The sequence below is a fragment of the Styela clava genome, chromosome 1 (genome assembly GCF_964204865.1).
Source record: "Styela clava chromosome 1, kaStyClav1.hap1.2, whole genome shotgun sequence".
In the NCBI taxonomy this organism is placed as follows: Eukaryota; Metazoa; Chordata; class Ascidiacea; order Stolidobranchia; family Styelidae; genus Styela; species Styela clava.
In genome coordinates this window covers 1-58,651 of record NC_135250.1, presented here as the reverse complement: position 1 = coordinate 58,651, position 58,651 = coordinate 1, and the positions used below count along the sequence as shown (strand labels likewise).

At 36.2% G+C, this 58,651-nt stretch overlaps 2 protein-coding genes and 2 long non-coding RNA genes across 12 annotated transcripts; 2 read left to right on the top strand and 2 right to left on the bottom strand.

Moving 5' to 3' along the window:
• Positions 1 to 313: 313 nt before the first annotated feature.
• On the top strand, positions 314 to 38,483 carry LOC120341739 (MAP kinase-activating death domain protein-like). Of its 8 annotated transcripts, none has more exons than XM_078115739.1 (35): positions 314 to 454; positions 2,231 to 2,320; positions 2,523 to 2,684; positions 6,276 to 6,454; positions 8,790 to 8,889; positions 9,050 to 9,136; positions 9,687 to 9,858; positions 10,438 to 10,569; positions 15,173 to 15,415; positions 15,690 to 15,770; positions 16,005 to 16,162; positions 16,507 to 16,632; positions 16,891 to 17,000; positions 18,162 to 18,332; positions 18,458 to 18,588; positions 21,864 to 21,969; positions 22,332 to 22,523; positions 22,777 to 22,910; positions 24,235 to 24,299; positions 24,606 to 24,699; positions 25,049 to 25,202; positions 25,298 to 25,432; positions 26,270 to 26,290; positions 26,839 to 26,915; positions 27,165 to 27,309; positions 27,649 to 27,714; positions 27,954 to 28,074; positions 28,228 to 28,360; positions 29,739 to 29,930; positions 30,089 to 30,253; positions 31,947 to 32,007; positions 32,266 to 32,372; positions 32,466 to 32,480; positions 32,823 to 32,892; positions 37,999 to 38,483. In XM_078115739.1, the coding sequence occupies exons 1-35, from the start codon at positions 345 to 347 to the stop codon at positions 38,061 to 38,063; spliced, it is 4,170 nt and encodes a 1,389-aa protein (XP_077971865.1). In that variant the 5' UTR covers positions 314 to 344; the 3' UTR covers positions 38,064 to 38,483. The 8 variants fall into 8 exon arrangements, with proteins under 8 accessions (XP_077971865.1, XP_077971862.1, XP_077971867.1 ...); XM_078115736.1 differs by lacking the exon at positions 37,999 to 38,483 and adding an exon at positions 34,630 to 35,746; XM_078115741.1 differs by lacking the exon at positions 32,466 to 32,480.
• LOC144426092 (uncharacterized) lies at positions 32,890 to 34,570 on the top strand. The gene is made up of 2 exons (XR_013477738.1): positions 32,890 to 33,020; positions 33,436 to 34,570. It is a non-coding gene; the product is annotated as an uncharacterized LOC144426092 (long non-coding RNA).
• Positions 38,484 to 38,618: 135 nt separating the features above from the next.
• LOC144426076 (uncharacterized) lies at positions 38,619 to 42,423 on the bottom strand. Its single transcript, XM_078115744.1, has 2 exons — positions 41,324 to 42,423; positions 38,619 to 40,264 (listed from the first exon to the last, which is right to left on the bottom strand). Exon 2 carries the CDS (start codon positions 39,923 to 39,925, stop codon positions 39,188 to 39,190), a length of 738 nt encoding a protein of 245 aa, XP_077971870.1. The 5' UTR covers positions 39,926 to 40,264; positions 41,324 to 42,423; the 3' UTR covers positions 38,619 to 39,187.
• A 12,063-nt stretch (positions 42,424 to 54,486) lies between these two features.
• Positions 54,487 to 56,710, bottom strand: LOC144425787 (uncharacterized). 2 transcript variants are annotated; one of them, XR_013477658.1, is made up of 4 exons: positions 56,574 to 56,710; positions 55,551 to 55,736; positions 55,158 to 55,385; positions 54,487 to 54,692 (listed from the first exon to the last, which is right to left on the bottom strand). It is a non-coding gene; the product is annotated as an uncharacterized LOC144425787 (long non-coding RNA). The 2 variants fall into 2 exon arrangements; XR_013477657.1 differs by lacking the exon at positions 55,551 to 55,736 and having other exon boundaries at positions 56,574 to 56,663.
• Between the last annotated feature and the right edge of the window lie 1,941 nt (positions 56,711 to 58,651).

Below are 58,651 nucleotides of genomic sequence, written 5' to 3'. Positions count from 1 at the left end.
TATGTGTAAAGTTGAACTATAGAATCTGTGATGGTAGGCGGACTTGTTAATTTTTTTGTTCCATATGACATCGAATTGGCCTTACAGTTATTGACTTATTTTTTCCAAAGAAATCCAATGGTGACATTTTTAGATTCCGCTTCATTTTAATTTATTGTGCAGTGATGGTTTGTCATTTCATGCCGATATGGAGGCCCAAAGTGTCTTTTAAAGAAGGGTTTGCGCTCACTGTTACAATTGATAACTTTCAATGTGGAGGCTATTCTCAAAGAACTGAGCCATACTGGTATACAAAATTGTTTTTCACAGATTTTAATAAAACAACTTATTACTCTTGCCTTGCTATGGCCAAAGATGTGAAGCCACAGGACAAACATCTGATTGACTATCTTGTAATTGTTGGAGCAAAGCATCCAAGTGGAACAGCATTGCAATCCCCTACATTGCTGAATAGGTATACTGTATGCACTTTGTTTGTTTTTTATTGAAATGACATTCATTGGTTGATAAGCCCATTCATTTTAAAAAAAATTATTCATCAATTCAAAATGACTCAGCGCAACAAAATCTTCTTTTTTGATAATTCATTGTGACCTTTAGCAGCAGAATGTCATTGCATATACCGTATTTTCCCGAAATTACGCCTATATCGAGAATAGGCCGACTCCCTAAAAACGGCCTTAAACAACGATTTTATAAAAAATCGCACATAAGCCGGTCCTACGAATCGTTACACGCCAGGCGCTTCAAGAAAAACGTAATAGAGAACAAAATTACTGTAACGCAAGCATTTCTCACGTTTATCGTTTCTGGTTCCATTACATTTGAACCAACGTACATTTGAACCCATGACGATTGCAACGGCATACTATTGGACCTATAGAAATTTTTATTGTTTTACGGATATTTGAACCCATACTAACCCTAACCCATGGGTTTTGTACCCGCATATAGATTGAACCCGCGAATATACACATGGGTTCAAATGTACGGTCACCATCGTTTCTGCATGTTAGCGAGGGCCGTAGGTGGATTATTACCCGTAACTCTTACTTGTTAATTTATGTTAATAAAGTCTATATTGCTTTTCAATGTGTCGTGATTGTGTCGGGAGTTTAAAATAGAGTTCCTGAATCAGCATAAAACAATTTCCTTTGATCGCCACAACGACGATTAATTTCGTTCCTTGTCCGTTTTTAAGGAAAGGAATAACGCTGTATTAATACATTCTTATAAATCGCTACGAATCTTAACACGCCAGACGCCTTAAGAAAGGCGCAGAAAGAAAACAAAATCGCTGTAGCACAAATATTTCTAACGTTCATCATTTCTGTTTGTTAGCGACGGCCGTAGATCCTTACTCGCAACTCTTACTTGTAAATTCATGTTAATAAAGTCTATATTGCTTTTCATGCGTCGTGATTTGTATTAATGGAAGGGATTGTTGTCGGGAGTTTAAGAGAGTCCCTGAGTCAGCATAAAACAATTTCCTTTGATCGTCCACAACGCGGTTAATTTCGATAAGAGTCCTTATCACCACCCCTTAATAACAGATAACATATCCATATCGTAAAGGTGATTAAAAGTCGTGCGCCGTTAATTACCTCTACGGCGAAAGTGCACCAAATAATAAAGTTTTCACCACGAAACAACTGGCCGTAAATCGACACTGTTGCTGTTATATAAAAGAAACACAAGCGAAAACAAACAATCACAGCCTGTACAAGCGTCACGTGTTAAACAACCAATCACAGCCTGTACAAGCGTCACGTGTTAAACAACCTATCACAGACTGTACAAGCCATCAGCTGTATGATAAGACAATCCACTTTCACAAGCGAGTGTGTGTGTGCGCGACCCTTTTTATCGTGAGAACTTGGTATGGTTTGAAGCTTTTGGAATTACTGGCAAGTCAGCATAATATCATCTCGTTGCGTGAACAAATTCTGATACGTGAATGAGCCGATTTTTTTGGTGCGATCTGAGTCATGCGCGTATAAGACGGTCCCTTAGTTTGGCAACTTTTTTTTCGAGTTTTAAACTCGGCCTATACGCGATCTTATACTAATGAAAGGTTCATCAACCCTTCTTTTTCAATGTGTCTTAGTAGGCTATACAGTATTTTCAATGCATATTCGCTCTTGTTGTTGTCTGTCAATTTCTCCCTGAATATTCTTTTCTTCTACCTATCAGTGACTAAGCTATTACTGAATCAAGCTTTAATTTTCAGGTTTCCAAAAGAAGACCGACCTTCCTTTGCACTCCCTCCAGATGTCGTCTACTTCTGCCAACCTGAAGGCTGCACAAATGTTTGCAGAAGGTGGGTTTGCTGTTCATAGCGCCATACTAAACACTCGGATCATTTGTGGTCCACATTTAGCGATAGACAAACCCTCTCAAACATTCTTCTTCCTAATTTCTCTCAATACAAAAAGCACACAGTGATTTTAGGAGGTACCAAGCAATATCTCAATTAGAATCCCCAGCCTCTATGAAGAAACCACCATACTCTCATGTTTCAGGTCCAGTCAGAGCCTCCATGAAGACACAACATCATTTGTTTTTACATTGACCGATAAAGACAGTGGATTTATTCGATATGGAGTTTGTGTCAATTTTTATCGCCCATTTGAACGTAAAGATTTGGATAAATTGAGAAAAAAAGGATGGAAGAAAAGACAAAAGTAAGTTTTATTTTTGATGAAAAATATAAATTTCAGCATCATTTGTTTTATTATCCAATGATTTTTATCCTGTATTGGTTTTAATATGACAAACTTTGGCCGTACGGGAGTAGATGGATTTGAGAGGTTTTTGTATTGTTATTTCATAATACTCCAACCAGGGTTTTTGTAAATTGAAATTAATATGACAAATAATCTTCTCATAAAACCAGAGCCACTGTTATGCTACTTGTCTGTTGCTTTGCTAAGAGCACAGCATTAAATCAACTTGTAGGGGAAGGTGGAGTTATTTGAGTAGTTTTTTGACATTTGAAGCGATCTGAAATCGATTTCCCTTGAAATTATGGTTTCATTGTAACATTTTGACTCTGTACTTCATTGCATAACAGTTTGAATCTTATTCAATGTATTCAAGTCACCGTAAAATGCAATTTTTTTTTGGAAGTCAGTATACTCAATTTACCTCATTTTTCGAGGATAATTGAGTTTACTGACATTTACCAGTTAAATCAAATCAATCCAAAAAAGCCTTAGAACCAAACCAAAAACCTTCATGAGAAACTTGGGTACATATAGTTTATTTAATAAAATACTAATTACTAAAACCCTGAAACAAAATTATCTGGCACCACTTTAAACTTGGTAGGATTGATCGCAATTGGGCCAAATGGGCTTTCAGTTAAAATGGGCTTTCAGTTAAAAAAAAGTGTGAGGGCTCAAAATAGTTATACAGAACCTCATAATCCTGTGTTATAGTAGCGGGAGAGGCCATTTATGCTTATTATACTTGATTCCACCCATGGTATATTTCCATAAGACTCGAGTTACCTTTATTATTTCAAACATCAATAATTCAAAAAGCAAATGAGTTACACTTTATTCAATGGGGCAAAAAGAGTCTCTACTAAAGTAGAATTGTTTTGGAAACTTTCATATGACACTTCTCTGTTTGTATATCCTAAACAATTTTTTTCGCAAACAAAAAGCATACAAACACCTGAATTAATTTTATCATTGGTAGGCAACTATTGTTGCTACAAAGTACAAATAATTCACTCAACATACAAAAAAGTTAGCGTGGTTTTTATACATTGTACTCAATATACCCCCTATTAAACATTCGGTACACATTGTGCATGGTTCCCCTTAGTCAAAAATATTTTTGGGAAATTCTACCTTGTATGATGAGCTAATTTGGTGAAATTTCCAAGAATTCACAGAAATCATGTTTCATTAATGATTACGGCGATCAGTTATTTTTGGTTTTGGAATGAAATGTAATAACGGAAGTCGAAACACACACTTAATGATTATCGCTTCCTTTTTCAGTCTGTCATGCTGGCATCTTAATAACAAGGTATTCCATATAAAGGAAAAAATATAAATAAACAAATATACAACAGAATGTTTACTAATGATGATACCCCCTGGCATGATTGGGCAGTCACTGGTGCGTGTCATGATTTTGTAGCAAGATAGGCTTAATTACAATTAATTATCGTAATCATAACAGATCAAAGCAATGTTAATTAACCCCCAGCTCTCGGTATGCTGTATGTTCAGATCTTTGTGCAAATTTATCGGCCAGACACCAAATATTTCGATATTTTGGAAAATTGAATTTAAACTTCAGATATCAATATTCCTATCTTGTTCAGCTCCTACAACAGATGCTCTCAGGATTATGCTCAATATAAGTGTGAAAAGGTCATATATTTCAATATCCAATCTCACTAAGGGCTTATAAGGGCAATTTAACTAATCAGTCTGATGATAATTTAAGTTTTATCCACTGATTATTGATCTTGGTCGATGTGACCTGCATGTCTTTGGCTCTTTGCATTTATTAATTTTGCCATATTGGTGTTGGGAAATGCAGTGCAATGGAAATGCAAATTTGGTATCCACTTATTGGCAAATACAGGAAAAAGTCTAAAAAGTTTCGCCCGATTATAAATTCTTTATAATCAAATGTTTTTTTTTTTTTTTTTTTTTTTTTAAAAAGATTTCTAGTCAACCTGTTTCTAATTGGATGTTATAGATGTTGAATGTTGTAGTCCCCATTTATCACACAACAAAATTCATTCAAATTTGCAATTGGTAATGCTATGAAATCGGGCGGAACTTTTTGGACACCCTGTATAAATGAAACGTCTGTTTTCCGATGGCAAAGGAAAGATTTGAACATAATGATAAGATGTCTTACCAGACATTTTGATTTGTTACATATCGCATGTCTCGACTAATACTGCTGCCACGTGCATCCCACATTTACTGAGAAATTGACTAGTTTGAAGGTACTTATTTTAGTGATGAGTATTCACTTCCAATAAAAAAGCCATGTGGCAACCAGTTGCTAGTTACAACTACCTTTAATCTTCGGATCCCTCATCAGGGACATGTTGCCAGAAGCAATATGATTTATTTAGTCAATATTTATTATACAGTGGAAAAAATATGAAACGATAAATTTGACTCAAGTAATCATTCTGTCCACCTCTATCTTATCAAATAAACAATGCTTGAAACCTGGCTTTGTGATTCATTGTTCCTAGAAACGTCAATAGTATTGATGTGTTCACTGTCTTGTGCAATATATTGAACGTTTCACAGACATTATTGATTGGCAACATGGAGCGCCAGATCGTATGAAACCAAGCGTGATAGTCAAACACTGATAATTTCATAGTTACTATTTGTTCCCTCAAACCTTTTTAATCAGGCGAACCAGAATTCAATGCATTGATTCATTAGTAGCTGCCATACTGAATAGTTCATTATCCCAAAGCTCTAATGATCTGAGGATTGGAATGCAAAACCATGTTATGTTCTTCATTGCTCTGAAACCTCAAAAATGTCAGGCTTCACAGGCCAAATGGAAGTAATTCTCATTTGATCTCTAGAAATCTATATTTTGGAATTTTAGTTTGGTTCAGCAATTCTGAGCCAACGTGCCAATGATGGATTTTCAACCAAATATGCCAGGTTTCCATTTATCCCAATATTTATTCCGAAAAAAAATTATAATTTTTATCAAAAACAGTTTATGTTAGATATTATTGAAATAACACAACTCCTTGTGTCAATGAAACATTGTGAACAGATCACAGGATTATTCATATTTCTTATGATGAGATGGCTGTTGGTAAAAATCAATAAATGATTGTGCAAGCGTGAGGTTTTTAGAATCAATGACAATTGGGAATATTCTGAGTGAAACTATTCCGCAATCAAATTATGATATATTTACTTGATATATTTACTCATTATATTTACCTATATTATACTTCACAGGAATACTATGGTATTGTGCATTTCTCCCTGTTTACTTCCTACTTCGAATCCCGATGTGTCAGTTACCACAAGAATGCTAAAGATAAATAAGAATAGCATAATCTCTTTCCACCAAATATCGAGTAAATATACTTGCTATTTCATGATATACTTTACTTGGGAAATCATGATTTACACCGATATTTTTAAAGTTATCCAGAAACGAACATTGTTTTCATAAAATCAAAGTCAGATACCACTCAGTAGTGTAGTGTCTATCCTGCCAGGTTGCCAACTATAGTCGATGCCTTTTTGCAGGGCAAGAGAGGAGTTTTCATATGACCAAGAGTTTTCAGATGATGATGAATCCAAGTTTGATGGGGGTTTCGATACTCCGACAACCATTGCTGAGGCGGTTGATGGTGCTGATCTCAGTTCTGGTAGGAATCTTTCAGGAAATAATCTCAGCGATGAAAATTCTCCTGCTTCAACGAAAGGTTGGTTGTTATGGTTTGATTTGTTTGAAATTCAAAATGAAGGATATTTACGAAAACTCTAGTGGGTTAGTATTATCAACTAATGTATCATGAGTAGGGGGCTGTTTCAGGTATGGACATGTTGTTATTTTGTTTGAAATCATAAACATCTAAAATATGTGTGAAGGTAAGTGTGACTCACTAGATGTCACACAGCTCACTGAGCTCCTGATATATATATTTCTAGGCCCACATACTTGAGGCCTAAAACTTGATTAAAACTATTTTCGGATTTTCCTTATAACGATTCTTCGCAAAGTTTATTTTGGATTAATATAACTTCCAACAAACACTTAACGAAAATTTCTTTTATTACGGCATCAAACATGCAATATTCATGTTGTCTTTTTTGCGTCACAATATTTCGAGTAAACTTTGATTTTATCGGGGTTCAAAATAAATAAACGGGAGGTTAAATAAACATTCCTTACATATGGAGTGGTTCCAGTGCTTATTGGTAAAAAAATGAGTATGTTTGTATAAGAGGTTTTTTCTGGGAATTTAATTTATTAAATACGTTTGAAATAGTTAAAAATATCTCTTTCAGAAATAGGCTTAGCAATATGTATATTCGATATCTCCGTTTCCTGGATAGCTTTTATTGTGGCGAAGTCATGATTCATGTCACAAAATAAATTGAACTTCAATAAATTCGATTCTACGATTTTTTCATGAATCGGAGAATTCTCATAATTAGATGTGAGCACATTCCAAGTTTATCCATTCTGCAGTAATAATTAGGGGTGGGCAAAATCGAATATTTTTTTCGAATCGAATAATTCGAATATTTTTAACGAATACCGAATAGTCGAATAACGAGTATTTTTTATACACAACAGGAGGTCCAGAACTTCGGTCGATACTCCCTTTAGAAATTATTAAAGACATTGAAAAATCGGCTACAAAGTGTTTTTTTACTGTTTTAATTTCGTCATAATCGCTGATTGTTTTAGTCACCGTGACCGTTTTTGTGGCGATAAATAATCTAGGTATATTACAGCCCTTTCTGTTTTTTGCAAGTATTAATTCTTTCGGGTCTGCGGACATCGAAGTTTATATTTCGGGTTTACTCGTTCGCTCACGTTGGCAACAGCTGTTAAAACCATTAGGGATTGATTTCGAAACCCAAATAAATATTATTCTAATTTTTATCATTTGCGTTGGCTTTTATATTACTTATCAACGTTTGTAAATTTATCGTCACAACATTAAGCGAACGGTAATATTATTATCGATACCAGGATGTAGATATTTATTTCAAGACCGTAGAAAGCGCTTCTTGAATAATAATTTACATATGAGATCTGATGCTGAAAAAAATTGCGCTTTTGTGGCTAATAAATGGCCAGGCGCTACTTATAACTAACTCTTTCAAATTCCGACGTTTTCTTTCAACAAACCCTGCGATCATTATAGCTAATATCGTTACCGAGTAATTCACAATTTTATTTACGGAATTTGCAAATTCACTTTTACTTCTCTTGACGATTTTGATAATGTAACGCCCTATTTATTAGTGCAAAAATGCTCAAAATATAACGAATGTAATCATTACCGATGATACAACAATTTGTAAACGAGACAGTGCGCGTTGTTACATCGAAATTCACGATTGATTTTACGTTATACTCCTGTTCACGATTTCTACACTCCACCCGCCATGCATGCCCGAGTGAAATGTTTACATTTTCGAAATATTTCTTGGTCAAGAATGAAAGGGATCACCAAAGAATTATTTGAAAGTACATTAGAAGAACTATATCCTGTCATTTCTTTTCTGGTGGCTTGTTCGTGTATGGTTTCATGCGAAAATAATTACAACTTTTAATTTTCGTTAAACAAATTTGTGTTTGGTTCATGCATGAAACGGATAATCACGTGCCGCCAATCATACGGAGTTTAAAATCTGGGATATTTATTTTAAATACCTCATCTGATTTGACGTTTCTAAATTTAGGGAACGATGTCGGTACCTTTTTTTGCAAAATAGGGAATTGAAATGACCGACTGAAACGCGAAGAAAACAAATAACACCACAACGCAAGGACGATTATTTCTAATTTGTCGCTTTTGTCTGTTAGCGAGCGTTGTAGGTGAATTCTTGCGCAATTCACGATCGGTTCAGAGACGTTCTGTGTCCAAGTGAAGCTGCGGAGATTTTGTGGTACCCGATATTCGAATAGTAAAATGCCATTCGAATAATTTAATATTCGATTCGCTATTCGTTATTCGAATATTTTACCCAGCCCTAGTAATAATACACATTGTGACACGAATCCTAATCTGACTATTTCAGCACAAAGCCCTCGACGTCGAGGTCAACGAACGATACGGACTCATACTCTCACTTCACTGTGCATAATAAGTCGGCAACCTTTCATATCAGGCTTCAGAAGGTGAGGCTAGCTATGATGTTTGGGAATATGTTTTTTTAGGAATCTGTGAATCAAATTTAGTTAAGTTGAATTAGTGACTTTTAGGTACTGTGTGAATGAGAGATATCGTTTGAAGTCAAATTTCTCCCAAAGGCCGAAACAAAAAATGATTATTTTCCAGATGTTTACTAACATTGAAACGAATAATCGAAGCTTGCTATCATCGCATAAAAAGTAAAAACAGAAGAAAATCAAAGCAATACCACAGGTTTGTTATTATATTCATACCACATAATCCACGTCTGAAGCGCTGCAGCATCCAGTTGACTTTGTAAACTCTTTTCAGCTTGAAGACTTTTTTGGTCAGAGTTTTAGAACGGATGGCTGAAAAGCAGTAAAGCACTATTCTGAATACATTCGACCGTAATAATTTTGAATTCAACATATTGAATATTTTATTATTTTACGACATATTCATACATCGACTGCTCTGAGCAAGGCTCTTTACAAGCAGTCACTGCTAGATCTACCATAGTTTGGAAGGACTGGGATTTTCCCATTTTGGCTTTGTCTTCCCCCAATTTATTAACCCATGGGTGTGAGATGGTGGGATTTGAACCCTGGTCATGTACTGTGGAAATCGATGTATATTGAGTGAGTTTGATCAGTAAATACAAAATTTAATTATTCAATCTGGACATTCTTGATCAACAGACCTTTTAATTCCTAACCCTTGTAGTGGTTCTTAAAATTGAAGCGATAAGATCTAACAGAAATTCTGAATAATTTCTCAACTTTTCGCGCACTTTTTCCCGCAGTATTTGGGCCGTACTCAGTGGTTGCGCTACAATCGCATCAACATCGTTATCAGGCGTCATCTTGAAGGAAGTTCAGGAAATCGAAGAATGGACTCGGAAGTTACTTGATGCACCAGTTCCTGCTCCCGGGAAAACAAAACTCATTTTGGAATTGCTGCCTCCAGATATGCAGGTTTGTCACAATTCATAGCGGCCTGCACTTGCTGGTCTGAATTATTTCATTTGCCTTCTCATAGCATGTGTGACATGTTCCAAGAAATTGTTGCTATCATGCCCATCTCTACTCTGGGGTTATATATATCCAGGGATTCCATCGATCTGGAACCCAAAATAAGGATGACTGGAAAAATTTCTGCATTGTGAGCAGAAATAGCTGGCTTTCCTATGGGCTCCAGGTTGATGTCACAATTACAGACGTCACAGTGTGCTAAGTACTCACCCTTCAAGCATTGTGTTGCTTTTATGATGCCACAAAAAAGCTTTGGCGATAAGACAAACAACACAAAGCTTCCTTTATAAGTCCAAATAAGACAAAATAAGGACACACAAGCCAAAAATAAGGGCGCGAGCTAAAAATAAGTCAATAAGGAAAAACCTTAGAAATGAGGACGGTATGGAATCCCTGTATATATCTGATGATTCATAGTGCCAGTTTCAAGAATGATAAGTCGTTTATCCAATGCTACGTAAGCTTTAAATAGTTCATGTTTGCCTGTCAATTTTTTTTAATGCTACCATGACTTCATTTCAGGTCCCACTGACATTTGCTTTGCCTGATGAATCAAGGTTATCACTGCTGGATTTCCCGTTCCATCTTCCATTAGAATTGCTTGGAATTGATTTGTGCTTGAAAGTTCTCACTGCCATAGTGCTGGAACAAAAGGTATATGGTTGTATTAAATCCTTTATTACGGCCTGCAATGGGTGGCAATCAATACTAAGGAGCTACTGTTATTTTGATATTTTCGGTTTGACCATTTAATTTATATCTGGCGATGCCAACATGGTTAAGCCAAAAACCTGACCTCTATGCCTTAGAGCAGTGCTCTTCAACCAGGTATACGGTAAACTCAAGTGTATACCGGACCATTATTTAGGTATACAACTGATAAATGGTATACGAAGGGTGTACAGCCTAAGTCAGGGATTCTAAATTCTGATATATTAAATTATAAAATATTCAAGCGAAGACAACAGTGCAAACGCGGTGCACATGAAATATAAAATGTCAATTACGCAAAGAACCTACAAGAGCACATTGTTACATCACAAATAATATAGATAATGCGGTCACGTGTCTGGGTTGGTGATTTCGGCTGCCGTGCACTTCGTTTGATTTACGTTGTACATTATTCCCGTTAGCGCTAAGTCAAATTTATAACTTGCAGACACTAGCCTGTTAGATTGCATGATGATGTTGCAGTACAATATGTGCTTGAAATTTAATGTTTATTTGAGCCCTAAATAAACATTGGTATTTGTGAGGTATACAAAGCTCTTGGAAAATTGTAAAAGGTATACCACGATAAAAAAGGTTGAAGAACACTGCCTTAGAGACACAGTCACATTAAAATGCAAGCATATGACATAATTTTTGTTATTTTTGATACTCCTATGTTTGAAATTGTATAGCCATCATGACGACCCTAACACTGGGTTTCTCAGCCTAACTTAATTTCCCCCATCTTATGATTACTTAAACTCTTTCAGTGAAGAGTTTTCCCATTCACAAGAACTCCCAATCTCATTGTTACATCATACATGGATAATGAATTGCCCATGCTTGACCGATACATTGAATTCCATCTGTATTGATAAAAGCAATCAATAATATTGATCAGCAAACACAATATTGGTATTGACCGGTCATATAGCTCCTTGAAATAGATTCCCTTGATTTTTTTGAAAATGTGGAAAATAATGAGGTTTCTGGGTGCTGCGCTCTGAACAAGGCACTGAACGAATAAGTACTGACAAGTAAATTTTTTTTAAATGACTCTCTGACGTTTAAGCCCCGACAATTACAGTGAAATATGGGTGATTTTGATGATCTTTTTTACAGTGTAATTGATATTTGTTCTTGTATGAGATTGTTCAAAATTAATAACTCAGAAAAGGGGCGAGATCTGGGAAGGCTTTGAAAATAAGAATGGGCCATGCATGGTCTCCATTATTATCAAGTGTTAATATTAGTTTTGTAATTGCAAATCAGGCTCGACACATTTTCAAGAGTATTGGGCAAACACTCTTCATAGCGGTTGCATACTAGAGCATTTCAACTTGAAATCTCCACCAAAACACATTAATTATTCAAACTTTCCATGTAAGCTATTTCCTTATAATATGAAAATTACTCATTCCTGGAATCGAAAGACTGTTCTAGGCTGATTAGTCGATGCGATAGACTGATCTTAAATTCCACTGTCTATATGAGGGGTGGCCAAGATCCTCTCGACCGCTCTCGACTATAATATTTAACATAGCTTGCGATCCGCTGATCGGTAATAAGGTCCCACAAAAAATGAATGGGTACTGAATGTGCAGATAACTGCACACTCGCATACAAAAAATTCCACCACTTCCAATAAGAAGGCTATGTGGGCACATTCTTAATAACATCGACACAAAATTTGTATTTTTTATGTTCCATTTAAGTTGTTGATTAGATTATTTAATTGAACCCGGAGTAAATGTTTCATCATTTATTTAAGATTTTTTCAAATCATACAATTCAGATATAAGGAGTGCCTAATTCTTAGTCTTAATAAGTGTTAGGGATGCGACTAATCCAAAAAGTTTGGCTCGTCCGAATCCTGAGTATTTGCGCTGAACTCGTGTCCGAGTCTTGGGTCCAATACTCTTACAGCTTCGAAATAAATACCTAAAGTGATGCTGTTGTTTGAGTATATTGGCGTAAATTAAACATTTTGTAAAAAAAGATAAGACTATGTAATTCAAATCATTTCACATAAGCACTATTGCTTTTGGAGCAATCCCTCGCTGTGCGGCTGGTTTAAATTAGTTTCAAACAGGTCTTCTTATTCCCGTCGAAAGAATACTTTGTTACGTAACAATGCGCTCTGATTGACCGCCTCGTCGACTGCTGCAAGACGCCGCGCTCGTGTCCTATCGCGATATCTTTGATAAATAAGGGTCGCAACTCGTAACCCCCCGTTGGATAAAAAAATTTTTATGCAAAATTTCAACTTTTTACTTATATGTCATCTTTTTATAGCCGGCGCTGATACAGGCGCCCATCTCCGTGCTGACCCTCCCCCATGATGATTGAGATATTAATAGAGAACTGCCGACTGTGGTAGCATCAAATAAATGTATCTCAGAAATATTTCATAACAAATTAGCTATTCTTCGTTTTAAAACCATCAATAGCGATTGTCGAATCCGCGGAAAATGTGTAATTGTTGATTGTAATTCAATAAGAGAGGTGTGAAAAGCCAAATGTGTTATATGCTCATTTAGGGCTTTCTGTTCAAACTCCTTTTCACACAATCATTTTTATTAATACAAATCACGTCTTTTTGAAAAGCAAAATCGAATTTATTAATATTAATTTAGAAGTGAGAGTCCCGAGTAAGAACTCACCTGCGACTCTCGCTAGCAGACAGAAACGATAAATGTGAGGATTATTAGGGTGTTTTTTGTTTTCTTTCTGCGCCTATTATTATGTTTACAATTCCCAATTTTGTATAAACCTTTTTTTCTCATTAGAAACGTCAAACCAGAGTAAGTAAGACATGTAAATATTGTATTCTATGGAAATATTATTTTTACTGCGTGGAGATGCTATTATTGTCAATCTATTTAATAATTGATTCGACTTGAAAGAGCACACAATGGTGAATTTACGGAGTTTTTATTTATCATTTAATACTAAGATAACACGGGCACGATAGGTATTGTTCGCTTAAAATAGGGACCATAATTTACAAACTGTGATATGGATTATCCAAACCGACCAAGAAGATGATTTCAGAATAAAATTAATGTTTATGAATTCACTAATTAATAGCTGTTTTTAATATTTTCGCCGATTTGCACTCACACTTCTACCTGAAATATAAAAACCAAACTTTGATGTCCGCCGTTTCTGTGAGAACTAATTCCAAGGGAAAAAGTTGCTTCAAAATAAAGTTCACCGACAATAATAATAATAATAAGGATGTCGGTCGCCGAAACGATCGCGGTGACAAAAAAAAAGAATTCGTGATTGTGATAAAATTAAGAAGTAGAGACGCCGCGTTGTTATTGAGTCTTCTAGTAGTTTTCTATTATCGGTGCATAAAAAGAAATATTCGATCGGGAAAAATTCGCAAAAAATTCGACACTAATCGCAGTGTATGTAAATACTTGTTGAATAACAATAATAAGTCGGCCCGATTCCGTGCACGAGTCTGAATCTTGTTGCATCCCTAGTAAGTGTTGAAAATTCTTCAAGAAACCTTGCCGAGTATTCCTGTATTATCTAAACAACGAAAAATAAATATTCTCAAACCATGAATGTTACGAGACTGTTCAAACTCCGGCATATAATTTACAATTTCTTCCAAGTTCTATTCTACGATCGCTTGGAAACAGAAAAAATTGCGCATTTTGATGCCACTGCTACCATTTCGAATACAATTTATCACACTACTTTTAGAGTGAGACAATAAATTTTTCATACTGCAGAAGTTATTGTAGGACCGTTTTTCAGTCATAACACGCAATATTCGGCACTTCATTTTAAAACCTTGACAGCCGGAAAACTTGCATTTGTTACGTAACCATATGCTCTATCTTGACCCGCTAAGTGACAAATTAACGTAAAAAATACTGTGATAAAATGATTCTATTGGGCTTGCCCAGACTCAGATACTGTATGTTTATATTGTATTTTGCTCATGTACAGTACTGTATTCTTCCTGTTTTAAAACACACAACTGGTTCGAAATAATTTTTTGGGATATTTTATTAAATTCGATCGATTGCCATCGACGTGTTGGCCACCCCTGGTCTATATGATTTGCATAACAGGGTGAGTGAGATTTATCCAGGCTATACACATATCTAATGCAGGCTAAGAAATAAAGATTAGTATAAATTCTAAATTTAATTTTCAACATTCAGTCTGAGAACTCTAACAACTCGCATCGCTGAATAATTTATGAGCGCGGCTCAGAACTCATAATGACCATAAATTATTATGTTTTATTGTGTCAAGAGAATTGCTGATACTCTGCCTGTGCGTTTCATTCTAAATATAACTGCCATCATTATTATCATGCCTAGGAGATGAAGTTTGTTATATATGGAATTGTATCAAAGGATACTGATTATGATATACATTGTTAAACTGAGTCTGACTCTGTGGGTGGGGGTACCCTTCTAAGGGCTCAATGTCGAAGGTCCAGTGTATTTATTTCCATAGACTCACCTTGATCTAAAAATATTTGTGATACACTCGCTTAATCACCTTTACTTTTCAGATTGTTCTCCGATCTCGTGACTACAATGCATTGTCAATGTCAATCCTGGCACTAACAAGCATGCTGTATCCTCTGCAATACATGTTTCCTGTCATTCCCCTCCTCCCCGTCTGCCTCCCAGGATCAGAGCAACTCCTGCTGGCTCCAACACCGTATATTATAGGGGTTCCGACACCATTCTTTGATGGCGCTCAGTTCAGTCTGCCAAATGATGTGTGGCTTGTTGACTTAGATTCAAACAAGGTGAGATGATTTGATTATTTTTATTTTTTATCTGGCATTTCAAAATTTGGCCTAGAAATGACGAATACCCGGGGAAAGCATTGGTTAGTCTTTGAGCCATTGGTGAGTAGTACAAGTACCACACACTAGATAATGTCATTGACAATTACCTCAATGTATGATGGGCAACATGACTCAACCTTTGTTCATCCATCTAAGTATTGAAATCCATTCAATGGATTAGTCCAAATTAATCTTGTGTTTAGCTTGTGTAATCTCGCAACCTCTTTTCCAGATGACGAAACCTTCAGCTTGTAAACCTTTACCAAAACTACCTGAACCCGAAGGAACAACTTTGCGGACTCATTTGAAACAGGTTTGGGTCTTTTGCAAAACTTTCCCATGTTCTCAATTGTTTGTGGAATTATGAGCCTTCGGCCTTAATATGCAATAACATAGTGAGTGACCTGGTTATCCTATTCTTATATTTTATGTTGATACACTCCGCTAAATTGAATGCCTATTTTTATTTAAATGTCCCGAGTAATTGGCAATCAAATCCATTACTCAAACAATTGTTTCTAGCATACCTAACTCATTGTTTCTTCAGGCGCTGGCTAGTATGAGTCTGAATCCGCCAGTTCAAAACTTTGAGCAGTCTGATGTTTCCACTTGGTTGAAATCGCAGGACTCAAAATCAACTGCAAGTACTAAATTCAACCCACTTATTTATGGAAATGATGTCGACTCAGTGGATGTTGCTACCAGGTATTATTCATCTGTCTACGTATCTAAAATATAGCTACCGTAGTTATTCAGTCTTAAAAAAAATTCAAGAAATCCTGTTTCCAAGGAACGATCACAGACTCTATTTATAAAGAAATTTCCTAATAGCATTGAATGTAATGCATTAATCTCAATTTCATCACTGTCAATGCTTGGTGATGTTATTGTCATGGTTAAACATGGAAATAGATCTTTCTCCACAGAATTATTCTATTTAATTCAAGAGTCTTGCTGCACACTAACACAAATATATTTCTGTAACGTTCTGTCTGATCGAGGTCAGACAAGCATTTTACAACTATCTGTCAGTAATTTTTATTTTCCAGGGTTGCTCTCGTCCGATTCCTTCTCTCCCCGAATGTGATGATGAATTTGTCCGATCACACCAGAACGTTACGACTCTACCCAAGACCTGTCGTTGCATTCCAGGCTAAAAGTTTTGTTCAGTCTCGGTGAATATTGTATTCCACAAATAATATTGTATAAAACAAAATTTTTTGCACAGGTGTTTTCTGGATATTGTTTCCTCCTAATTTGTTAGCTTTTTTAGTAATAGAGGGCATATTTTTAAATCATACCTCCCTCCTTTGATATTAGTATTGGGAGGGATAGGGAACATTCCTGACAGGAATTTCATATCCTAAAAGTTTGGGATTTTGCAATGATTGATTACGGGTGAATCACCTTAAATTTCTGTTTTATTCTTTCAGACCAAAACCATCAGAATTCATCCGTGAACTTGCTACAACACAGGCTGTTGAATACTTCGGTGAATGGGCTCTTGCTCCAACGAATCTTGCCTTTCTACGGATCTGCAATAGTAAGTTCATGAGTTGGTTTTAAATGAAGGTGGGAGTGTCAAGCTGACCACAGTAAAAACTCTACCTACGAAATTAGTTCTTTCCACAAGCCCCTTCGTATGTAGAAAATTCCGTAAGTAGGGATGCATTTTACCTATGATTCCCTAATTCGTTCTAAGCCCCTAAAAAGCTCGGACATAATATTTGTATAAATTGTAATAATGGTTGAAACCCATAACCAATACATGCTAAAATGATTGTTTACCTTTGGCGTTAGTGACTAGGCTAGGCTAAGTGAAGACTGTGGAAAGTGGGAGTACGGCGGTCGGAGGAGATGAGGGGATGCGTGAAAATTCGACATCTGAGAGAGAACATAATGTACGAAAGTGCGCACACACACATGAAATTCAAAATTTGAATTCACTCTTTTTTATTTTGCTTTTCTGTTTTTTTTTGCTCACGAAACCATTCGTTGATTCAGAAAAACGCAAATGTTATTACGCGATCATCGTCATAATCAGATGAGTGAACCCGATTCCCAAATTTCCATCCACCAATGATGTAGAGTTAAGACTGGAATTTTCAAGTTGGCGCTAATTGAAATCCTCTCATGCCGAGTGCCGACTATGATTTATTGCACACAGCTGCTTTTGATTACCATGAAAAATGGAATAATTGTGAAATGTTTTGAAACAAAACGGGGGTATATATATTCGGTTTTCTTACAAACACGAGAAACGATATTAAATTCTAATTGGACATCATTGCTTCAAGCACTGCATTATTAAATTAACCTAAAATAACTGAATACTACTACACTCTTTAGAAATTTTGTAAGTTGGACTTTTTGTATCCAGGGCGTTTCGTATGTAGAGTTTCTAAATTCTTTTATTCTCTTTCATATAACTTATTGTTACAAAGCCCTAACATATTAACACGTGATGGCACATTGTTTTGTACATTCCGAGTTGGGGTCAATCCATGTGTTGAGAAATTTCAATTTATCTAACTGTAGTCTATCACAGCATGGCATTCCATGAACATGGGGTGTTGGATAAATCTACTTTTGATCCTGGTTCACTATTCATTGTATGTGGTCCATAAAATAACTTGCATATGGGAAAAGCACTAACTACAAGACTCTTCTAATAGTCGCAATACAACAAACCATTCTTTTTCAGATATTTTCGATCCTCTGGCAATTGGTGACAAAGCTAAATGGTTTTCTGGCCAACTTAATGAAATCAAACATTCGACTGTCGACAGCAACAATGTGTTTGTATCAACACTTGCTAACGTAGATGAGATTGCCTGTGCTGAACAGGACTCTGACTGTCCAACAGATGAAAGTGGTGAGATATACTGCTGTTTTATGGTATCAATTGGGCAGGAATTCATTCCACCCCAGGCTTCTTGCCAACGCAGTAATTATTGCAATAACGATATCCCATGATTAACCAATTTTTGAATTTCTCAGGCAGTGAAGGTTATGAAGGGGAAGGCACAAGCACTTCATACTCATCATGCTCTTATGATTCTGATCATCAAGTTGCCGTGGAAACAGATGATGTCACAGTGGCAGATCAGAATGCCAATCCATTACTGAAGGTAGTGTAGAACCATCCTTGAACTTCCGAAAAGTGCGATAGCCGAGCGCGAACAAATGCCTAATAGTTGCCGATAAATTAAATATGTTTTCTTCCAACAATGTACACGAGCGCCTTCGGAGCACCTCACATTATTGTAAAAAATGCGCGATTTCCACTACTGGATGTATCTTTTCACGTTATGAATTTCGTGCCAGGCCCGAGCATAATTTAACACAAAGATCATAGCATTTACTATGTCGAGACGCTTATTTGACTTTTCAGACCGTAAGAGAAACTATCCGAAAAAAATAACCGATTTTGTGTCCGAGATGTGAAAGTAGTGAAGTAGTGCAATTTACCAAATTTAATGAAGGTTTTTAAGTTTCATTGCATCAGTTTTTGGACCACGCACGCGTTTTTCCAGATTACTGGCGTGATTACAGATCACAGGGGTGGGCAAAGTAGATAATTTTTGTCGAATATCGGGTTTTTTTAAAATATTTTCAACAGGCATCCAGAACGTTAGAATAGGGTTGCCATACGACAGTTTTTTCCCTGACATGTCCAGGATTTCAGTGGTCAAATTTGGGTTAGGGAGAAATGTTAAAAAGTGCTTAAATGTCAAGAATTTTTGAATGCAGTGTATGCTATAAATAATCCCCTGCTACATATCCTCGAGTTTATAGATATTGCGGGTCCACAAAACTGATTTTTTTGAAGATATGTTACATGTAGGTATTTGTTGTGCAACACGGATTGCATTCTGATAATTGGGATGTCACATATGATCTAAATCGGGAGTCGGCAACCTTTTGTCACTCGCGGGCCAAAATAAGGGTTGCAAGTCATTGGTTGGCTGCACATATTTTTAGAAAGTTGGAAACCGAACGGATGATACTTTTTATAATAAAAATGAAGCAGTGATAATCTCTCGAATAGAATATAGATTTATTTCCTCATTGCATTGCATTTTCAGCGCCATTGAACCCTTTGCACTTAGCATCAACTTTCTGCATTTTGTTGCCATTTGTCTAATTATAATTAAATTATAGGCTTATTTAGCGAGTAATTGTGAATTTTATACTTGTTAGATTATAATTTAATTTAGATGACACTAGGCTTGCACGTAATTTACGGATTTACGGAATTATTTCGAGTTACGGAAGCGAAGTTACGAATTACGTAAAGTCGTAATTATTGGTTGAGCGCTTTCGCGATTGAAACGAGCTCTCTTCTGAGCAGTCAATTCCGTTGATTGTAAAAAATTAAGTTTAATAAGTAGAAGAAGTTAGAGTTCCGGTATTAGCAGCCGTTTTTCTCTCTCTTGGTACGCAGGTGGGGAAGGCATAGCGCGTTGCCATTTACTAACCTATTATCAACTCATCTAGCATGGCCAAAGTACATATTAACCGTAGATAAGGGATAGAATTGTGTCGAGACCGATGGACGCCAACACACCTGGTTTCAACTTCTTCGAGTGAAATGACTAACGAATGTAAGAGATCAACTTATCAAACATGGTCTATTTGTAAATGCCGTGATAATTAATGTCGCGCTTATCAAACAACAATATGACGACGGAAGAGAAATTGCGTAATAAACCAACGCAACTTACTTAGGTAGTTTTTTCGGCATCGGTAAATCGATTGAGACGACAGAGAAAACGAAACGACGGGATTTCCCGTGTTTATTCTGCGCGAGAACCATTTTCTATTACAAAATCTTGATGTTCTGTTACCGGTTTTATCGTTATATATCTGTCCAGACTTGGCCTTGCTCAATATGTTTTTCACAATACCTCTCAATATTTTGGCCAAATATGATTAACTGTCTTTACCGAAAGCGGCAACTTATTTTGATTTATCGTCGACTCAAATACCGCCGGCACTCGACCAAACTTGTGTCAATCTTGGCCGATAGGATTGTCGACTTGAGTTAGAAAAATAAATTAATATTTTCGTGAGTAAAAAATAAATGTCACAAAATGCATTGTTTTGCGATATAACTATGTATTTTCGGAGAAGGCATGTCATATAAGTACGATATTTAAATTTTGCGCAAATAATCAATATTTGATCTGAATTTATCGCGAATAATGTTATAACATTTAGGCCGCGAAATGATTTAATGTAAAATGAAGCATGGTAATCGGAATATCGTCGATAATTCGGCATCAATAATTATTATAAAATTCTACCTAAGTAGTAAAGTCGGATATTGTAAAAAAAACGGTGAAATAACTAGTCTGATTATTAAATTATAAATCTGGAATTTTTTATCTAATACGAAAGTCGTATTAATACGTTAATACGATTTTAAAAAGTCAACTATCGTTTCATAAATATCCGTATACCAGTGTTGGTAATGATAAAATTGATCGCATGAAATTGGGTGATAAAGGAAAATGAAAGCTAACACAAAAGATAAAAATCAGGGCCGGATTATGTTACTCTGCGGGCCAGCCATAGGTTGCCGACCCCTGATCTAAATCGTCAGCATTTCGTAATCAGTATTTTGGTTGTACCACTGATACTGTGCTATTTTTATACCTGTTATTTTTTAAAAAAAAAAAACGTGCATTTGATTTAGTAAAGCGCAACAAATTTGCTTCATTCGTTTTATTCGGTATTTATTCTATTCTCACGAGAAGGTGACGGCAGCTTGTGCCTTTGGATTTATCGAGAATTTATACCATAATATAAGTGTTTTGGTTGCAAAATTGGAAGTTTGGTTTCATATTCCTGGGAGAACTATGTGTTCATATGGCGACATATCTTAAAGACGGCTGAGGAGTGAATTCGGGATTTTATTTTGTTCAAATGATTATTTAATAAATCGGCAATAATGGCAATTCTACTAGTAAAATATTAATTCCTTGGTAATATTTAGGAACAATAATTTATTACCTTGTTTGACATTTCTAATTTTACACAACGATGCTGGTGCGCAAAACTGAGAATTGAAACAATACCCAAATACGACTTGTGATGACCTAATACAGAAAAAATCTTGCATACTAGGCTAGGATCCAAGTTTGCCCCCCCCCAAATTATGGAAAGTGTCCGCCCCTGGTCCAATCACAATATCATCTTGCACCCTAAATTAAATTCACTTTAAGACAAGTTTTAGATTTAATTTTTTATATTTTTGACCCCGTCACCTTTGCCCCTGTGCCGTCAGAACCTATTTATCTTTTCAACCATGATCCAGAAATTGTACTTGGCTTTGTGAATTGCAGATTCGCTAACCTGCATTCACAGATTCTAAACACAAGTTTCATATTTTTTTTTCAAGGATTTCACAAAACTGAATGGTAATGTGCCATATATTGAAGAACGTAATTCATCAAATGAAGGGGGAGAAGAAAGCGAACAGATACACAGAGTACAAGATCAGTTAGGTATTGCTAACTTTGTTGATTTTAATCACAGGATTGGTCACAGCATGAAACTTCCTGACTAATTTTTGAGATAACTTAGATCTGTTTCGGAATTCCTGTGATTATTCCCCATTGATGAGGTAGTAAAATTTGCAGATATTTTGTGGCTACTAACTAACTGACTCTTTATACTTCAATAATGGTATTTGGGGGAAATTTTATGAGTTGTTTTGCATATTTGCTCTAAGCAAGTCTCTGTACAAGCAGCAACTTATATTACCACCAGATTCAGAAGGGCGAGAATCCCTAGCTTAGCTCAGCCAATTTGACTTACTAAGGGTAAAGAGTCAGACAACCCTATCCAAGTGAATATTGTGTTACAGATGCATCAAGTGCACGGACAGCCAGCAGTGACTCGAACACTTCGACAGCAAGTTCAAACAGTGATGGGACTATTGCTGAAATACTGAAAGCTGCGGCGACAGTACGACAACAACGTAATGGGCATACAGATGCGGGATCTACTGCCATGACAATATCTCAGGATAGAAAAACTCCTTTTCCAAGTGTCAAAGGTTTGTTCCTAAAGGATTGATTCAATTGCCTGTCTGTCATCCAATAATATCCGTGGAGTGTCTTTGGTCGGGCCAGTATCCTCCTGTTATATCAACTCTGCTGACCTATTTTCAACTAGGTTTTGTCAAGCACGACACAATTCAAAAATAAATCTCTTGGAGGCATTTTCTTAATTCTTATCCACATGTTAGTTTTTTTTTTCCCAAGAAAGTTCAGGAATCCTTGACCCAGCCTTGCTATTCCCTATTGCAGGTCCACGACGAACATTAATTGACCATCGATCTGTTATTCGCCATGGTTCAGCTCTTGTAGTCACTCCTCCTCAGAAATCCGCAAATCAGTCAGGTTCTGGGATGAATACGACGGAAAACCAACAATTCTTGAAGGTTTGTGGAATTTCTACGACTGTATAGGACTGAATAGCTTACTGACCTAAACATGATATAGGGCAGGGGTGGGCAACCTTTTTCGGCTCGCGTGCCCAAATCGGCTAAATTTAACGACAAAATTCTTCTGCGTGCGACCAAAATTAAACACAATGCTTTGTTACTTTTAAAGCGAAAATACACAATAATAAACCTTTTAAACATGTAAGCTACAGACAGATTCACTATTCGGGAAAATATCAGCCCGACAAATTGATTTGATTACTTTTCTTATTCTATATAAGTGAGACTTCTGCTGCTGCATTACCGTTGATAGAGATTTACATTGGGATTATATTTTGTAACTTTCAAAGAAATATACGAACTACTGGTTTCATCTTTCAGGCTACTCCTGTTTTGAGACCTAATAAAGTTCATAACTGAGAACAGAAAGTCACAAGCATATGTAGATAAAAACATGCAGTTGCAAAGTTTTTGAGACACGAAAAAGTCTCGGGAATGGCTTCCCAATCACGCGATAGTTCGTTTTCTGCACTTCTCTCTTGTATTCCCTTCTATAATTGCTTATATTTTTGATTTCGAAATCAATTTATTTCAGTAAGTTGGCAAGTAACTCTAACCAACATGAGTTGCACAACTTCATAAATCAATCAGAAATGAAGAAAAATGGTGGCACAGACGAACTATATATTACGTAACAATGAACCCCCAATGAATGCTGTGTCACGTCACAATTCGTCAAGAGCTAACTCAGTTGTTACATCATAATATATTTCTCTGTAGCCATATGTCATGAAAAGACAAAAAGAGTTTAAAATTTTAAATGAATAACAGATTATTAACAAACGATAATGAATAAACAAACACCGAGTTTCATCAGATAAATCAGATCCTCGAAACTTTTTATCTGAAAGAGAATGATCTCGTTTCTGAGGCCTCGCTAGCGTGCCGAATAAATGGGCTCGCGTGCTAAATTTGGCACGTGTGCCAGGGGTTGCCCACCCCTGATATAAGGGAACCAAGGAAAACTAATCTGCTTCAGTCTTGTTACATTATGAATGGGCGAAAAAAATGATTCCATCTCAAAAAGACATGTCCAGCAAAGTATGCAATTCTCCAATACATGTGACATTGCTACATTCCCATCCCAGACATTTCCGAACCTTTTTTGATAGGATCAATGTTCATAGTTCGGATTTCCAACGCACACTCAGTTTTGGACAAACTTAGTATCAGCAAAATGCTCAGTAGTAGATAGATGCTGAGGACCCTTTCACTGAATCCAAACCTTTACTAATCATGTATTTTTGTTTCTCCTCCTCAGGAAGTTTCTCAAAATGTCTTGCAAAGCAAAGGAGCCGGTTGGTTTAATTTGAAGAAAGTAGCCAGGTGAGTTGATTGCCAATTACCAGTACAAATCTAAATATTTGTTTCAATGAATTTTGTAAAATGTTGTAATGAAGAAAAATCTTTCAGTTGCTCTTTAGTTCTGCGAAAATGAAAGTTTTCATGAGAGCTGCTTGCTTGGACAATAAATTTTTTGGTTTGGCATATCAATTTAGTACATCCTTAGTGAAAGGTTTGGGGCTGAGGTTCATATTTCTGTGAATACAGCATCTCTTTTACCTTTTTTAACTTCACGTTGGCTTTACTTCCACCAACCTATCTACTGCCATGGTACATTTTCTTCAATAGGTTGATGGAATATGAAGAACTGAGAATGTTTCTGCTGCAACAGTTGAACCAATCTACTCAAGATGAGGGAAATCAGGAATATGTCGAGGATATTGTGAGTAGCAAACAATAATATGGGATGGGAGAATGAGTCAATTGAATTCTATAAAATGTTCAGCCCTACATGAGATTGTAGTTTTTTTCCAGACCTGTGAACTATGGCTATGGAGTTGGAATTTAGAATCTGTCATGTTCAGAATTTCAGACTTTCAATGATAATAATCTGTGTCAAATTATTGATGGTTTTGAGTCGGAATAAATATCCTCTCAGTTTTGCTTTAGAACAATCAGCGATTTTTCTATTTTTATATCAGGTTCTGAAATTATATGAAATTAAAGTAGTTGGAAATCATTTATGTACCTGCATTTGTAAGTATAGCAATGGTTTATTTCTCCTCTCCTAGGAAGTGAATTACAAAGTTTATCGTGGATTGTCGGAGTTGCTGAAATGTGTTGTAGCGGGATTGGAACATTCATATAGAAGTCTGCATGGTTTGGGTGGGTTGGCTTCTGCCCTGCAGCTGCTGGAAATCACTCATACACATTACTACTGTAAAGGTTTGTTAACTACCTAGCTTCTGGTCCATTTCTTATTGCCTGCAGGTTAGAGATTGTGCTACTTGTACATTTCACAATATTATATCCGTCTGCAGAAATCAAATCAACTCATGCCGGAAATACATCTTCCGATCAAGACGCAGCCAGTGTTCATTCATTTGATGCTGAAGGTTCAACCGGAGTCATGAACTTTGACACCAAGTCAATTGCAGACGAGATTGCAAGCATTGGTTAGTAATAACATCTATTTAATATATTATTTTTTATTCTCGTTGCATGATTGTTGGATTGGGAAAGGAAAGGTTAGTTTCCTACTGATAAAATTCTTCATTAGCTATGGAATGGAGTGAATTAAAATAACCCAATTTAGGGAGGGGGAATTTACTACCCTAACATAACAAACTATTGGCCTTTCATCCAACCTTTTCTTGCAACAGCGATGTCCGTGCTTGTATTAATTCACAATGTGAACACAGGAAAAAGAAACTAAACCTAGAAAAAATCTTGGTGGCATTCGGCTTATTGGTAATTATGAAGTAATATTTGGTTGCATAGGTTCAAAAAATTTTGGTCTGTTCCCTCAAATGTAACCCTATTTTACATCAAAATGGCAATCGTCACCTTTGGTGGTCTGATAAAACTTGAACTTTCATGTCACTGCTCTGCGGCAAAATTCAGAACTTTAGATCTTTTTTTGATTCCGTTTGACCTCATGGCAATCGATATCTCTTCTCACACGAAATCTTCAAAAATGTGATTTGAAGCTTTATATGCTAGTATGATGTTCGACAGGGTTGAGCTTCTCAGCAGTCACATTCTGCGGTCGAGTGCCACTAGACTGGATATTAATGCGTAGGCAATTTGTATGTATGAAGTGGAAAATAACGAAAATGAGCGTTGGTGGGCGATGTGAATATTTTCACGATTACTCGTGACAAAATGGGCCTTTCTTATCCCTACACCAAGATCTGTTTATCATACAATTCAATTCCTTGCACATAGAAGGTCACATAACTGCTCTATGACATAAGTGAATCTCTAACACAGTAAATAATTTGCACTTACAGTTCACAATATTGGAAATCTTGGTATGTTATGCATGGATGTCATGCCTCAGTGCTTTTGTAACGCATGGTTTAACATCTTGTTTGAATAATCAATTGTTTACTTTAACAAATCCACCTCTTGATTCTTTGTTGGTGGATCTTGAAGCTAACTGTTGCTGAAATACGCTACCAATAGTGGTGAATATGATTTCATACTTATAGCTGATAGCCCATCGTATTGCGAACCATGGCATCTCATCTGAGAATCAATTCTGACTGGATTTTGGATGGCATTAGCATAGATTTTTTCATAATACAGAATGAAAACAAGTGAAACTACGAATTGAATTTGAAGAAGCTCCTATAGAAAACTCTCTAGAGTTTATAGTGAATTTTTGACTCTTTAAACTGTGTCTGTTGAATGTTGTTTCCTTCAAATCTCCTCAATTCTGTCACATTTTGTCTTTCTGTTTCTGTGAATATTGATATTCTCATATTTGCATTTATCATTGATTCTGTTTTGTTTCTACTAAGACAGAAATCTTATGACCAATCATTCTGTTTCAATAAAATAAAGCCTTTTTTTGCAGCATCATCGAAGAGTGACTCATCAAATTCACAGAAAGACAATGCAAGTGTGAGGAGTGTCCAAGCCGTCATTGCACAGGTGAAACTTCTCAGTCTGTTCATAGCTATTTGTTTGATTAGGATACAGTTGGAACTTTATCCTTCATATAACTCGGGAGACTTTGCCATTGATTCTGATTCTAATTGTTCCAAATGAAATTGTTTTGCAACTGAATCAAGATTTACGCTCTAATTACTCTTCACTGCAAAAATGATGATGCAAGAAATGTCTTAATTTTTTAGCCATTTTGTTTGAATTTCTCATGATATACTGTCTTCACTTGTGCAGGATAAATCTGATACTGGAAGTGTTGCAAGCGATGCAAGTGCGGCCTCATCGACAGAGGTTCGATTCAGAAACGGGAAATTTATTCGGATTGAGTCAGACATCGGTGACGATGAGCAGAGAGTTTATTTGAGTCAAGCATTGCTCGGTGAGTTACCTTAAAAAACATCTGAAAGTTTCAGTTTTCCATTTTAAGAAGACCCAAGATGTTTCGTTTCGAACCTTCAATCATAATTATCAAGTTTGGCGGAAGAATTTAGTATTTACAAAGCTTCCCTTTCAGTGAATTCCGAGTGGGCTGGTGGGCTCATGCAAAACCATTCACAAATACCTGAACCAAAATCTCCAAGTCGTTGTTTTTTACTATTTTTTCATAGACTCATTTTCCCCTTTTAAACAATGGTTCAAAATATGTTAGGCCAACACTAGACAATTATACTTTGTAATAATCTGATGTATTTCTGTCTCTTATGCTGCTATATGGAAGGTCACAGTAAAAACTCTATCTTTACTCAGCTGGAAGATCAAGCTCTGGAAGCCACATTTCACCTGAGTATGATATATGTGTTGTGTTGTGTAACTTTACAAGAAGAAATTTTTTTCCCAAGCATTCTGATCATTAATATTGAGCTGCATTGGTCTTATATTGTTCGGTTCTCATCTTGCAGAGAAAGCATCTCAGGAGAGACATAGATATATGCTATAGTTGCCCCTCTTATCTCGTTCAAACCTATGTTGTATCATATCATATGTATCTTGTTGCGGTTCATAACTACTTCTTTTCCAATTCAGGTAAAGATCGGACAAGTTTATGGGACGACATGGCATTCTGGGAGCAGATGTTCCTTGATGCTGTGGCTCTTGAGAGGGATGCTGTGGGAATGGATCAAGGGCCTATGGATATGATGGAGAGGTTGGTTAGGTTTTGCTATGCAATGAGTATTTATTTTGTTTGCTTGAAGCAAAGAAGAAAATATTCTTATAGCAGTTACAAAACTGGTATTATTTGCTCAACTGCCGTGATTAATATTAGTAAATGCATGTGAAGTCTGAATCCTTCTCATAGATATCGATCCCTAGCAGTTCATGAGAAAAGAAGGTTGGAAGAGGAAGAAGACCGCTTGCTATCGACAATGCTGTATAATATGGTGGCTTGTATGATCATGATGAAAGTTCTCAAGCCGGAGATAAAGAAAAAAGTAAGTAACCTGGTTGTAATGATCTTATGGTTGATGATGTATTGGGATTTTTTTCCGTTTCACCGTTTTATTTTATGGTGATCAAGGGTTTGGGACCTGTTAAATGTGACAATGACCAGTGCTCGCACAGCAGTTTTGGTCATTAATCCAGTTGGTCATTAAAGTTGCCAAACTAAGGGACGGGCTTATATGCGCATAATTCTGATCGAGCTTGAACTAATTAGGATTTCATAAATTAATACGGCAAACTCAAAACTGAACGATATTATTATTGACGACGTCTGCCTAACAAATATATCCGCGATAGATACTAAATAATATTTAAGACCTATTACTATATTTTAGATCTAATACGCGCTTATAATTTCATATGGTTAGAACCAGGTAATGTTTGTTTCAGATAGAATAATACTACAGCATTAATTCTCAACAATAAAACTGTAATTTCAATCATTTTAAACAACCATTTAACTGAAAGGTTGAAATAACATATTAATATGGTGTGATAAATACTGCGCTGTAATTCCATGGGTTAGACAACAGCTGTGTTTTCCGTTTTTTCCTGAATCAGCAAAACGGAAGGGTCATAAATCAATCACTTTATCCCGTGGTAGACGTTTTCTTTCTGAAGTGCTGATATCAGGCAGGGAGTGCTTCATTGCACCCGCCATGTTTTTGTTTTTAAAAGGAATGAGACAAATAACAGCTGGTATACAAAGTCAATTAAATAAGCTTTAATCAGGCACTTTGGCATACATTGTAAAATATATCAGCCCACATATGAAGCTTACACAAATCATGTTTGAGAAGACTTGCGAAAAATAACCAAATTTATTGCCGTGGCCACTCAGGATGTGGCTACTCAGGATATCTCGACTATGTTAATATAAAATAATGATTGTAGAATATTTTCAATCAAAAACTTTCCCATGTTATATGTACTTCAAGTCGGCCTGATTTAATTCCTTTCATGTCGGCAGTAATTTAGTTGTGCCTAATTTAGTTGTGCCGCAAAGTGCTGTCTTCCATTAAGATAAAACAGATAATATAATAATCGAAAATTGTTTTAATCAAAATGTGGACAGGGGTGATAGAATGTGTGTGCTATATTTCATATTAACATAAACATTAAAAACAATACAAGACAGTAGCGAATAGCGATATTTGAATAATAAATTTGAATTGAACATCATTGACTGTAATAGATACGATTTGTGTTACGATTTGTAGAAATGGCTTATATGCAAATTTTTATAAATTCACTATTTTTAAGCCGTTATTATGGAGTCGGCTTATATGCGAGATGTGCGTATATGTGAGAATATGCTGTGAATATATATTTCTGACATATTCTTCATTCACTTGTATTCTCCTGCAGATACGTAGACTCCTCGGCAAATCCCACGTCGGGCTTGTACAGAGTGCTGAAATAAATATACTGCTGGATCAGATATCCAGTTTGAGTGATGTATATGTGGATTTGAAACCTTGTGGAAGCCGTCACATCCGGAAACAGTCATTTGTTGTGCATTCCGGAACGGATACTGGAGGGGATGTTTTATTCATGGAAGTGAGAATATATTTACTGTACCGATAGATGGGGTGACAGCTCCATTAATGGAGGTCTAGCATAAGCATGCATTTACTAACAAACCCCAGCACGATATCTAATGAGTATCTCACCATCTGTGCCTCACTCACACTGCAATACCTATTTCCATATTCCAGGTATGTGACAATGCAATCATTCTGCGCACAGGGTTCGGAACAATTTGTCAACGTTGGTGGTACGAGAAACTCATCAATATGACATTCTGCCCCAAAACAAAGGTTTTATGTCTCTGGAGAAGAAACGGGCAGGAAACCCAACTTAACAAGTTTTACACAAAAAAGGTGAGTTGCATAGATGGGTATGAGAGTCATGGAATCGATTTACTTTTCTCCGATCTTTATCAGTTATTGAGATAACATGGATGTAAGTGAATGGTACCAGGTATGATTCCAGTGCCTTTCGACTGTATTTAACCAAAATCGGTTCATGCTGGTCACCAGACAAGATTTTGAGTTTCAGAAATGTATTTGCAAATGTGTGCAGCAATATTTTTAGCAAGAAATGTTTGACCATTCAAGATTAGTCAGCTATAAGATTGTAATGTTCAGCATTGCTGATGAGTAAGAGCCATCACACTAGGTCATTGCATAACATATGAATCAACGATATATATCAGGCAAGTGAGATCAAATTAAAAGTTCACTAAACCTGCTGCATCGTATTGTCTAAATTATTTTATCTCAATTCATAGATGAGTTAAAATTCAGTCTGCAGTAAAGTCTTCTCCAGATGCAAAATTAGCTCAGACTATATTGGTTGGTTTTATCCAGATAAGGCAGTAAGCGCTTACAATTTCAGCTCAGTCTAAATGGTACAGTACTCAAGGTACAGATGAACAAAGTAACCAGGTATCTGTCATTCTAGTTCATATAGGGAGTTGCACAACGAAAGCAACATTCTCGATAACATTTATTCGAGCTTATGCTTTGTTTCAATTGCGTGAATTTCATACAATTTGATAAGGTGATGACATAAGATGTTTTTAGATTTTTTTTATTACTTCTCGTTGCGTTATTGTTAAAAATTCTGTAGTTTATATGTGAATTATTTGAAAACCTGTTTTTGTACGTCATAACCTTGGTATCTTCTATAGCAGCGGTTCCCAAACTATGGGTTGCGAAAGAAATCTTAGTGGGTCGTGAAAAGATGTAGAAAGCTTTGATTAATTATGCTGGTTATTAGGATCGGTGGCGACTCGAATACGTAAATCTTAAAAAAAAATTGAATTGAAATTCTAATCTGTGAAAGTTTCCTTTTTACTCAAAGGAAAAAAATTTCCTTTTTACTCTTCTCAAAGGAACAAAAATTTGCTACACAAAGAATGACTATGTGGCTTTTTTACGCATAGCAGTTTTGTACACTGTACAGCACTTCTTACCGTGTTTCCCCGTAACTTAGACAGGATTTAGATTCATTTTCTTTTGAAGAATAGCACTATTGTTTTTTTGTTTTGGAAGAGGTCTTTTGTGTTCATTTATCGAAAATAAAATTACATTGTAGAAAATCACGAGATTTTTTAATAAACATTATATAAAAACCGACATCCATTGTTTTTGTTTGTATTTCCTATACAAAAATCAAGTGACAAATATCATAATTGTGATTGTGACATCACACAATCTTAAATAGTGATGTGATCTTCACCTTACCTCAGGTCATTGGAACTTCCCTCTCCCACACATTTTAAATTTTTTAGGGTAGGGTTTAATTAAAATCATTTTTATAATTCAAATTAGGTCTTATTTTCAGACCAGGTCCTATTTTCGAGGAAACACGGTAGTTTTGCGATGATTAGCCATTGCTGTGTATTTTCATGAAAAGTTAAATGGGTCGCCAAAAGCTGTGGTAATAAATAGTGGGTCCCAACTCTAAAAAGTTTGGGAACCACTGTTGTATAGTAATATCTTCATTATGCCCTTCTATGAGATTGTTTTTTGTTATTCCTTCACACTCTAACACTATTATTTTTTTCAGTGTCGGGAACTCTACCATTGTGTTAAGGAAGCAATGGAGAAGGCTGCCGCAAGACATAATGGTAGGGGATCAATATTTGTTCTTACTGTGCTGGCACTGCTATGATTATACGACTTTTTAAATGCGCTAATTAGCAATTTCCAAAGGTTTGGTGTAAAATATTAGCAATTAATATTTCGGTGGTTAGGAGGTACTTTGATCTGACACAGCCTCCCCAGGCGGAACTTCAAGCTTCATCAACATTAGCCCGGAATAATCTTCGCTTCGTTTTATTCATATTGGATGAGGAGTTGTTAATTGTGCCATCATTATTTTTCAGAACCAGAATTAGGAGGAGAATTTCCTGTTCAGGATATGAAGACTGGAGAATGTGGATTGCTTCAAGTCACTTTAGATGGAATAAATTTAAAGCTTAGTTCTAGTCAGGTATGACATATGGTTTTGCTCTCCTTCATTGTACAAAATTTTCCAAACTACTAATCTTCACTTTGATATTTTTTTCATGCTTCCCCTGCACAGGATGAGACTAGGCAGGTAATTGCATAATTACAATTCCGTCTTTTTCAAATCGACAATTCACCTGATTTGTAAATACTAAAGTTCTCAGCTGGGTATATAGTATATTTGGCAGAGGTAGCCTAGTTGCAGAGTATTGGCTGAATTTGGTAAACCTGTTGGGATCAAGTTGCGGAGTTGTTGATTGCTGTGGCGAAATCGCTCTTATATTTCCTGCATTTGAATATATATTTGTTCAAAAGTAATCGCAAAACAAACTAGAAATTCACATAACTTATAATCTTTGGATGGCCACCTATCGATAGTCCTATGTTCTTACCACCATGATAGTGATTCCATTGATCCTTTGTTTGCTTCTAGGTTTTCCTCGATCTAAAAACAATCAGAAAATGCAACACAGTTAAAGGAGTTTTCATACTCGAGCAATACAGTGAGTATTTTGGTTTTTACGAATTGGATGCAGATATTTTTTATTTTTATATAGTACAGGGTGGTCCAAGGTTGTCGTCGGCCTCGCGGGCCACACTATTATTTTTGTATTATTCGCAGGCCACAATAGTGTCAAGCAATGTTCCCTCTAATTTCTGTAGTATGTGTGCGCAGAAATTTTGGTGTGTGCGCACTTTTTTGGAAATGACTAACATTTGTGCAAAATCCAATGTAGAAATTTTGGCGTTCTAACCGCGTAATAAGTGGGCTTATTAAGAAAATTTTGGTTATTTAATAAGTTTTTCTATAGATTGTGAATGCTTTAATGGGGGGCTATATGTTATCAGTAGATAATAATGAACATACATGGAAAATAATAAATGAAATTGATTGTAACAGATGGTTTTATTTGAATTCAAATAAAGGGTGAAAAAAGAACATTGTTACATTACATCGAAACGTCTGTGCGCAGTAAATCTATGCGTGTGCGCAACCTCTGAAAGCTGTGTGCGCGCGCACACGCGCACACCTTAGAGGGAACAAGAAGTCAAGAATAGGTAAAAAGTGCAATACAAAACAAACACTTTTATTGTCCAATCACACAGATCATTATTTGTCATTTATCAAGTTAAAACCTGCAAAAACCACCAAAAACGTTCGAATATCTTACTATATGTACATTTGGTACTCGTGAAGTATGCGCACCAAGATGTCGCATAACCTGAACCCTAAGCTGGTACACAACCTGAGTTCAACCTGAGTTCAGGTTGTGCGCCATCTTGGTGCACATACTTCAGGAGGTCTGTACATTTAGTGTAAGATTTCAAACTCTTCATAACAGAGAAAGTGCTCTAAGGAGAAAATACTGTTTAAATGGCCACCGATACGACTTGCAGAGATATTTTAAGCAAGCATTGTGGTATTCCCCTTCCCATATCCAGTCAAAACTATGTTTGAATTGGTCAGCTTTCTTTTCAACTCATGTTTACGAAATAACTCACAAATAACCGCAGACTAAATTTTCTGACATAGGTTATAGACAGCATTTTTTGAAATACTGTTTAGTCCTGGTTGCACTTGCAGGAATTATATTGTTCGGCCATTACATTAATATTTAGTTATCATAGTTTACTCATTCGACTTTTGTTTTCTATGAAGCCTATTTTGTTAGTAGATATTCCCGACCAAAAAATAGAAAGCCAGTTAACAATTTAGACTAGACGAGCACATTATTCATCTTCACTAATTGCCTCAGCTACCAGTAACATTAGTCAATTTGATGATGTAACAACATGCCAAAAGATTTTTCTGGTTATTTTTATAACGAACCAACACCAAATGCGATTCTTTGTTTACCCCCATGCAAATGCGATGCGGGCCACAGATAATGAAGTGGCGGGCTACATGTGGAATTGGACCACCCTGATATAGTATGTTTACTTGTCTCATCCCGGCTAAGGTGTGTCGGTCAAACGACTCTGATACAGGTGTCCATTGGCTAGATGCTCATATTTGAATATTTCTTCGTTGCAAACTTGTATCTTGTGTTTATCCATAAGCTAATCCATTTATCTAATCTTTTTCAAATGAATCTATTCCGGCTGTAGAAGTGGCAAATTTTAATGACCGAAAATTTTTTATTTTATGCGACTTTGTGCTTTCAAATGATATTGACTGTTTTCAATATTAACAAAACTGTCAATAGATTGCCATAGTTTCCACTTTGGTACTTTAACAGAACGTGATACAGACGAAGTTACTCTTCATAAATTCAAGTCACCTTTAGCAAGTGAGATATGCTATGCTGTGTTATGCCTATTCAGTTACGTAGCAGCTGGACGAAGTGCTCAATCATTGCGGGAGTAACTCGAGACACAATATTACTCTCGTCATCAGCAAGTTTATCTCTGTATTATGAGATTCATATGACATAGAAGCGATGTTATTTATTGATGTTGATTGGACAATAACATTTTAGTGGGCCGTTGTGGGCAAGTTCAGGCTATGACTGATTTAGTTTATTTTTATGTACGTACATTTTTAGTTTTGTAGATGTCTTTACCTTGTTTCATATTTATATAAAAGATGTATTTTTATTTTACTTATGTTTATTTTAAGATTTGTGCAAATTTATAAACTGTTAATTTTGAATACGACAAGCGGTAATGGTTTTGTCACCTGGTCATAAATCCAGTAATGCTGGGTGATCGAGATTTGCAGTTCATTTAATAATTTTGTTGGAACAGTCCTTCACACATTGAATAGACTGAATATTTTACGATTTGTATCGATGTTTAACTCATTTGTAACGTTGTCGCTCATCTCATAGTCACTGTACTTGAGGTTGTTATTTAAGAAAGGGTAGAACAATTTTTGCACAATAATGTTAAGTGTCTGTTGTTATTATATTATAGGTTATACAAAATTTAGTTCACTGAAATATAACAAAAGTTCAGATTAAATTCTTTGCACTTGAGAATTTTTGATTCTCAAATTTCATAATTTTGACCTCAATTTTATTAATGACCAAATAATTCATTTCACACAGGAACATAATTGTTCATTGTTTCGAATATTGTACAATGTACATAACACCTATTCCATTCATATGCGTGAATACATCAAAAAATCAACTGAGAAAGAAAATTTTCGAAAATTCTACATCCGTCTTGTGCAATTGGTGTCGGTGTTGGTAATTTAGTTTCCATTTCATCTATCTTGACCAAAAAATGTGCGTTTTTAAAATTCATTAAATTTCGGGATGTTGCAATGAATTCCCTGCTCTCAGCAATAACTCTATATCATTTTGTGACTTGCTATCTCAGACATCTGAAATTAAATATTTGAAAATGACACTTGTGTGAGTGGGTCATTGTATCTCTGGTCATGGGATGGTGATGTAATCTTCTATCGCACTAAAGATGGAAGTCTGCGTGATGAATGCGAATGAAACGACCATTCATGGATTTAAGCAGAATATTCATCGTATATGTGGGGTCTTTATCCGAAAATAGAAATCTTGCCCATTGGTGGATGGGGTGTAAGTCAAATTCGCATTCCTTAAAATAGTTTAGAATTCTTGTATAGTTTGTGTCTAATTGTTTTTTTAATTTTGAAGTCCAATTAGAATATTTTCAAGGTAAAACACATCCAACTGTTAATTAAAATTAGTTAAATTAATTCAAATATGCTATAATTCCCAGTTCAAAAATATTTTTAATAACTTATTCTGAATAGTCAAATATTCTGTATTGGCCATCCCGCTGAAATATAATGAACATCGGAAAACTTGGACGATGGTGGGGTAAGACTTTATTTCAACATCATATCTTCCTTAATTGTCACCTACAACCATTGGCTGACTTAATCGTCGCAGATCCTACCATGTCAGCCATACCACCAGGAAGGCCTGACAGCGGATGATTGGGTAAATCAGTGGTGATTAAGGAAGTCATTGGCAATCAAGTGAGTCAGTAGTGATTAAGTAACTCTGTGGCGATTAGGTAAGTTCGTGACAAATAAGTAAGTCATTGGCGATAGTAAGGGTTCGTAAAGTTGGCAGTAGAACATTCCTCATTATGGACATCATTTGGTTATAACTGTATGGGAGTTTTTGGAATCTGGAGGTGAGAAAATAACTTAACTACATAAAGCTGGAAAGTGAATACCGTACCTTGAAGCATTTTCCAAAACAACAGAAGAATGGCATAAATTAACGCTTCCAGACTTCAGCATATCCAATATCAAAGTTAAAGAGGGTTCACTATATGCAGCTCTTTGCAACATGCTGGCAGGAGGTTACAATTTTAAAGACGATCACAAGTTCTACATTTGCACGTGTGCCCTAAAAGTCATCTTATTTAAGGACCAAGTGTTCATGTTGGATTACTTGATTTCAAACACAGAAACAAGTGATGTTCTAGTACTGCTGTTTTGCAAACACCCTCTTGCAATTATGCAATGCATACATATTGCTTACTAATATTTCAAATGGATATAACTCATTTCCTTTTTTATTATGAGCTTCTATATCAAACATGGGCAAAGTACGGCCCGCGGGCCAAATCCGGGCTTTGGGTAATTCAATCTGGCCCGCCTGATGCTGCCACAACCTGAGTGAAATCAAATTTTGATGTTTCAGCTATAATAGCTCAAGGGATTTGTTAAGATCGCGGTTAAATTTAGTTTTGGCGCGAGGCTTATAGTTTTCCACCTTTGCTTTGTAACACTGTTAATATTGATCATAAAATGTAACTTTTTACGTCACACTTACATGGCCCGCCAGTATGAGTGGGCAAAATGTTTGGCCCCAGGTTTAAAAACCGTGCCCACATCCTTCTATATCTTTACTCAGTAGATATTATTTGGTATTATTTTTTTGCTACCAATAATTGATATACTTTTTTGATGACATTTGCAGCCACTTTACTGTGATTCTGTGACTTATTTTACTTTCCTTCTGTCACTTATTTCATTTTTGCTAAGTAAGTGTTTAATTGAGCTTGCTTTTACTGTTTCATAAATTCTTTTACATCTTCATGTTGCTTACCACTACCAGTATTGGTAGTTGTTTGAATATTGTTTTGGCAAATGGTTCCAATGTATATAGCTATTTTGTATTTTTTCAGACGCACTGTCCTAATCCTTTTTCCTGTGTTCACTACTAGTCTCTATTTGCTTTTAACATTGACATGCTTTGTTCGGTCTTTGTATTTACAGCTGTTTCAAGCCTGTCTGTAGGCTAATATATCACTTTATTTTTGTGCCTATTGAACAGCAATATGCTGTGATAGCTAACACATTTTGGAGGCCCTATTTCATAACAATAAAAAACACAATCCCATTTGCATAGCACTCTTTTTTCAGATTTGCTGTGTTCGATATTCGTTAGCAAACTTATCAAAGCAATGCATCCGTGGATTCAATTTGGAATATTTTTTAGTGATTTTGTTATGTTACACTTTATTTCCAATGTTCAAAACTTTATGCTGCCTTTTCATGGATGCATTTTTATTTGTTTACCATACCAGACATTTGATAAATTGTTGGTGGATTTTTTTTTGTGTCTCCGAAAGCAAGATTTTTCTACAGCTATTTACTTATTCAGATATACACAATCTAGAATTTGAGGGAAGGGCACAATATAGACAATTTCAGTATTCTGGGAATTGACTCACTAACCCACAACGAACTCTATAGGAAAAACAAAGAGCATTTCTGGATTAACAAAATGAAGACTCGGCAACTACAGAGAATCAATAGAAAAGATTAAAACTCAAACGGAGAGAGGCTTTAACGCAAATATAAAACCAAAAGACAAACAGTACTATCACAAAAACAACAACAATACAAACAAACGAGGTTCAAAAACAAACAATGCAAACTACACAAATAGACGACCTCCAACCCAACCACATCAGCTAGACCGGCAGTTCTGAGATGATACGGATTAAATTGCCCATCCCCATAGCATCTAAATCAGTTATAGAAAACTTAATCTTTTGTATTTACAGTTACATATTGTATTGTTTGAAGAAGTTAGACCATGATCTAACGAAAGCTCACAAATATACTTACTAATTCGTTGAAAGAGATCGAGGTATTTTTACAATGGCGATTAGGTAAGATATTAGCGATCAAGTAAGTAAGAGTGGATTTAATAAGTTCGTGGCGATAAAGTAAGTCGATGGTGATAAGGCAATTCGGTAAGTCATTGGCACATACATAAGTCATTGGCAATAAATATATTCAGCAGCAATTAACTTATCGAAGGCATGACAGCTGATGATATTTAGGCGCTTACTGCATTAAAGACCCACAATTATTGAATATAATGTAATAAACCAGGGTCGTCCAACCCGCGGCCCGCCGAAGGTTTCCGAGTGGACCGCGCGGTATTATTCAAATCCCAATGTCTTTCACAAATCGGAGCCATTATTGAAACCTCTATCAAAATAATTGTTCAAACGCGCGAGAAGCACCACCTGTTTGTTTGTGGGTAAATACACAACTGTTCAGGATGCTTGAGTATATTATAGATATAACAGATACATCACAGATCACAACACTTAACAGCTAGCAGCACAAGCAGAGAGAGAGCAAGCAAGCAAGGTCAAAGGTGACAAGTATAGCATTAATAATGACGTCATAAATATCATCTTACATCCCCTTTTCTTTAAATAAATATCAACACATGAAATACAACGCTAATGCACATAATAGCAATGCCAACTGAAAAGTTCAAATCTCATTTACAACAATTTGTCATCAATCAGCAAAGCTACAAAATGCAATATTCACTTCACAAAATCACTAGAGAAATATCTTGGATTTGGCCTTATTCTCCTTCCACTTCTAGTAAAAGTCATACTGGGCACAAAATTAGAACTTCCATTAACAATATTAGATTGACTTGGAACATCAGTATTTGAATCAGATAAATTAGAATAATCGATATCTTCTTCTGTTCGAGGATAGTAAGATTCATTTGCTTTAAGGATATGTCTTCGATTGCGACGATATCTTCTTCCATCAGACTCAACAATGTAAGATCTTGGTAAGTGATAATTCTGGCATATGATACCTTTCTGGTCATATTCTTTTTTAGTTTGCATTCTCACTATATCACCAGTGTTCAAATTAGGTAGCAGTTTTGAAGACTTGTCAAAATATTTCTTTTGTTGGTTTCTTTTGTGCAGCAATTGATCATGCACTTCTTTTGGATTTCTGATTTCAGGATTCAACAATTTTTTTGATTTAGGTATGTCACCTTTTGTTCGACGTGATATTAGACGTTGTGCAGAAGAGCCAAGTATTTTATCTCTAGGCACATTTTGAATATTTAATAGAGCAAGGTAAGGATCAGATCGATCTCGTCTGCATTTCTCCAATAAATTTTTAGATTGTTTTACAGCATTTTCAGCTAGTCCATTGCTTTGAGGAAATTCAGGACTACCCCAGATAGCACAACTACGTCGGAACAAACATGGCCGAACGTTGTTCGAACCACCGGCCCAATAATGGCGAACAACCATGTTCCAGCGAAGATTTGGCCGCTGGGCCAACGTCGTTCCATTCGCTGTAATGCAACCGCAAACGGTCGGGCCAACGTAGGCGATACGTTGTAACACAATCGTGACATATGGCTGGGCCTACGTAGATGACACGTTGTAATACAATCGTGGCATATGGTCGGGCCAAGTTAGGCGATGTGTTGTACAGACCACTCGTATGGATCCATACTACATAGAAATTTCCCACTAATCTAACATTATTTATATAATAAAAAACAAAAGATAACAAAATGTCTTTATTTTACAAATATGTATACATGTAATAAAATTAATCGGAGTTCGTTGCCAGATCATCCAGAGCTGAAAAATATAAAAATTCTGTGTTAAATTGCAGTATTAGCAAATTACAGCACCAGAGTTCAAAGCCTAGTCTGAATGACTGCATCCCAACAAAATTTCAGAGGAGGAATCTTACGCCAAGTTTCTGCAGTCGCAAATGTTTGAGTGAAGCTTACATTGACAAGACAATAATAATTGAGAAATACAGAAATTCTTGATTCCGCAAAGATGGCGTAGACAATGTTTTGAGGGGAATATTTGTTGGAGGGAATAATGATGATTTGAGATTTTATCTGACTAAAATGTCTTCAAATATTCCATGTTGAAATTCATCTATCTTATTAGAAACATCATGCACCATGATTAGTCTATTTGTTTAATTGATTTACAATAAATTTATTTGTAACTTCATCATTTGCTGTTGTGCTAAGGGGGGGTGATAATGTAAAAAGTACTGCAAGGGAGCGATGATACAAATAAGTTCGAAAACCACTGTTCGCCATTATGCACCAAACTCTGGCAACATTGGATTGGCAATTTGGCACTTGACTCTACCATTATCAGCTTGGCGATATCTCCTTAATAAATATTTTTCTATACTGTTCACTTTTGTATACAAAATCTACATTCAATTTCTTTACTGTTCACAGTTGTTTACAAAATCATTATTCAATTTGACAATCATAATGATAAAAATGAATGGTGTGGCAACTGGCAAGTACATTTTGTTTACTACCTAACTTAACTGTTTACTAACTTATCTAAATTTTCTCGCCTGTTTTTATTTTATTATATCTCTGTTGTTGTTGTGTGTGTGTAACTTAATTTAATTCATGAACACGATAGGCATCTTTTTGGCAAAACCTTATATTCTTTACGCTTTGATCTTAAGTAAGGTTTTGTTTTCACTCCAGATTGTCAGATTCTATTTAATCAATTTTTGTTCATTTCCTTTATGAATTATCTTAAGCTGATTTGGAGTAAAAATAATCTTATACTTATAAAATAGAAGAGGGTAAGGCAGAGAAAGATGGTGGTACAATATGATAAACATATTACATACCTTTATGGCAGAAACACCTTTAATAGCAGAAACTAAGGGCGTCCCACTCACTCCTTCTCATCCACCGCGTCCTGCACAGTTGAAACAGCGGGAGAGTAAATTTGATATAACCGAGCTCATGATTCTCCAAACCAGTCTTTCTTGGAGCAACCTCCGAGACTTGACAAATATCTTATCTGGAATGAGTAAATAAGCACATTCCATCCGTTGCAAAAGCTCTATGTTAATTATCGCGAGTATCTACTCTAAAATATACACATATGTGTTTTGTCCACATCGCATTCGTATAAAAGTGAACAATTTTAATATTGCAATCGGATCGTATTTAGACATTTAAATATTCTTCCTTGAACACGAAGTGAAAATATGGGGCAAATTGTATTTCATACATAATTTCGAAGCACTTCATGCAGTCAAAAACAAAACGACAAAAAATAAAAGGCACTCAATAAGATGAGACCCAGCAAAGGTATTTTCAGCTATTTTACTTTCATGTTCTGTTCAGCTTTCGAATTAATTATGGAGTAATCTGCAATATTTTAACATTGTACTAAAACTAAACAAATATTCTGGATCTCAGAGATTTTTACATCGTGGTCTTCATACGATGGCATGTGTTACCGGTCAGCAAACTCTTTTAAATTAATTTTGCTTGCCCGCTGGGGTAAAAAGGTTGGGAACCACTGAACTAAACAGTTAAGTACAACCACGTTACACCAACGCCCCGCAAACTTACAGTCGATTTTCATCAGAATGATTAAATAGAATATTCAGAAATGAATAAATTGATTTTTAATGTTTTCTCGTTGTGGGGTCGCAAGTATCTGTAGTCTGTGATTTTACAAAAATTGGGGTCGCGGGAAAAAAAGTTTGGGAACCACCGCCGTAAAGTGTCCGTAATCAGCTTATAAAAATATTCAACTTACAAGCCATTTTTTCATCCTTAAATGTATTCTGGATCAAAATGTAATCAGACAATGAATTGACAATGAACTTCATCAATTCCGGTATGTCCGAGTCCACACTATAATCAGTGGAAAGTTGCAGCTTGTAGCATAAGAGTTTCTACCGCCTGTCCCAACAATTTTTCCATGGACTGGATTGGAGCATGGCTTGATCTCTGAAAATCAAGTGAGTGTTACCCAATGTATAGTACATAATTGTCTTTCAGATGATAAACGTGAACGAATGGTCTATACTACTTACCAGAATATAAATTTTCTCATTAATATTAATTACCGTATTTTCCAGCGAATAAGACGAGGCCTGTTTTCAAGCCTGAAAAAATGGGTTTTTGCATATAACCGGCCAATAAGTCGGGGTAGTAAAATCGCATCAACTTTGGGAATCTTGAATTACCATACAATGCCTTTCGAGCCGTCGCCGCGTTTGCGCATTGGTTAAAATAGCCTCTAAATGACTTTTTCTTGTAGCGTAATATTCAATCCATATATGATAATGCAAATATGATAATCACAGCATCGAAATTCCAGATTCACAGCGCGAGAATGTCGATTTATTTAAACTAACCTGATGAGGACGTGAGGGATGCTATTGCCGAAGGTATTTTATTGTCTCGATTCAATAATAAGGCGACACAAAAATAAAAATGATCATACTCGCCTAATAAGACGACCCCCCTAAAATCAGGCCAAAAATTTGGGTCTAGAAAAGCGACTTATTCGCCGGAAAATACGGTATTAATCACATGATGTTGTACTAGGTAATTATTCAAGTGATATATCTAGCTATTGTGCAATATTTTATGGCACAGATATGCAAGGAGCTACTATCAAACTATAATAAAAAAAAACTGTTTTGGGCATTGTCCGCATTGAAACATTGAGATGCTTGAAAAGACACAGTGTATGATTGCGTGAAAGAGGGAATTGGAGCAGGTGAATTTTCCAGTCCATTGTCATAGGGCCTATTATAAAAATGGTATATATCATTAAACTTTCAATGGTAATATTGACACTTGACAGAATATCTAATCGGTAAGAATTAACCGGAAAAAATGAATATTACACAAAATATGTCCAGATATTTGTAAAAGATGTGTCGTACAATACTTCATGCTTTTAGAGTCGCTGGGCATTGCACAGTTGCATGCACATTTGGCAGTCATTGTACAGAGATGGGCTTCGCCCAGTCGCCCAAATCTTTTTTGCTAGCGGTCTACTTTCCAATTCACTTTAAAACATAATAACACTTAATTAAGGTTGGTTGGGTAAGCTTACATAGCATACATACTGAAAATGAATCATATTAATATATACCCAATATAATTCTATTGAAATTTAAAACAAAATATTATTCAGAAATCAGTAATTTATTTCTCAACAAAGCTGAAAATATGAACTAGAGCAGGGTTGGGCAAAGTTCTCGGACCGCGTGCAAAAATTTTGCTGGACTGGCTGGCCATGCCGCATCTCGTATGTGTGGTGTAAAAAGTTATACTTTAGAAACAAAATTTTATTTAAAGTGTTACAAAAACAAAAATGGAAAACAATAATCCTTGAGCTATTTTTTACCTAAAAACATCAAATTTTAGTTTCAGTTTGATTGTGGCAATTGTTAAAACATATTTTAGATTTCAGCCAATTGAGATCTGTATTTAGATTTGTTGAAATTCGTCAGACAGAAGGTTCACAAATGTACAACTATTCAGATTACTGGATTAAGTCGTCCAACGGGTTGGATTTGCGATTTGGGCTGCAGAAATGTTTGCACTTAGACAAATAAAGTAAATATAAAAAATCATATCCAGGGATGAAGGACCAATACCTGAATACCGGTACCTGTACTCTATAATGAATACTGGTAAATGAGAGATGGCAACCTCAGAAAGTTTAACATAAAATGCCAAAAGACCAAGTACGATAACGTACCTCATCTCGTTCTGTCGTTATCGGTACCTGCGGACCTACGGCTGTACGGTGTCCAGGGATAAATATGTAACTTTTACCGGTATCTAGAGTCCCCTCCCCGTTATGCGATCATTTTTACCAAAATGCTTCTAATATGCTTTGTATTCACGGAAAACACTTCATTTTTTCATTAACATACTCTACAAATCCATCTCAATCACTTCCCTTAAAATCATGCCGGTACCGTGACCGGAAAACCGTTTATACCGCCTCTACTTTCACCATGTCAGTGGGGCAATTGCGATCAACAACGTATATTTGCGATCACTAAAAATCTCGCCAATCGGAGCGCCGACGTTCCTGTTTTAGACCCTACATAGGTATGGAAAAAGTTGCGAAATCATCTTTTGGGTGTGCTGACGCGAATACTGTCATCCGACAAGCTTATTACAAACGTTTTTTTTCAACCGAATCTCACCAACCCAACCCGATTACTGTATTTGATTCTACACGGGACAAATAAAATTGAATAGCATACCGACTCAACCTTGTCCATTCGATAAACCGATAATAATACCCCTACTTTTTTATTAGTGATTACAATAGGTAGGTACTTAGGACGATGGTTTGTATTCAATCAACATGTGTATACATTCGCAGTATGGCGAACAGATTCCCGTGGGTGACTGGAAAAACAGCCTTGTCTTGTCATATGATTAATTACGCACATCTCTTCACCCCATCACGGCGATGTGTACAAAAATCTTAATCTTCCGGTAGAAAGCCGGTATGTTTACATTGCAGAGAACAATGTTATCAAATTTATTTCTGCGCTCAAAATTATAACTTACATTAATTATAATTTACAAATGCCAAGAAGTAGTGTTTTTATACAATTCAATGTAATCAAAGCCACAAAGATATACTATTTTTGGCTCCGCCGGAAACGCATTGCTGTTCAATATAATGAGAGGCAAAACCTATATTTTCGATGACTCCCAATGTACTCTGCAAGTAGTCTATGTCAACTCCTAAACTGATGAATTTAAATAATTACAAATGGTGCTCGTAAAAAAATTTTGTTAACAATAATGAAATTCGACATTGGCGCTGATACATTAAGAATTATGAGGTCGGTCAAAAACATTTAAATCAACAAGAAACATTCAGAGCAGACATGGTTGGTGTAACCTACGGCAAATACAGGGCAGGTAAATATAATTTATTACGTTATTGACCCCTCAGTGATTGTTTATAAATTGATTGTGGGGAAAGATGTGATCTAATTTCGGAAATCTACATATCATGCAATATTTTTAAAACGAATAATGTGAAGAATAAGAGCTTTATTATATTTTGGAGTTATCTTGATACGTTGTCTACACCATTCGAAGTAAATGGGCTTTCACTCGGGTCTCGATCTTACATTTTTACTTGATCGCAAATGTGACCAAAGTGGAAATCGCGAGCGCCCTTTTTCACACGTGGAATTATCTGCAATGCAATAAAGATAGAGACTCATTACTCCGGCGACGAATAGGAGAGAATATAAGTTGTTCCCACTCCAATTTTCACGGCTCTATATTTATTTTAACCTCCCCATATGCTTCCGTTCTTCCTGAAATAGAAAAAGAGGTTTCGTGCTCTAAAATTGGTCATTCTCGACCACTAGTGGCGTTTTGACCCAGAAAAATTTTGGACGAAATTTGACGAGAAGCGAGCTGTGGGTAGGCGAGTAGTTAGGGATTATGGATACCGAGCGGGAATCTATCACTATTTCTAGTTTGGCCAAAACAGGGTGCTGAAAGGTAGTGATCGTAAATGTGACGTGAACGCATATCGGGGAGGGGACTCTACCATAGGTACTGTACGGTTCCGGTACTCGATAACGAATACTGGTAAATGAAAGATGGCAACCTAAGAAAGTTTAACAAAAAAATGCCAAAAGACCAAGTACGGTACCGTACCTCATCTCGTTGTCGTTACCGGTACCTACGGTGTCCAGGGATAAATATGTAATTTTTACCGGTATGCAGGGATGGCCATTTCCGAATACTAAACTGTTTCGAATACATTCTAAAATAATGTTTTCGAATCTGGAATTCCGAATACATTCTAAAATCCAAAATAACACATTTTTGTTTTAGTTGATTGAAACCCAGTAAATTAGGAATTAAGCTTCAATAGAAATATCAGAATGAAGCCACGAACCAACAGTATATGTACACAAAGTAATTGATAGTTTATAGCTATCAATAAAAAATAATAGCAACTTGTGACACAGTCAGTTTATTAAAATTATTCACTTTGTACAAATGACCATATGAAAAGATAGCCAAGTTGGCTGACGCTTTCTATCATTGGTACCATGATATTACGATAATAGTCAAGTCTATTGACGAAAATACTACTTGTATTCAGATAATTGTGTATATTTTCTGAGAGTAATAAAATTTATTGGCAATACAGGCAACAACAATCGAAAATCCATTATGCCTTTAAAAATTCTAATATTTAAGCCTAGAGTATTCTACTACCTACCAGTATATTTGTATGTTAATTTATGTGAACCATATTGTTATTATGTGAAACATATTGTTGTGTTTGGAGTTAGAAATAAATTAGTAGAGAATAGATGACCACCACTGCCAGCGCGCAGCCAGGATTTTCGAAATCGGAAATTCCCATTGCCGCCTGTAACACCCACCGCGATTCCGCGCTCGTTAAAGAGCCGTCTTTTCAGCGTATAATGATCATTCTGTTACGTAAAATATTCAATCCATGACAACTACGATATTCTAAAATATCTTTATATATTAATTTAATGTGTCCAACATAACTCGCGGTTGCTTCTTCTTACGTCAAAAAAAAACAACATTACTATTCGGTCCACGGCGATCTGTGACCTAAAATTACGAGATAAACTGCCTGATGTATTTAATTTTATTACGTATTTCTGCAATCTTGCCAACTCGTTATCGCCGTTAGAAAAATCTCAAATAATTATGTAAAATCCTGTTAAGTGTAGAGAATAATTCATTTCATACAATGAATATACATATAAAGTTTAGCAGTAAATTAAAAATACATATTCATCGCCGCGATTATGCCACCTGTTAAAAGAGTCGACTTTTACAACAAATAATATAACAACGAATATATATTTTTCCGTTGTGCAAAGTGATGAATTCGTGACCGACACGGGCATATTTAAAATGTCTTGCTTTATTAACTTAATTGTCTTCAATTTAACCTGCGGTTGCGTCGACAAAATAAAATCCTCACCACTCTTATATACCATTGCAATCCGCGGCTATAAAAATAAAAACGTGAGGTAAACTGTCCGATTAAATATTGTTTTGATCCGTATTTTGCGAATTCGGCAAATATTTAGATGTAGGCCTACTTGTTAACAGTGACTCCGCTCGATCGAAATGCTGCCACTCTGATTATTTTTAGATAAAACCGTTCGAAAAATCCATAAATATGCTGTAATATCTCAGAGTAAAATTTAATTCATCACAATAAAATTGATTGAATATACTTTAGATTAATTATACTATATACATCCTCACAACTCGGGAAAAAGTCGCGTTTCAGACCTTGTATCGTGTTAACACGAAAATATTCGACGGCAATTTAAAGTAATGGATAATCAGGCAAATCCCGCCCTCAATTAGTGACGATAGGTTTCTAAACGCCGACCAAACATAATGTGTCGTTTGCGATTTTCACTGCCTAGAAAAGCGTTTTTTAAATTTTCGCGGGCCTCAAAAAAACTTATACTGTTTACGGTTTTATTTTCAGCATTTTAAATTGTCGCTTTTCAATCAAAAAGTTGCGTTGTCTTTAGAACTCGCCGCCGATGAACGTATTTACCAGATTCACAATTCCGTGCGCATACAAAAAAAATAAATAAATGTTATCGTTATCGTGGAACAAATTTGTGAAAAATTTTCGTTTTAGAGAAAAGAACACAATCGTAAGGGCGTTTACGGGCCTAAATAACACGTTACGCTGATGAGTGATGAAAATAATCACGCGCAAGTTTCCATCGAGAATGCTTTCATTCAACGGAAACGTCTTGAAAGCGGCGTCGAAAATGTGTGACGTCGCACAAATATCCGATATTCTCATGAACGTGAATTCCGATATTCGAATGACGTGATATTCGAATACATTCGAATACTTTATTCGAATTGGCCATCCCTGCCGGTATGGTACCGTATCACCCTTATGAACCGTGACCTGACAACGCACTTAGGGTAGCGGTACCATGAGATTAACTTACTTACACGGTTACAACTATCTCTACTTTCGCCATTCTACTATGAAAGCATTAAAATTTCAATTTCACTGTCCCCTCCACGGAAAAAACCTAGCAACAGGATATCGATTACGAGTACCGCCAAAATGAATGGCGACCTCATGTGCTATATTCGAATCGCGCGCCCATTTCTTCGCATAATGGCGTGTTTCGTTGAAGGCCTATCATGGCCTTACCATGGTAAATGGTTGTAAAACCGCGTACAACGGTTGCCGGCGGATTATAACGTTGGCCCAACGTAGTTGTGCTATCTGGGACTCATAACATGTTTGAATTGCCATTCTCTAGCAAATTCTTTGAAAAGAAGCGACGAATATTGGGGACCACCATCACTGAACAGTACATCTGGACTGCCAAATCTAGCAAAATGTTCTTTAAGATTCTTTATAACAGTTTATGAGGAAATATCAGACAAGTGGTTAATTTCAAACCATCCAGAATAAGAGTCAACAAGTACTAAGTGTTCACTTCCATACCAGTGAAGTATATCTGTAGCTAGAATAGACCATGGACGATCAGGAATTTCATGTAATTTCAATGGTTCTTTCTGTTGATGATTCTTCAGACTATTGCAAACAGAACAATGTGAAATAGCTTCTTCAATATCTTTGGACATATTGCACCAAAACAAATCGGTGTATTTGTGTAATGTATTCTTGTTGTAATGACGCGGGAACAACAAATTTATTTGTCTTGTACACAACACCATCATGTTCAATGAGTTCATCTCGAAATGGGAAATATTTCTGAACTTGGATTGGCAAACTTTTTACAGTATTAGATCATCCATGCTTGATAATTTTAATCAGTTCTTGTAATGTTTGATCAGTCCTGGTTTTTTCAACCAATTCATGTGCTCTTGGTGGGGAAATAGAAAACAATTGTCAGAATATCAAAATCATCATAATTATGCATAATATCAACGAGTTTATCATTTGAAACATATGCTCGTGACAATGTATCAGCAATATACATTTCAGTACCTTTTTTATAAATGATTTTCAAATCATACTTTTTTAAACGTAACATCATTTTTTGCAATCTGAGAGGTGCACTCAAAAAAGGTTCAGACAATATAGATTCTAGGAGGAGAAAATACATTTTATACCAACAAATCCAATTGTAGGAATTCTATTACTAGACCCATAACTAGGGGTGGGCAAAATCGAATATTTTTTTCGAATCGAATAATTCGAACATTTTTAACGAATACCGAATAGTCGAATAACGAATATTTTTTATACACAACGGGAGGTCCATACTCCCTTTGGAAATTATTAAAGACATTGAAAAATCGGATACAAAGCGTTTTTTTACTGGGTAATTTCGTCATAATCGCTGATTGTTTTTGTCACCGTGACCGTTTTTGCGGCCATATATATTCTATATTACCGTCCTTTCTGTTTTTTGCAAGTAGTAATTCTTTCGGGTCGGCGGACATCGAAGTTTATATTTCGCGTTTACCTGTGCGTTCACGTCGGCAACAGCTGTTAAAACCATTGAGGAGTGATTTCAAATCCAAATTAATATTATTCTAATTTTTATCATTTGCGTTGGCTTTCCTATCACTTATTAACGTTTGTAAATTTACCGTCACAATATTAAGCAAATGGTAATTGTATTATCGATAACGGGATGCAGATATTTATTAAGACAATACGGTAATTAACTTTGCTATGCTTTTCTATGGTGTCTATGTTACTTTACAGATAAACGTCGCAAAGCTGCGATTGCGTCAATCCCGAATGTTGATTTAAAATAGTGACTAAATAATTCGACAATAAAGGCATTTCTGCATGGCCATACGACGAGATGACGTTAATAAACAGCGCTTCTTGAATAATAATTTACGGTTCCATTACATTTGAACCCACGTACATTTGAACCCATGACAATTGCACCTGTATGCTATTGCACCTATGGAATTTATTTTGTTTCACGGATAGTTAAACCCATACTAACCCTAACCCATGGGTTATAGCACCCGCATATAGATTGAACCCGTGGATATACGCATGGGTTCAAATGTACATGGGTTCAAATGTACGGTCACCATAATTTACATATGCGACCTATTGCTGAAAAAAATTGCGCTTTTGTACTTTTGTGCCCAATAGATGGCCAGGCGATAATTATAACTAACTTATCCAAGTTCCGACGTTTTCTCTCAAGAAACCCCGCGATCATTATATCTAATATCGTTACCGAGTAATTCACAATTTTATTTACGGAATTTGCAAATTCACTTTTACTTCTCTTGACGATTTTGATAATGTCACGCCCTATTTATCAGTGCAAAAATGCTCAGTATATAACGAATGCGATCATTTCCGATGATACAACAATTCGTGAACGAGACAGTGCGCGTTGTTACATCGAAATTCACGATTGATTTTACGTTATACTCCTGTTCACAATTTCTACACTCCACCCGCCATGCATGCCCGAGTAAAATGTTTACATTTTCGAAACATTATAGCTAATATCGTTTCCGTGTATTACAAAATTTTATTTACGGAATTTGCGAGTTCAATTTTACTTCTCTTGACGATTTTGATAATGTCACGCCCTATTTATTAGTGCAAAAATGCTCAAAATATAACGAGTGTAAGCATTTCCGATGATACAACAATTCGTGAACGAGACAGCGCGCGTTGTTACATCGAAATTCACGATCGATTTTACGTTATGATTTCTACACTCCACCCGCCATGCATGTCTGAGTGAAATGTTTATATTTTCGAAACATTACTTGGTCAAGAATGAAAGGGATCACTGAGGAATTAATTTTGAGATTACATTAAACCCATTACAGCCGGATGGCATATATTTAGTAATTATAATTAGTAATTTTAGTTTATTTATTATCTTGAGAAAAAAACATAATTTTTAAAAAAACAAATAGTACTATATCTGCGTGGATTATTCCCGCGTGGGAATTGGCTAGGTATATAAATATGACGGGATTGAACTCGAGCGGGTCATATCGATTCATGCGTCATAATAGGAAAATCTACCTTAATACAACCAAATACTCCAAGAATATATACTATCACATTACGAAATGTGCTATGCAGTAGTAGGAAGATATACTATCACATTACGTCTCGTCAGCAGTCGCAGTTATTCGTTAGAGAGTGTCCTCTGGCAAATAGAGAACAAAAAATTTGTTCCTAACCATTCAGATGCAAATGATTCAGTGGAATCGGACATTTCTTATGTCGCACAACCTGACGCGAAGACACGACCCACCCAAACATAACACGTCTTCACTATGCGACGGCGTAAGCTATAAGATCTCTTACGGTCTCATTCTGTTGCTATAACAACTAGGAAATCAACGATACCAAACATGCGAGAGTGCTGTTATGATAAAGAATGACGCGTTCGGCAGGAATTGAAAAAGGTTGATTGTTTGTTTACAAGCTGATGCTTACTCAAGCATAAGCGTGACGTCGTACGAATAATGGTCCAGGAGCGACATCTAGCGTGTAGAAAACAAAACATAGCTTCCAACGAGCCCTGAGTGATGTGTCAGGCGTTATTGGTTAACGAGAAATTATAAATTAAAAGAAAAAAAAAATTGGGCTTAGATGTACCGGCAGCGTTGGGAGTTATTTCAACTTTTAATATTCGTTAAACAAATTTATGTTTGGTTCATGCATGAAACGGCAATCATACAAAGTTTAAAATCTGGGATATTTATTTTAAATACCTCATTTGATTGGACGTTTCTAAATTTAGGGAACGGTGTCGGTACCTTGTTTTGCAAAATAGGGATTCGAAATGAATGTTTACATTTTCGAAACATTATAGCTAATATCGTTTCCGTGTATTACAAAATTTTATTTACGGAATTTGCGAGTTCAATTTTACTTCTCTTGACGATTTTGATAATGTCACGCCCTATTTATTAGTGCAAAAATGCTCAAAATATAACGAATGTAAGCATTTCCGATGATACAACAATTCGTGAACGAGACAGCGCGCGTTGTTACATCGAAATTCACGATCGATTTTACGTTATGATTTCTACACTCCACCCGCCATGCATGTCTGAGTGAAATGTTTATATTTTCGAAACATTACTTGGTCAAGAATGAAAGGGATCACTGAGGAATTAATTTTGAAATTACATTCAAAGAATTATGTCCTGCCATTTCTTTACTGGTCATAGCTTGTTCGTGTTATACTATGTATGGTTTAATGCGAAAGTTATTTCAACTTTTAATATTCGTTAAACAAATTTATGTTTGGTTCATGCATGAAACGGCAATCATACAAAGTTTAAAATCTGGGATATTTATTTTAAATACCTCATCTGATTGGACGTTTCTAAATTTAGGGAACGGTGTCGGTACCTTGTTTTGCAAAATAGGGATTCGAAATGAACGATTGAAACGCAAAGAAAACAAAACACCACAACGCGAAGACGATTTTTTAAATTTAGTGCGTTTGTCTGCTAGCGAGCGTTGAGGTGAATTCTCGCGCAATTCACGATCGGTTCAGACGTAAATATATACTACTACTAGATGTCCAACTCCGCTCGCCGGATAATAAACAAAAAAAGGCGATGTTGCACCCCCAAGTGGCGAACGTCACGGTTGGTTTTGTTCAGACTAAATGCTTAAGGACGACGACGCTCCTGCATCACAGCTCGAAAACTAGCCCTGTTCATTGATGACTGATCGAAATATTTGCCGAAGGACGAAGAAATTCGATAAAAATGAACAAATAATTGTGAAAATGGAGACACAGTCTGTCTTGCAAATCACCAGGATGATGTGACAACTTCCCTGTCGAAAGAAAGCAAGGCATCAAAAATGCGATGCATTGCAAAAAATGTCAGTCAGATGCAGGTAAAGTGGTGACGAAAATGAATACTTTGCACTTTATATAAAAAAAAAAACGCTCAGTAGCACAGCATTTTGGTCTCACTCCATCTCAACTATTGTAGCTTTCACAGAAGTTTTTTCTCCACTTGACCTATAATCAAGGGCTGCCACAACGTCCTTATTTTTAGAATTTGTCCTTATTTTGAAGGTCTTTGTTTTAGGAAAGGTTTTTGTCCTTATTTCTAAGAAACATCCTTATTTTGACGTGTGTCCTTATTTTTACCCTTATAAATGAATATACCAGTAAATTAAACTTTGAATTTAGTTTAGATCTGGAACTTCATAAGAGATAAAATGAGTAAACGTAAAAAATTTGCTGTGATGTCTATGAGAAAGAATTCAACGGCGTCGAACGAAACGAAGGGCCAGTGATTTGCGCACTGCAGCTTTTGTGAATGTGACAACAATCTAGAATGAATAGGTAGAGCAGCAATTTCTGTTAATAATGCAACCCAGAAACACAAGGCTCTGCTCAAGAAATTAATCAAACCAATCTATAGATAACTTTTTTAAGAGTCAATGATTATACAAAGGCTATCTCAACACATGCAAGCAGCTGAAATTTATTTTGACACTTGATATAAAAGGAAAATATTTTCAAATCATTCATGAGCGAATACCTATTAAAACAATGTAACTGAATGTCAAGATGTAACAACACTACTTGAGAAAGTATTCAAAAAATATGAGCAAATGTATACGCAAAGTACTGCAGCCAAAATAATAACAACAAGATGGACAATAGGACTCATGGAATACGAAACCAATTGAAGAGACACAGCAGCTAGAACTAAGATTGAGATGTATGTGATTACAGTCAAGTTTCCGTACTCCTGAAGTATGCGTACCAAGAAAGGAGGACACCGGAACGTAGTATGTGTACCACGTTAGGGTTAGGCCAAAATGTCCTTATTTTAGTTCTATTACGAGTTCAGGGACTAACCAAGTGAGTTTCGTAGGATTTGTACCTAAAAGTATGGCCTAACCTGGTACACATACTATGTTCCGTTGTCCGTCATCTTGGTACACGTATTTCTGGAGTACCCAAGTTTTTTTCTCAATAATCCATAGGAATACAATTTATACAAATTATTATTTTAATTACTAATGTGAATAAACACTGAATATCAAGTTATATTAATAGTGGTATTGATGTTGTTTAAGGCTTTGGGAGTGGTTCTTAGCTGGAGTAAAAAGGCAATTTAGGTTCTATCACGTGGACATTGCTACATATTTCTTTTTCTTTGCTGCTTTTCAATCAACTGGAGCACCGATGGATTCCCAGCCCCGCGACCTGCAAAATATGCATCTTTTAAACTGAAATTCTTTTGGCGATTCATTCAATATTTAGGGTGAGGCCCTAAGGGCATAGCTGAAGATTTTGAAGGGGGGGGGGGGGGGGGGGGGTCTGAAATCTTTAATTGACAAGTTAGACCAAAACACCTAGCAGGTCTGATCGCAAATGTTAGTTTATAATAGTCCCGATGGTCTAACTCCAAAAAGTGTTTCACGCCACGAAAAATTTATATGTATGATATAGTAGAACAATTTAGAAGACTTTTATCTCACACTTAAAGGGGGGTCTGACAGATGTTTGGTCTTATATGGTATATCACATGTTGAAGGTACCAGTATTTGAAGCCCTTCATACGCTGGAGAAGCAATGAAATGTTGTTGTTTTTTAAATATGACTACAGAATGTGTTGCATGCAGCTTTATAGCATTTATTTTAATAAAAAATCATAATCAAGCGAATCACCTGTTGTAGACTTCCAGTGTGTAAAATAATTTATGAAATTTTTGCTGATCTACTGCAGTCTTTTGTCTCCAGATGTTTCAGAGAGTAGTAGTAGATTTCCGTTTTTGAGGGAAGCCACGTCAGTAGTGCTGTTGCATATGTCAAAAAAGATATTTTGCAGTTTGCAAAACTTGGCGTTGCTTCAAATTCAGACATCTCCGAAATCCTAGCAACAGATGCAGGAAGAACCTACAAAGAAAAATTTCCCTTGTTCAGCTGTTATTAATGACCTGAATACTGTTGGTAATTTCAGAAATAATATTCATGATCCAAGTATTTAAATGCTCAATAGAAGATAGATCTAATAGGAAAATACAAATGAATTAATACCCAAAACAATTCTTTGTGCTATACCTGTGCTTGATATTTAACAGACATTTTTATCAAGCTATTGAGTTAAACATGTTGGTCTGTTAGTTTACATGGCTGTTTCAAATGTTTTTTTAGACATAATTTCATAAATTCCCTCTAGATGTGTTTCCATGCCAAAACCCCATCTGGTGACAGCAAATCATTCTTCAAAAGTGAGTTTCGAGACGTCTGCAAAAATTTATATTTTAGTTACGATATTTTGGAATGAATTGCCCACATCGATTGAACCTTGTCTACCATCTAAGCATGTATGTGTTTATATATAAGTATAACAGCCATTTTGACAAAGTATTATTTGAAACAAAAATGTAAATACCCCACAAAACAAATTGGAATTGATAAAATGTAACGGTTTCAAGAGAAATATTAATGCATTCAATAAATGTGGTGGATTTTCCAGTAGCAAAAAAGTTATTGCTATTTATTACAAATCAATAATTTAAAAACACTCGACAAAATAATTCAAAACTTTTTGGCACATCTAAAATTATAAATATATATATATGTTGAAGTCATGTTTAGATAATGGCAATAATAGGTATCCAATTTATGTGAAAAAGGTTATTAATACCAGCCTGAAATCAAGCAAAATGGATTATTATGGCAAACGCAAAACACCTCTTAGGTTGTAATATGCAGCTGGTGACTTCGTATACAATGACAGAATGAGTTTGGGAAAAAATTATCAAGATCAGTAGAACTCTATCATAAAACACTAATTAATTGAAGTTAAAATATGTGTGTTTAATTTATTTTTTCATACAGACATCACAATTTCAATCCCCCATCAGTCAATTTATATTCTTGCTTACTGCTTTGATCACACAGCATAAATCCTCACACTGCAACTTTTTTATGATCCTAAAATACAGATATCTCTTATCAAAATTTACATTCCTTGACAAATCATTACTGTATTGGGTACCAATAAGAACATTTAAAAATTACGCTCTCTACTAGACTACTTCTACTCATGGGAGCTTTAAAGTGAATTTAAAATCTTACTGTCAATGTGCTTTCGAGTGCTGAACCGGTCCTAGGGCCTTCCCACCCAATGATTGTTCCTCTATTTTGTTTTGTAATCTGCATTCTATCAGTTCTATAGTCAAGTATATCGTGTAATAATCCATGTGCACAACAACTTGGATATATATATATATTTTTTAATGGGATAATGTAATAAAATATAACCAAAAGTATATACCCATTCGAGCAATCATAAGATAGAAAATCCAATTTCATTTTTATGTCCATTCCATCAGTGTTTGAGGACGAGGTGTTGATCGCTTCGGCATACAATTCATCAATTTTTAGTTTATTGAATTATATTATGTACAATAAAAGTAAAAAATTAAATAGGTTAGGGTTAGGGTTGGGGTTGGGGTTGGGGTTGGGGTTGGGGTTAGGGCAGGGGTCGGGAACCCATGGCTCGCGAGCCATATATGGCTCTTTTGGTGACGGCATATGGCTCTCAGAAAAATCTATTATTCTAAGATTAAGCTTACTATTGTTACTAGACTTCAAACTATTTTATGGCCAAATTTGGCAAAAAATTCCCAATACGTTTGACAACGCGGGCCCAGCGCATGTCTATGTTATGTAAGAGAATTACCAGACAGGCATTGTGACAAAACATGGGGATTCTGGAACATATATTGTGACATCACAAAGCGATAGAGTTTTAAAATACTACGGAGATGCCTAAACGAAAAAGGGTGATGAGTATCGTAGATTTCAACTTGGGCTGCATGTGAGCAACCGTTCAAGGCCCGCAGCGACTACATGCAGCATCAGAAATCACATTAAATGTATATTGACATGGAATGTGTTGACTTTTGAGTAAACGTTTCAGACCTGATTAAGTGAAGAAATGTTATATGGCTCGCACGGAAATGCAATTGAAAATATGTATATTTTAGGGCTCTCTTGACCAAAAAGGTTCCCGACCCCTGGGTTAGGGTTAGGGTTAGGGTCGGGGTCGGGGTCGGGGTCGGATCGGGTCGGGTCGGGTTAGGGTTAGGGTTAGGGTCGGGGTCGGGTCGGGTTATGGTTAGGGTTAGGAAAAGGGGTTAGGGTTAGGGTTAGGGTTAGGGTTAGGGTTAGGGTTAGGGTTAGGGTTAGGGTTAGGGTTAGGGTTAGGGTTAGGGTTAGGGTTAGGGTTAGGGTTAGGGTTAGGGTTAGGGTTAGGGTTAGGGTTAGGGTTAGGGTTAGGGTTAGGGTTAGGGTTAGGGGTTAGGGTTAGGGTTAGGGTTAGGGTTAGGGTTAGGGTTAGGGTTAGGGTTAGGGTTAGGGTTAGGGTTAGGGTTAGGGTTAGGGTTAGGGTTAGGGTTAGGGTTAGGGTTAGGGTTAGGGTTAGGGTTAGGGTTAGGGTTAGGGTTAGGTTAGGGTTAGGGTTAGGGTTAGGTTAGGGTTAGGGTTAGGGTTAGGGTTAGGGTTAGGGTTAGGGTTAGGGTTAGGGTTAGGGTTAGGGTTAGGGTTAGGGTTAGGGTTAGGGTTAGGGTTAGGGTAGGGTTAGGGTTAGGGTTAGGGTTAGGGTTAGGGTTAGGGTTAGGGTTAGGGTTAGGGTTAGGGTTAGGGTTAGGGTTAGGGTTAGGGTTAGGGTTAGGGTTAGGGTTAGTGGTTAGGGTTAGGGTTAGGGTTAGGGTTAGGGTTAGGTTAGGGTTAGGGTTAGGGTTAGGGTTAGGGTTAGGGTTAGGGTTAGGGTTAGGGTTAGGGTTAGGTTAGGGTTAGGGTTAGGGTTAGGGTTAGGGTTAGGGTTAGGGTTAGGTTAGGGTTAGGGTTAGGGTTAGGGTTAGGTTAGGGTTAGGGTTAGGGTTAGGGTTAGGGTTAGGGTTAGGGTTAGGGTTAGGGTTAGGGTTAGGGTTAGGGTTAGGGTTAGGGTTAGGGTTAGGGTTAGGTTAGGGTTAGGGTTAGGGTTAGGGTTAGGGTTAGGGTTAGGGTTAGGGTTAGGGTTAGGGTTAGGGTTAGGGTTAGGGTTAGGGTTAGGGTTAGGGTTAGGGTTAGGGTTAGGGTTAGGGTTAGGGTTAGGGTTAGGGTTAGGGTTAGGGTTTGGTAGGTTAGGTTGGGTTGGGTTAGGGTTTTAG

What these genes read in the sequence shown, in the direction of transcription:
- LOC120341739 (XM_078115736.1), top strand. Translation starts at nt 345, where the DNA reads ATGGCCAAAGATGTGAAGCCACAGGACAAACATCTGATTGACTATCTT. An exon ending in TGCGGACTCATTTGAAACAG is followed by an intron (nt 15,771 to 16,004) that starts GTTTGGGTCTTT and finishes TTGTTTCTTCAG; the next exon opens with GCGCTGGCTAGTATGAGTCT. An exon ending in TCAGTGGATGTTGCTACCAG is followed by an intron (nt 16,163 to 16,506) that starts GTATTATTCATC and finishes TTTATTTTCCAG; the next exon opens with GGTTGCTCTCGTCCGATTCC.
- LOC144426076 (XM_078115744.1), bottom strand. Translation starts at nt 39,925, where the DNA reads ATGGTTGTTCGCCATTATTGGGCCGGTGGTTCGAACAACGTTCGGCCA.